At 34.0% G+C, this 72,089-nt stretch overlaps 5 protein-coding genes and 1 pseudogene across 24 annotated transcripts in view; all 6 read right to left on the bottom strand.

Annotated features, from left to right (window-relative positions):
* LOC147407327 (coatomer subunit gamma-like) overlaps positions 1 to 1,788 on the bottom strand; it is a 5,306-nt gene extending 3,518 nt beyond the window's left edge. For 2 of the 5 annotated variants that reach the window (XR_015176750.1, XM_086435845.1), the window contains exons 1-5: positions 1,304 to 1,786; positions 758 to 846; positions 485 to 682; positions 280 to 411; positions 1 to 200 (exon numbers count right to left, since the gene is read on the bottom strand). The exon at positions 1 to 200 is cut by the window's left edge. Coding sequence is in view for 4 of the 5 variants with exons in the window: in XM_086435845.1 (XP_086291971.1) it covers positions 33 to 200; positions 280 to 411; positions 485 to 682; positions 758 to 846; positions 1,304 to 1,391 (675 nt within the window). In the remaining variant the exon portion in view is untranslated. Of the gene's footprint in view, positions 201 to 279; positions 412 to 484; positions 683 to 757; positions 847 to 1,303 lie in introns of all 5 variants that reach the window. The other 3 variants (XM_086435846.1, XM_086435848.1, XM_086435847.1) reach the window with 3 other exon arrangements.
* A 3,664-nt stretch (positions 1,789 to 5,452) lies between these two features.
* Positions 5,453 to 10,776, bottom strand: LOC147407326 (F-box protein At5g49610-like). Of its 3 annotated transcripts, XM_086435843.1 has the most exons (4): positions 10,621 to 10,769; positions 9,492 to 9,550; positions 9,049 to 9,119; positions 5,453 to 6,739 (listed from the first exon to the last, which is right to left on the bottom strand). In XM_086435843.1, the coding sequence occupies exon 4, from the start codon at positions 6,695 to 6,697 to the stop codon at positions 5,603 to 5,605; it is 1,095 nt and encodes a 364-aa protein (XP_086291969.1). In that variant the 5' UTR covers positions 6,698 to 6,739; positions 9,049 to 9,119; positions 9,492 to 9,550; positions 10,621 to 10,769; the 3' UTR covers positions 5,453 to 5,602. The 3 variants fall into 3 exon arrangements, with proteins under 3 accessions (XP_086291969.1, XP_086291968.1, XP_086291970.1); XM_086435842.1 differs by lacking the exon at positions 9,492 to 9,550 and having other exon boundaries at positions 10,621 to 10,776; XM_086435844.1 differs by lacking the exons at positions 9,049 to 9,119; positions 9,492 to 9,550 and having other exon boundaries at positions 10,621 to 10,773.
* An 8,469-nt stretch (positions 10,777 to 19,245) lies between these two features.
* Positions 19,246 to 35,803, bottom strand: LOC147407325 (uncharacterized). Of its 14 annotated transcripts, XM_086435833.1 has the most exons (9): positions 35,497 to 35,802; positions 34,082 to 34,152; positions 24,884 to 25,402; positions 22,868 to 23,156; positions 22,681 to 22,745; positions 21,891 to 22,089; positions 21,694 to 21,790; positions 19,821 to 19,903; positions 19,246 to 19,722 (listed from the first exon to the last, which is right to left on the bottom strand). In XM_086435833.1, the coding sequence occupies exons 4-9, from the start codon at positions 23,136 to 23,138 to the stop codon at positions 19,676 to 19,678; spliced, it is 762 nt and encodes a 253-aa protein (XP_086291959.1). In that variant the 5' UTR covers positions 23,139 to 23,156; positions 24,884 to 25,402; positions 34,082 to 34,152; positions 35,497 to 35,802; the 3' UTR covers positions 19,246 to 19,675. The 14 variants fall into 14 exon arrangements, 12 of the variants coding, with proteins under 12 accessions (XP_086291959.1, XP_086291960.1, XP_086291961.1 ...); XR_015176748.1 differs by lacking the exons at positions 24,884 to 25,402; positions 34,082 to 34,152 and having other exon boundaries at positions 19,246 to 19,594; positions 19,668 to 19,726; positions 35,497 to 35,796; XR_015176749.1 differs by lacking the exons at positions 24,884 to 25,402; positions 34,082 to 34,152 and having other exon boundaries at positions 19,246 to 19,583; positions 19,668 to 19,726; positions 35,497 to 35,796.
* Positions 35,804 to 40,015: 4,212 nt separating this feature from the next.
* Positions 40,016 to 43,582, bottom strand: LOC147407324 (Leucine-rich repeat (LRR) family protein). Its single transcript, XM_086435828.1, has 2 exons — positions 42,137 to 43,582; positions 40,016 to 40,645 (listed from the first exon to the last, which is right to left on the bottom strand). The coding sequence occupies exons 1-2, from the start codon at positions 43,214 to 43,216 to the stop codon at positions 40,400 to 40,402; spliced, it is 1,326 nt and encodes a 441-aa protein (XP_086291954.1). The 5' UTR covers positions 43,217 to 43,582; the 3' UTR covers positions 40,016 to 40,399.
* Positions 43,583 to 50,421: 6,839 nt separating this feature from the next.
* On the bottom strand, positions 50,422 to 54,332 carry LOC147407323 (uncharacterized; annotated as a pseudogene).
* A 9,000-nt stretch (positions 54,333 to 63,332) lies between these two features.
* LOC147407322 (polyol transporter 5-like) lies at positions 63,333 to 65,428 on the bottom strand. Its single transcript, XM_086435827.1, has 2 exons — positions 65,200 to 65,428; positions 63,333 to 65,005 (listed from the first exon to the last, which is right to left on the bottom strand). The coding sequence occupies exons 1-2, from the start codon at positions 65,330 to 65,332 to the stop codon at positions 63,570 to 63,572; spliced, it is 1,569 nt and encodes a 522-aa protein (XP_086291953.1). The 5' UTR covers positions 65,333 to 65,428; the 3' UTR covers positions 63,333 to 63,569.
* Between the last annotated feature and the right edge of the window lie 6,661 nt (positions 65,429 to 72,089).

Here is a 72,089-nt window from a genome sequence, read left to right as displayed (position 1 = left end):
ATGGATTTGGATCCGCACCACCCCTGCTCCAGCTATCCTTGCTTCAGCATCAACGACAACCTGCCGCAGACCAGTTGACCAGGCAGACCGATAGAGTTGAACAAAAGTCTGCCCCAGTGAACATAAGGTAGGGATATTAAAGGCTTGGATGCTACTTCAGAGAAATTCTCTGCTTCAGAAGCATCTACAATAACAGTGACCTGGTGGTGAGCAAAAGCAAGAAGTGAATCGTAAAGAAGCTCCTAATTGGAAATACTGCATTCCAAAGTGGAAATTTACATTTTCCAGTAGTTGTTCTGGAATAGTGTTTGTGCAGTTGTATTGGAACACAATATGCCCATCAAAAATGTGCTTAACAACATTAACCGCATACTCCATTTCAGTTTCCGTCAACTCTACAGATGCGGAGGACTGGAAAAAATAAATAAGCACAACATTATAAATGAATAATAACATCATATACTGGTAAGATCAGAAATAGAACCTTGAAAAGTTTCCCAAAGCCTGAAAACTTGGGGATGGAGAAAAGAATTTTCTCGTAAGCATCAAGAGTAGATGAATGAATACCAGGAGGAGCACATAAGCGAGTCAGCTTTTTACTGGGGACTTTCTTCTTGGCAAGTGGCAGAGACTTAACCTCCCTAGGTACAAAACTAAAATCAAAAGGTTCTTCTGAAGGTTCCTGTATTCATACTGTAAAGTTATGAGATGAGAAAGTCAACTAGAATAGCAAATATGAGGCTGGAAGGATGCTTACATAGGTCTTCAAACTTGACTCGAGATTGACCAGTGGGACATCCAGAGACCCAAAGAGGAAGTCTTTCAAATTTTTGTCAGTTTCACCTGCTGAACCATCACCTATTAGTGTATTAAGATAAGAGTGTCACCCTACCACGTATTGGCAGACAGACATACTTGGCAAGTAAAATAATAAAAGATTAATTCCAGTCCCACTACCATTGTAAAATAATCAAATGGAGGCCGACATTGGCATATTGGCCTAGGTAAATTCAATATGATTTAATGTTTATATAGTAGGAGCACATCCAATTAACATGCTTGGTCTTAGTTCTTATATGCAATTTTGCAAGATGGAAGTGTAATTAAATCATCCAGTGGTACCACTGAATTCCAAATCACAAGGAACTAGGCTAAACTTCACCCAGTACACTGGTCAAACAAAATAGAGATGTGTGCCAATTCCATAATAACCATGAAAATAAGTAAGAAAAGGAGAATATAAAATGCATAAAAATCCAGCACGCCTATAAAATCATGACAAGAGAAAGTCAGGGATAATCACCCTGAACTTGGGCAGGATTGCTGCTGGGATTTAGGGATTGGGATTGAAAATGTGAGCCCGACTTGAATTCGGGACAGGGACGAGCCATCAGGGTATCCAAGAAACTGAGCACAATACATGTACAAGGCTGTCCAAAAAAATTGAACAGCCAAATTGCCTTTCACTTGCCCCTTCGTTTTGAATAGGGGAACCAGCACAGCCCGTTGCCTGGTTCACCCCCTATTGGTACATGGTGTGATGCAGTTGGCTGTTCGATATTTTTCAGGACTGCTCTATCAGCCTATAAAAAAATTACAAAGAAACTCACCTCATCATCACTGTCACAGAGGTAGCTGATAAAACACAGAGTATTGTATAAAATCCTCTCTATGTTTTGAGGTTATTCTATATTAATTTATAGTACAGCAGTGGGAATGATTTGAGAGAGATTTTCTCTCAATTACAGAAGGATTTATTTTGGGAGAGATTTTCTCTCAATTACAGAATATATTTCTATTTAAAGGCTAACTATAGATGGTAATAATTTAACCATAGATGGTTGATATATTCTAAGGATATTCTGATACCAAGAGAATCAATCAACTGTCATCTTAACAGTAGCATTTCAACAAAACAGATATACAAGGGTGCAACAATTCAACCGTAGCACCAAATTTTGCAAGTGCACTTACAGCACTAGACCGAACAGTAGCATTCTCAAGAATTATGCAATTATAAATATACCACATGTACATTCTGGGATCTGACATTTGTGGCCCTTCATTTCCCAGAAAATGAAGTATCTAAACATGTCAAGGAAATAAAACAAAGTAATATGAAGACTCGAAAAGAAAATATGCAGTGAAATAAGTATAAAAACAAGAACATATGCAAGGAGTTCAATAAAAACAGTGGGAGACAACAGATGAAGAAATGCTCACTTGAGTTGAAAGATAAGTAAATTCACAATTCTGAATGAATTCACAAAGATGAAACAATCCACTTTCTTTGGCATTCTGAATGAATTCACAAAGATGAAACAATCCACTTTCTTTGGCATCCAGAATGTCTCTTATAAGAATGATGATTGAGTCAATAATTGCCTTTTTATATTCAAAACCCCCTTCTCTCAGAATGTTGCTTAAGACATTCATATTGGAGGTCAACTACCTAAAGCAAGAAGAACAATATGGACCCAAGAATTCAAAAAGTGAGGCAAAAATCTCAAACTTCTCGTGGTATGGGGAAGAAGTGAACTGTACCACTAATTTAATTCAATATAGTACCGAGTTGAGAAATCAAACTGTATCAATTATTTCATACATAGTTGTGCGAAGTGTTTTCAAATAAAAATATCTCCACTTCAAAAATTCTATTCAAATTGAGTAATGTAAACGTAATAAATGGAAACATCCCTCTAATGAATTTCTTGGGAACCTCTTTGGTAAATGAAATATACAGAATTGTGTTCAATCTAATATTGCAAAACCCTGATATTTATTATCATTCAGAATTGGACCATAACGGAATTTTGATATATACCTCTACCACAATAAGTTGGATCTACATTGGATCTCACCTTAATTGTCCTATCTTTCCTCTTGAGAAGTTTGGTTTCAAACTCTGGTTCGAATAAGAGGAGTACGCCATGCTAATGTGCCTTAGATGATCCAAATCTCCAGATTAGGCATTGATGAGCTCATTGAATTGTCCATGTGGCTGAGTGCCCTCACAGCCCAATTACAAATACAATGATGCAATTATCAGGGGTGGTGCGCTTTGCCACTGGGCTAATAGCCATAGTGCAGGCCTCCCATTGGGGGGCGAAAACGAGAAAAACCCATCCCCCTGAAAATGACTTATCTTACTCCACAAAAATGTATCATAGAAAATCCTTGATTATTCTACATAAAAATCCATGCTTCTCCTCCAAAAACCTCATCCGGTTCTTGATATTTGAATGTTGAAGGAGATAGAATCTTAACATTGAAGATGAGGGTAAATATAAATCTTTCATCTCGAAGCTATTAAGAAAAACCTTTCTAACTGATTCAATTTCAATTCACCATCTTTAATGTCAAATTTTTCTCAAGGTTGAAGATGGGAGAAAATTTGTGTCAGAGATTAAAGATGAGGGCATTTAGATCATTTATTATAATCTCTCAAGGAATCCTTAGATCAAGAGGGGCATGTCATCAACTTAAAACACAAAGGTGTATCTATATGATATTTAACAAAAAATAGGGAGAATGGGAAGGTTGTTACGTTGGGAGAGTGGGTCGAAACTATTACCCGGTTGTAACAGACGTAAATCCCTGTGTTCCTAAGAAGACGAAGTCATAATGTGATATTGTGATTTTTGGGAATTCTCTCTCTAGTATTGTTCTACAGCGTTTCAGCTTGATAGTGAAGAAATAAATCCCTTTTTTTTTTTTTTTTTTTTTAATATCTTAACAGTCTGATTTGTTAAACAGAAAATTCGTACTATTTTTTAATCATTCTTAGTGGATCTCATAATCATCCTTTACATTTTACCCCGATTTCAAACCCTTTGGATTTGAGAACTTTTCATGGTCGACCAAAAGACTGAAAAAATAAAAAAGTGCTCAAATCCAACGGATGGAATCTATCAATTAATGTGTAGGGCACTCTCCTCCTTGATTCTTATTGGGAAATTATAATGAGCAATGAACGGGTGAGATGGGAAGATATTCCTTGGAATTTAAACCAGACTGAGAGTTAGGAAAGAAGCCCGTATAAAAATCACCTGTGGTTCTACCTCTTTTCTCTAATTAGGAAGATTGTTAATGTACCTAACTTACATATTCTTTTTTTCTTAACTTGATCAGTCACTCCTAGGTCACCTGTAAACTGCCTCTTTACACTACATTCCATTCTGATGGCGATAAAGTGGGGTTTCGTTAAGTTAGTGTAAAAAATAAAATCCCCCACCCTCTAAATACAAAGAGTCGCGATAAACTGACATGGCAGTGGACAGAACCATAGATATTTTTCTTCGGGATAGACAAGGAAAAGAAAAAAAGATCTGCAATTCTGTTCACATACCACAGTCAGTTTTTCATTAGTCAAAAATCAATATTGTGATATTGAAGTATAATGTCTTGGTGATCATTAAGGATTAAAAGCCAGATTTTGTACAAACAAATTCCTAAATTCAACCTCTGAAAAAAAAAAAATGCTAAACCAAACACTAACCAAATCAAAGAATCCCACTTAAAACAAAATCCTCCAAGAACCCCATCTCTTTCTTTTTTTCTTTTTTTTTTTTTTGAGTCTTGGACAGGGAAAAGATTTCACTTTAAATTCCATTATTGTATGGTTCATCTCTCCCAAGCCCTAAACATAAGCCCAATGAAATCCAAACGCTGAAATTTTCGCATTTGTGTGATTCCAAGAAAGTGCCCTCTCAAAAATTCCACTTTCCAATTCCATGAATTTCTTGGAAAACAGAAAATCGGTTATTAATTGCATGTCCAACCAAATGAACTCTGAAGAGTTCAGACATTGCTGGTTAACAGTACAGAAGTATAGTTTGACAACTTTCCCGAGAAATTTTAAAAAACGAACACCCATTACAGGGGATCAATTTTTTCCAATTAATTTCTGCACAAAAAGATCATTAAACGAGGACCACATCAAAAGAAAAGAAATAAAATTTGAACACATGCCCTATATAACAAAAAAAAAAAAAAAAGTGAATTTTAACTTGCTTTCTTTACCAAGAGTATTCATAAACTCTTGGTAACAAGTAAATATAACCGAGGATTGCATACCATGTAGTTCAATCCTACATTTAACTTGAGGGTTTGATCTGAATATGCAGGTATGCGAACTGCATCATACAAACTTGGTGGATGCCACAAAAGAAATATCAGCATCTCAGTCACCATCTCTATCATCCAATTGACAAAAAAAATTGATGGGTAACAACAGCCTTCATAACAAACTGATCAAATGACCCTAATAGGCCAGTTACAAATTTCAAGCAACCAATATGCGCGGTCATGGGTCCACCACAAGTTCAATCCTATGATTAAGATCATATGATTTAAAATATTTGCAGAACATGATGCAGTCATGCAGATGAATGGTAATTTAGATGTTAATGGAAAGTGTCCACAGCAATAATGAGCAATCAAAAATACAGAATTAACAGAAAAATGTAATAAGTTTCTGGCATAGAATTCATCCATTAAAAGTATCACAATGTCCAAACAGTTGTAAAACTGTCCAGTTATAATAGTTTTAACTATGCTAATAAGCAAATAATGGAAACCATAACTAGAAAATAGCACAAAACTACAACAAAGAGACAAGGCTGTTCACATATGGAAAGCACCTCAGTTTTCCATCGCTCACTGTCCTGGACAAAACCGTTATCTCGCTAGTTTTTACGTCACAAGCGGCAATCTTATCCTCCCCAACCTGGGCAACCACAAGACCATCACCAACAAAAAGCAATGCCCATGTCTTGATGTCCGTCTCCTTCTCTGAGGCGTTTTCAAAGGTAAAACGATGTTTCTTGGACCATGTCCTATTACCACTACCCATCTCCATGGTGTTTGAGTAGAAATTCGACATCTTTTTCACCCATACAGTCAATTTGTTCATATTCGCATAACAGAGCTCTCCATGCATCACACCCAGGCACCCGTTCTCCAAACCAAATGAGTCAATGAGACGTGATCGATCCTTGGTCAGATCATAAGCAACAATGTAGTTATTGGACATCCAGTAAACAATGCCCTTCACATGGACCCCCGAATCCGGATCCAGTTTCCTATTGCCAAAGCAGATCTCCCCAGAGAGCTTCCACATCCCTGTTTCTGACGAATAGATCTCAAATTCATGTCCGTCGTCAAAGTCACTTGAGGGAAAAGCACATACAAGCTTGTAATCAACAGCAAAGTTTTGTAGAGGTTGGTCAAATATGAGCACGAGGGCAGGATTAGGCCCATGATCACAAGTCGGCTTTGGAAGCACTTTCCACTGCTTATTAACGGGATTGCAAATATAATAAGACCTCTCATCAGTGCGCGCCTGGCAGCAGAGGAGGCCATTGGAGGAGGCTTTGATGTCAACCGGTACCTGCAAGAACTCAAGGGATGCTTCTGGGATACCATAGGAGTTTGGATCAAGGGAGATGAACGATGGTAAACCTTCACGGGGCTGGCAAAGGAAGCCCGACAGAGTGCGGAAAAAATGAGATTGGTTGTGAGCAAAGAAAGGACTTGAGATCCGTCGGTTCCAATCCCAACAAACAGCTCTGAACCTAAGGAGGGACTTCGCAGGAAGGAAAGGAAGAGTGTGCTCCTTTATAATATCTTTGAGATCCATGTTCAAACTCTTGTTCATGGCTCCAATGGATCTACTTATTCTCTTTTCCGGATCCATTTTCTCTCACACTTCTTTTCTACCAGTTGGACTGCAGAGTTTCTGCGATTAAGAAAGAAAAGATTCACCAGATAGAAGACCATAATTACCTAATTCATTGGGAGGACTGTCAATAAATTGGGTCCAGATCCTTCTCATATCAGGTTTTATGAGATCTCAATATTAGGATCCAATATGAGTGGATTGGGTTTGAATTGGTTAAAATCCAATTTGATATACAAATCTAATTAAAAAAATATATGTTTAAGCCCGACACTTAACATCCCCCTGCCCCTTTAAATATTAACTAAGTATATTCCATAGCAAATCTGTGAATGGTTCAAGTAAGACGAATAAATGAGAAAGTTTAATTCGGCCATTTAATTCAAAAAATCACAAAAAACTAATGAAATTAAATACATATCAAATCATTCACAAATCACTCAATAACTCGGAATAAATCATTAAAAAAAATTGTTGCATGTAAACAAAAAAAAAAGGATGGAAAGCCAGCACCTTATTTTTAAATATTGAGTGGTTGTAAAAGTTAATGCTATTTATATTTTGAACAGCCGTTTTTTTCCTAATCACAACTGTATTTGAATTATACTCATTGATGTTTTCAAACTCTGAGGTGTGAAACAAAGAACTGATTGATCAGTGTCTCCAACGATAAGTCTTTGGGGGCATAAGCCTCACATGTATGAAATTTTTTAATAAACAATATAACATAGTATATATATAATCCCACCTCATCAAAAAGTCTTCAAAGAAGAACCCCCTAAACTCTTTAAACACCTTACACCAAAAAAATAATAAACCCAAAACCAACACTACTAGATTCTCAATCGGCTCACTCCTTCCTTCAAAAACTTGGCTGTTAGGCTCCTTCCAAATCCCCCACCTACTTGTTAAAGGGGTAACACTCAAAAGGAGTCCCTTGGAATCTCCAAATGAGTTGGCCCACGCCATCCAAGCATCTAAGACACTTTGAACAGACCATGACAAACAACCCTCCACACCAAATAAACCAATAAAATGCTGCCAAATCCGACTCACTATAAGACAATGAATCAAAACATGCTTGGTCGACTCCTCATTCCGCGAGCACATAGGGTAAACATTAGACCCCACCACTCCCCGTCTCATGCATTGGTCTATCATCAAGATTCTTTCCAAAGAAGCACACCAAATGAAGAAAGCAACCCTTGACAGAACTCTTGGGACCCAAACTGAAGGTGTTGGGAAACTAGGATAGTTTTGATACACCAACGAACAGTAAAAGGACTTTAATGAGAAGACCCCATCTTTTCCGCCTAATGTTTCCAGACACTAAGGCATGAGGCGAGACATTGGGATCTCTAGTGCCTCAAGGTGTAAGCCTTAACGCGTAAGAAGTAAGCATGTGCGTTATTTAAAAAAAAAAAAAATAGTACCAAATATATAAATAATTTAAATTAAAAATTAAAAATAAGATAACCATCACATATTTGTAATTTTAAAATTCCAAGTTTCAATCTTCATATCCAAAATCAAGTTTTAATCCCCTATAATTAAGAGCTGATAACCAATACTCAATACTAAGAATGTCCACGATCCACCATTATAATAAACAAATATAAAAAGTTCACGTCCACCACTAAAATATTTGAAGACCCAATCATTTTCAATCTTCCACTATATAAAATGCTTCTACAACATCCATAGCAACCTGTTTGGTAGTATTGCAAGTATAAGTGTATAAAAATACTTAAATGAAATAAAAGAAATTTTCAAAAAGAAATTTTGATTTAGAACTAAGGCATATGGCTCAACAAAAACACGTGTCTCAGTCAAGCCTCGGTCGAGGCGTACACCCTTTATACACTTCGACCACACCTCAACGTTTGGTCGCCTCAACACCCTTTTAGTGCGCCTCGGCTCGAGGCGCGCCTTTGAAAATACTGTGACCTGCCTACCAAAAATGTCCCATACTCCACCCCACTCTTCAAAACCACCCCCCTCCATCGTATCAAGAAAGGAGGCCACGGAGCGCTTTGCCTCATGCCTCAGCATTTGAAGGTATTGCTAAATACTATAAGAGTTTACTTATAAATAAAATCAATCAAAAATCTCTCTTGCATGCACTTCTATTTAATATTGAAATTTATTTTTAAATGTTCCAACTATGTTGCATGTTAGTGACAAAAAAGAAATACAAAGATAAAAGAGAGGAAGAAAATGAAAAACATGACTAATATATAACTTTTAGAATATAGAAAAAAAGATAACATGTAAGGTGCACACCCCAGTCAAACAAGCATACGTCTTTATTTCTATCCAAGTTGATCCTAATTCGACATTAGAAGTGTAGAAGCAAATTTGGGTCTTACCTCAATTTACTCTAAATCAGTTGTTCCAAGAAGACGCTCCTTGCTCCTCCTTTATAGCACCAATGTGGTACCTGCCATAATTCTCCGACAATCAAGTTAGAGTTGCAGAAAAGATGTCACCAGTATTAGTTCCAATCTCCAGGGGACCGAAAAGAAGGACCCGCCTTGGATCCGTCCTCTATTATATAAGATGTCCCTAAGATCAGGGTTTCCCTTTTATTCGGGATTTAATCATGTTGATCTCACAATCACAGGGATCCTAAACCTAAAATGGAACCCTCCTTATCGTGCTATCCTAGAGTCTCGAAGCTTGATAAGCGAGGTAAAGGATCGTGCGAATGTTCTGACTTGGTCTACCCTGTCAATGAGGGCAAATTTTGATCTATGCCCTACCCTCCTATTGGGCAGGGCTGAATTATTGACCTATCCTGAATACCACTTACCTTTCGCAATTGCTTTTCTACCCTTCAATTCTTGTCCTCATCAGAGCACGTGCAGGATCCTGATGAAACACCGATTTTATCCTCTACAAGAAGTATATTGATTGTTCTCCAAGAACCAAATACTTTTGTCTATAAATACTGCATATTTAATTCCATTGTTAAATCTCTTTTTTTCCCTATGACTTCTAGTGTCGATAAAAATTTCAGTTTTAAGCACAACCCACATCAAGGCGTATGCCTTCTAGACTTCTCTTGGTATGAGGCATATGCCTCAACTATTTTTATGTTTCTTTTGGACTCCTCTTGGTATGAGGCATATGCCTCAAATATTTTTATGTTTCTTCCTCGCACCTCAAGATGTTTTAAGTGATCCTTGTAAAACACCTTGAGATGTAAGCCCCATACACTTTAAAAGCACTGATTCTCGTATCACATTTTTAACACTATCCAATTTTTACCAGAAAAAATCAATTTCGAATCCAAACTATAAGCACGATGTTCGCTTGCCAAATTTAACTGTGGTTTAGTCTCTTTGGTTTGTTAATTCGGCGTGTTCTGGTTCACTAATGACCTAATGTGAACATCAACTTCCAAACTAACAGCTTTTGAACTATTGTGAACATCATGGCAGTCGATCCACAAAAAAAAAAAATTATGAATCCAATGGTATCAAACATAAAGAGCTTTCAAAGAACTTGCTAAGCATGATCGAGTATAATATTTACGCTTAAACAATATTTTTACTCATTTTCTTGGCTTCATTCACTCCCAAAATAAAGTTGGGGAATTTTATTTTTTTCTCTCTCCAATAATTTCCACTGATTTCTATTGTACACCATTTCGATCTTGCATCCGTCTAAACAGACTCATTTTACGATCCGATTGCCTGGCAATCGAAAACTCAGATAGATAACCAATGCATCGAGAATTTCGATGAGTCGCTTACAAATTTATAATCGATCACAAGAAAATAAAGGAAAAACAAACTAACAAAAAAAAAAAAAAAACAAAGAAGATTCAAGTGATTTAGTCCAAATTAGGGCATCAGCAAAATGGATGAAATGAAAGAGAAGGAGAAATTATTAAAAAGAGATTGCAGAAAAGAACTAAAAAGATATGAGAAGTTTACCTGCTCGAAAATTTGCATAAACGGAGTGAAGGATGCAAAGAGAGAAGAAAAACAAATGATAAAAACCCTACTCACTCAGTATTCACTATTCAGTCCCTCTCCCACAAAATACGTCCAAATCCTATTGGTTCATTTTCTCTCGCCAAGAAGCCACTCGAGTCTCGAGTGTCAACGTGTCATCTGTTGGCCATCTTTTTCTAATACCTGAATCACCCCTCTGTGGTAACAATCCTGTACTTCCTGAAGTTGGCTCCAATCCAACTCCTTACTCGCCAATTAGCTGTCTCAAACGATTAACTTGAAGGCAAGAGATCAATGGATTGATGAAGTTTAGTCTTATTATCTTAGATCATTTTGATAGTTGGATTTATGGAAAAAAACAAAAAATGAAAATAATAAAAGAAAATGAAAAACTCTAATCCGATCCATAGTCAACACTGAGGAATTTTACTTTTTCTCGAGGAAACGTGTGTTTTTCCTCCCATTCAAATGAGAGATTTTTTCTCATAGAAAATTTGGTTTCATGCGATTAGTCATATGAAATTTTGTGAAATCCCAAATTGATTTTTCTATAAGCAAAATATATTTTTTTCATGTGAATAATATATGCATCAAATCTTGTTTAAGGTTAGAAAAATGCTTTTAATAATTAAAATGAGTAACCTCGACATTTTAGGTACTTAATAATGAATTAGAATGAAGTAAAGGGCATAAAGCGGTTTGGATTTTACCCAAAATCCAAGTGATTCGAAAATCAAATGTACTTGGTTTTGATCTTTTGAGTATATCCAAATTTATAAATAAATAAAATAAAATAAAAAGGAAGAAGTTGCAAAATGCTTTAAATATTTAAAACTAGTAACCTCAATATTTTAGGTACTTAATAATGAATTAAAATAAAGAAAAAGGCATAATTGGGTTGAACTTGACCTGAAATCCAAGTGATCCAAAAATTGAATTTAGTTGGTTTGGATCTTTGGAATATATCTGATTGAAAAAATGGTTGAATATGATTTAATATCTCTTAACTCGACATTATCTAATCTAAACCTGACCGATCGCCCTAATGTGTTCATATATGATCTTAATTAGTATGATACAAGACGAATCTAAGTCTAACTCCGTATTTTTTTTGTTTTTTTTTTTACTTAAATCTGAATCGTGTTCAAACCATTTTATTCCTTAATTGAAATACTCTTTAATATAAATCAAAGTTTACTCGTGCAAGAAAGACAACAAAATTGAAGAGGTGTTATTGGAAAAGGAAGCAAAGAGAAAGGACAATATAAAAAGTTGAAGGGTATTCCTGAAAAGAAAGGAATAAAATTAAAAGTTGTCTTCAAGTTCATTGGGAGACTAAATCTCAACCCCTCTTTATAGGGAGATTAATATTGGGAAGACAATCGTTGTATTTTATTATATAGTTTAGAATTTGCCCACATCCTTTTTTAGGGTCTTGGGGATGAAAGAGGAAAAATAATATAGAAATTTGTAAGAGTATTTTTGGAATAAGTATAAGAGAAAAAATAATAAAGTTCTTGGTATTTTTGAAAAGGAGAAGAAGACAAAGGAGGAAAGGCAATATCATCAAGATTCATATTTATATGGTATAAATGTTAAGACAAACGAGTAGGCCTATCGTTGAGTCTTATAATATAGACTAGAGTTTTCCTATGCTTACGACACGAGCATCTTTTTGGGAGTTTAGGGGTGAAAGAGGAAAAATAATAAATTTGAAAGAGTATTGTTAGAAAAGGAGAAAGGAGAAAAAATGATTTAGACGATTGTACGGGTAATTTTGAAAATAGGTAAAAGAGAAAAAACAATGAATGACGTATTCTTGAGAAGAGAAAGAAGAGAAAAGACAAAAGAGAAAGGACAACCCTCATCGAGATATATTGTTTATGAGTATATACCTTGAGACAAATGAGTGGAGTTCACCATTGTGTTTTATTAAGAAATGAGGTAGAAAATGAAAGGTCGAAAGACAATAAAGTTGGTGGGGTAATCTATCTATATAATAAAACACAACTGAATTAATATAGTTGTGAGACACAAAACTCTGTGTGGGACTAACTTGAACCACTTTTGCTATTTTTTCTCTTTATTCCTCAATTTTATTTTCACTCGTTTAATTTTATTATATTTTATATTTTACCCATTTTTAAACATATTTTATTATTTAACCTCAAAATTTTTTAATAATATTATTCCAACTTTTTTTTTCACTTTTATGCATTTAACCTTCTCATCACGTTATAATTTTGTAAGATCAATTTTATTTTTTTTACACTTCACCCCCTATAATTTTATTATATTTTTTCTTTTACCCTTTTTAACTCATTATATGATTTTTTTCATCTTTTACCTCTTTAATCTCAAAAAATTTCAATAAGACCCCAAACTCAATTAGGCTTGACCCCAACCTACTAATTTCATATTGATTTTTAATAAGTGTTTGAAAGTTATGTTAAAATTACCACCATCTACTACAACTTTATTTTTACACTTTTACCCCTTAACTCAAGAGATGATACCCATGTCATAGACACGTGTGAACTCTAATCTATTTATATCATAAAATATAATTGTGGATCCTTCTCTCTTTATCCCCTTATAAAGATAGGTTAGAATTTAATTCCTTTATAAATCTCGATGATACTTTTAATTTTATTCTCTTTTTTCTTCCAATATAATAGAACACAACAATGGACTCTACTCTTTTTAACCCCCTTATAGAGAGAGATTGAAATTTAATCTCTATATGAATCTCAATGATACTTTTAACTTTATTGCTATTCATTTTCCTTCAATATATTTCCAACTTTATTGTCTTTCTTTTTTTCACCCATTTTCCAAAAATATCATCTAACTTTATTGTCTTTCCTTTAGGACCCATTTTTCAATAATACCCCTCTAAACGTATTGTGGATCCGTGATGTGAAGAGAATGGTCGTCTAGATTTGAGTTAGACGCGTTTGTTTTTTAGAAGGAAACGAAGAGTAACTCCTCCTAGTCATGTCCACTATGACAACAATATCAGTCTTGTTGGACAAATGCCCCTATATATTTTAAAAATAACAAATATGCCCTCAGCTTCCAAAAGGATCAATACGTTCCCTCAAGAAGCAAATTTCCTTGCTTGATAAATCTGTAGATGGGAATGAAAGAAATCCAAAGATCATCAGCTACTAGTAATAAAATTTTCAAACTTTTGTAAATTTCTCCTTATGATATAATAACATTTGAGAGATGCTATTGGCATTCCAAATTTTATTTATTATACCCCATAAATATTATACCCTGAATTTCTCCATACGATATAATAAGATTGAGTGAATCTCCATTTTCGCACTGAATATGACAAAATTTCAAGTTTCGTATACTATTTATTTTAATTCAGGAGACCTTTACAAATTTTATAAATAAAAAAAATGAAGTCTTAGAAGCCATAGGTGGGTCCACACATCCAAATGGGCCCATTAAATGGGATCGGGTCTTCTAACGTCTGGGTTTGAATTTTCACAAATAAAACCCACGATCTAATCAAATTCAAGTGATCCACATTAAGTATTTGGCCCCCCAACAAACATGTTAGCTCATGGTTAAGCCCAAAATTCACTAAAATGGATTAGACCAATAACTAAATAATATTTAAACCAATTGTGTAAAATCCATTTAAAAATGGGGGTATAATTGAAAATACTCTCCTACACTAAGTTCATAAATACCAAAGCCTCCATCATTTAGAAGGGATTAGGATCACTTTATTTCAGAAGATAGAAACTCTTCCTCTAGAGAAAAGTTTTTATCCCTCCTCTAGAGACGAAACAAGGTTCTTCAAGAGAGACCTGGACTATGATTAAAGAGAATATCAAACCTAAGCCCTTTTTCGAAAGCCAATAAATCATTTTTAATTGATAAAGCTTGAAACCTAAAGAGAATAAAATCTACAACAAACTTCCAAAGAAGATCAAGCTTAAAAGCCCTTATCTGAAAGCTAATAAATTATTCTCAACTGATAAAACGTGAAGCGTGAAGAGAATAAAATCTACAAAAAATCTTTACAGAAGATCAAACACCCATACAACATCTACAAAGTAAAAAAATCACATTTTCAATCAATAAAGTGCGACACTCAGAGAGAAGAAATTCACACAAAGACTCTAGGAAAGATCAAGCACAACAAAACCACCATCATAACAACCTTTTTAGTCGATTACACGCGAAGCCTGAAAAGAAGAAAACTACACACACATCATAACTATTTTTGCACTTGATTATTAAGAGGATGGTAATGAGATCTGTATCTCTTAATTTTATCAAATCAATAAAATCATTTGTGATCTTGTTTCACACATCTGGAGGTAGATTTGAGAATTATGTTGTCGGCACATGTATTCGTCATATTTATAACCTATAAACTTCACTTTTAATATCTACGAAGTTGTATATATACCAACGAATTCATTGATTATAAAAGTGACAAATTCGTTTGAAATGCATGTTTTGGGAATTGAAATGAAGAGTGTACCATAACTGGAATTTGGACATAAGTTGTGCACATTTAAGGAAAAATCCCAATAACATTTGAGAGTTGTTATTGGCACCCCCAATTTTACTTAATATACTCCAATTAGAAAAGGGGTGAATCTTCATTTCTTGCGTTGAATATGACAAAATTTTGAGTCTACCACATTGTTCCTTTTAATTTTCAAAACATGTTTTTTCAATGAATTCGTCACGAGATTTTGTGAACTCATCACTTTTATAATCAACGAATTCGCTGATAAGATACCATTGATTTTTTTCATACCAATGATTTCACCAGTAATTTATCAACAAATTCATTGATTATAAAAGTGATGGGTTCACCCAAAAAACATGTTTTTAGGAATTAAAATGAATAGTCTCTCTCTCTCTCTCTTAGAGAGAGAGAGAGAAAGAGATGAGCAAGAGCATTCAAGGGACATATGTAAAAAAATAAACATTTTTCAAAATTTAAGCTAGAAGTTTCGGATTGAGCTGATTTTTAGTAAGGATGATCTCTGATGAGAAGATCATCCTCACAAAAAATCAGCCCAATCTGAACCTTCTAACCCCATCAAAAGGGATTTAGAGTGTGAACCATCTATTTTTTACCAATAATTTGTAAATCACTTTTATTTTTGAAAATTTCATGAAAATTTCATTTTTTTTTTCAATAAAAGTATTATTATATGAATTATTGTACCATTGTGAATAATTCGTGCATTTTAAGTTAAAAAAGAATAAAACATATTTTTTTTTATACAAATTTTTACGACTTTTATGAATTTTTATAAAACTTGGTGGAAAAAAAATGCTATTGTAACTTGTTGTATGTTGCAAAGTGTAAAGTTGTAAGGTGTGACGTGTAACACAAATTGACTTTGAAGCGGCCATGCTTCAAAATTTGGGACAAATCCACCTTTTTACGTGATAAATGTCCATTTTATCTTTTAAAAAATAATGACATGGCCCTCTACATTTATTTGAAATTATACTTTAATTTTTCAAACTGATGATTAGACCTTGACTTTGATCCTCTTTCATATACCAATGGAAAAATAACGTCAATACCCTCATTATCACCACTATTACTATCACCTTCACCGTCACTAATTTCATCAACATCATTACCATCTCTATTATATTATCAAATTTTTGGTTTTCGAATTTTTGAAATGAGATGGATAATACACGTACAAAATATATGCCGCATATTTTCCATTCATCGAATTTTTGACAAGATTTCTGTAATTCAAAATCAAATAGAACTTGAATTTCCCATGAATCAAATTTTTATCTTATTCTGAATTGCTAACAAGGGGTAGGACTTTGCAAAATTCTAACTTGGTCCTAAAGAGGTGGAATGTACCTTAGAGTCTTCAATCAACCACTAAACTCCCATCGGATCTAAGTAAATTATCGAGTGGTGATTGTCTGACTCAAAAAATTTCGCTCAGTCTGTACGTGACTAACGTGGAAAGGGCACAAAACCACAAATCTTTTTCTTCATGATACACAAGGAAAAGATCAAATGTTATGTGCCCTTGTCACGTCAGTCAAATATAGACTGAATGAAAATTTCCGAGTCCAAAAACCATTAGTGTAAATTAACAGAACTCAAACTTAATTGGATGTGGATGATTTTCAGGTTCTATTATAAAAAAATAATAATTAAATTCATGTCTTTTATTTAATAGAGCTTCTGCTGCCACACCATTTTTTACTAAGAACACCCCGATTCATATGAATGCCAAGAATTAGCACACATCTAGCGGTACTCTTAGTAAAAGTTGAAGTGGCAATAGAATTTCTTTATTTAATTAATTTGAAGTCATTTGATTATATATAGTTTATCAAAAATAGATGTTCAATATTTATTGTAATTGAAAAATGGTTAGATATATTTGTATATATTTTAGTTTTTTATTTATTTATTTTTTTTAAGCGGGTATACCTGTAGACATCGGATTGGGCTCGTATATGGGCTTTGCCCAATCCATAGACCATAATCTTGTCCAAGGACCAATCCCGGGGCATGTGCAATACCCTCATGTCACACGCACCAGGTAAGTGAGGGTGACCCCTAGCAGGTGGCCCCTGAGAAATTAATAAATCATATAATATGGTAGAAATTTTGAACTTACCAAGTAAAACTATCTCATCTAAGATTAAGTGGATAATCAAGCCATAAAGTAAAAGTTGGCAGCGTACGTTGATTGGAAGATATGCCACACAGGATTTTGACATTGGGACATGTATTTTTCGCTTACATCTTAGATTTTCTCAAAATTAGTAATCACAGACTTGTAATTGAAAATAAAAATAAATCCAAACTCATGCTCTCACAAGTTCTCAAAATGCAGTCCACTTAAAAAAATAACACTAATGTTTGATTTGTTTTTTGTGTGTAAATGTCTTATATTCGATTAGTTGTACATAGAGTTTCAGAAGTGCAGGGACAACGCCCTCTCCTAAGAGCTCGGGGGTGGAGCCTCAGGTTCAAATATTTTAGGGTTACAAAAAGGGCGGTCATGAAATATTTTATTAAGGATTTCCTATTTTTGGGAGATAAATTTGTTTATAGAGATATCTAAGACTGTAAACTTTAAGAGAAAATAGTAATTATTCTTGATCTGATCCAGAGAAAATAGAGATTAGAGATATATGCTATAAATAGCTAGTAATGGTGTCAACTTGTTGGTTTGATCCAATATCCAAGCTACATAGAATTGGAAACATTGTGCATTTTGATTTTGGTTCTTGTTGATAATGTTTCTAAATTTTTAAGAATCAAAATAAGATTTAAACAAAACAAAAAAAACCTTGAGTCGATAGTAGAATCTCATCTTCTTTATATGTTTCTGTTTTCCGTAATCAAATATGATAAATATAAGCAAATTCCCCAAGTCATTGTAAAGCTTTTCCCTTTAAGCACACAACACATTATGTACAGAAGTATCAACAAAATAATTATTGTTTGTTTTACTAAAAGTAGAACTCAATAATTTAAAAAATAATAATAATAATTAATATTCATATTCAGTACAAGTAATTACTTTAGAACCAAAGATCTAAATAATTACTTGAGGACTGAATAGGTGCTGAATCCTATCAGTTCGAATCCTTTTTTGGTACGTTTTTGGGTGATTCCAATTAAATGAGTACCCATTGACAGTCTTAAGTAAAGACTAATGATAAAACGAGTTACATAGTACACAGCTAACATGGTAAGTGCTCGCACAGAAACGTAGATCTTTTCCTTGTATATCCTGAAGAAAAAGATATATGGTTCTGTGCATTTGCCATGTTAGTTGCGTACAGACCACCTAAGTTTTAGCGCATCATTTTATCATGACTTTTAAATAAAACTTGACGGAGCTAGTGCACGGAGTAAATTTTGGAATTAGGCCACTTTGACTAGGAAATTTGCTGAGGACTAGAAATTTGGCCAAATTATTTATTATATCTAGTATCTTTTTCAGAAATTTAAAATTTTAATATTCATTTGTTTGACTTATAAACTTATGAGTTGATGAGGATTGGTCGGGTTGGGGTAGTTGAATAACTTAATTTCATTTTGATTAGCAAATAATTTCATATTTTACATTTAAAAAAAAAAAAAAAACATACAACATCAAAAGCAAAACTACTAGTAAATAAATTCACATCCTTCAAATACATCATTGAGATAATATTTACACAAACCATACCAAACCAAAGTACACATTAATATTAACTAAATAAAAGTCATAATAATGTAGAATAAAAACAATCTCTAATTAATATATAAATATTAGTATATAGCATCGAGTTCGGGATGAGTCGGGTTGCTCATATATTCAACCTGAATTGAAATCGGGTTGAAATATTCCAACCATGGCTCAACTCATCTTCAACATAACTCGACCCAGATTCACCCATCAATTGGGTTGAGTTCGGGCCCTATCTAGGACACCATTTATCATTCTGCATTAAATTTCATGGATAAGCAAAGCTTGGGTTGAAAAGCAGAGTCCTGAATCAGCTTTATCGATTATCACACCTTAATCAGTCTCTAAACTTCAAAAAGAATTCAGTAAACTAAACAGTTAAAAGTGATTTTCTAACTGGCTTATACATCTTCAACTAAGGTGAAGCATTTAATTTGTTTTTTCACAACTGTACTTACTCTATTTTTTATTCTTCCTCGAACTTTTAAGATGATCCAACCATAATGAATTATTCATAACTTAAAAAGACCAACACAAAATTTAAAAGTTGACTTACATATTTGAGAAATCTTTTTTTTGTTTTTTTAACCGGGTATCTCTGTAGACAGCAGACCGGGCTTGATCATTCAAACAGTTACTTTAAAAAAAAATTCGAAGTGTTCCATGTCATGAAAGCCAGGAGATATTTGTAATTTTCCAGAAACAATTATTCAGTCTTCAAATCTGAACCAAAACTGCGAGATAAACAAGTCAAAAACTGTCCAACTGATAGGGTAGATTAACAGGATACTTTGGTGTTTTCTGTACCTTTTGATTCATTGTTGCAGTTGTAATTGAAGGCCTTCATGAGCAAACATGTTAACTACCTAATGGCACAGTGAAAACAATCAAAAAGGAATTATATTTCTTCAAGATAAGTCATCATATGTTGAGGGAGATTTGTTCTTGTGAACCACTTACCATGGTTTTGGTGCACCTTTGTGAACTTGAAAATAGCTTTCACCATTGCACCATGTTTCATGGATTTCAATGGTCCCATATGTCTGTAACACCAAACACAGTCATAGGAGAACAAATAGGTGCAACAGAATCGAAATGAAGTAATCAGTACACCCGCTTCATGAAAGTAAGGAATTGAAATATCTACAACCACCACCTCATAAACATATAAGAGGAATCGAGATAACAAATGTTACAGATGCAACGTTATGATAATTAGAAAAAAAAATGATAGGTGGACTGATGTATTATCCTGTCTTAGTAAAGGAATTGTAACCCGCGGACACGTGTCAGTTTTATTCAAGCAGAATAGTAAAGTTGCCAAAAGGGTTCAATCGGGTCTTTATCAGTATCTGGACATTAGGGGTTAACAACATTAACCTATGCTGCTCTGCAACTTCATCCCAAACTAGAAATTTTATGAGGCATGTCTCTTCAGATCTGTTTTTTACCACATCAGTCCATATAATTTGGTCATCCTCCCGCCCTTTTAGAGCTTCGATCTTTATCTAAGTATTCCACAATGATCCCATGCCCAAACTATGTCGATAAATCTTGTTTCTTTGGGAAAACTACTGAAAGATTGTTACATATTTTAATATTTATAAAAAAGAATATATTTTTTTCAAAAATTACAAAAAACAATTTAAGTCACTGGACAGTCCGGCGTTTTAGTAACTCGCTGGACTGTCTAGTGTTTTATTACTCCCATGGACAAAAATGCCCAATAGGTACACATTAAAATGCTGGACAGTCCAATGTTTTTATCCTTTCGAGGGGATTTTTGGTAAAGTAATGTGTAGAACACATTAAAAGCTGGACTCCTTGTAACCATAATTTTAGAAGTCGAAAACTCCTCTCAACTCAAATATACATCAAGTCAAACAAACAACTCACGGATCAAAAAGGACAAGTCAAATAAATATATTTTATTAACTATTATTAGTACTTCAAAATTAAGAATTATATTTATCTTTTTTGTTTTCTGAAAAAAAAAAAGCACTAAATACAATCTTAAAACAGAGCTGAGTTTATACTTCAATCAACTCTTCTTCAAATGTTCTCCTCTTGTACCTTTTCTTCTCGACTTGAACAAGCTCTTGCATTTCTGTCATAACAGAACCATAGTAACCAAGCTTGTATTCGGCAAGAGGTTAGTCCAGAAAAGTTTCGAAAAAAATTCAGAATTCTTTTTTTGGGGATCATACAAATGAAACTTTTTTGGTTTTCTTCCCCAAAACCCATCAACATCTTCATAAAAACCACATCTTATTCTTGGGATTTGAAGGTTGAAGAAGATAGAATTTGGAGAGGAAGGGGGATTAATTGGAAAATCATTGATTCACTAATTTAAACAGCTGATCCTTATTCGGATTAGTTTTCCAAATTTGGGAAAAAATAAAAAATTATGTGAGTGGTCAGAACCACCGAATCCTAAGTGCTCCTAGTCATGACCGTGGACCTAGAATTAAGTCTAAACTGCCACTAAGATTAATTGTTAACAAATTACGAAAAAAATTAATTTTGAAGAATCGAAAAGACCTCTTATGGTCAAGTCTAGTTTCTAAATTGACTTGACCACATAATCATGTGCTGGCATGTATTTTTTTTTTTTTTTTTTGATAACGAAATGTTGGTCTGCAAATTGTGTGAGGTATTTTTGGGTAATGAGTCTCACCAAAATTTTCCCTATAAGATATGTTCCAGTGGGTAAAGAGCATTTACGATTTTCCCAAACAACAAAGAATAAATAAACAAATCTATTAGGTTGACAAAGTTTTAAGAAAACTGAAAAAAAAAATATCGAGCAAAGCAATTGAGGAAGAACACTCACACGATCTCTGTGTATCGTATTCTCCATGCAGGAAATCCTAGGTGGCACCTTGCAGGTCCATAAATTAGAAGCAAATTTGGTTCTGGCCCTCCACAACCTAACATCACAAACATCTTCAGTGTGAAAAGTTCCATATAAAAAAAAAATGAAATAAAGAAGTTGCATAGTCATGAACAGATAGGAATTAGAAAACAGACCAACGGCTCTCAGCGACTCGGTCATTTTAGGTTCTGTAAAGATTGGGTTATCCTGATCTCCACCTGAACTAGCACCATTCAAATAATTTGAACAGAGAAAGTTAGCTGCTTTAGCTACAGCTTCTTTTCCATTAGAGAATGAAGCGAATTCTAGAGTAATAGGCTTTTGATCAAGAAATGAATACACTTCATCAGTGTCCTGCATGAAAACGGATAAAAATTCTGTCACGGGTAACAACCTCACAGTTAAAGAGTTGATACAAACTAAAATTTTCTATTCTAATAACTAGTAACTAGAAAAACGAAGTTCAAGACTTTGACCGTCTAACATAACTGAGAGACTTTGATATGAAGGTTTGACTCATAATTCTAACAATGCGAATCATCGGCTGGACCATGATATGTGTTTAAAATAGAGAAAACAACAATATAAATATTACTTCTTAAACGCAACAAAAAATGTTGATTAATATATCTTCTTTTATTAAAACGACATGATTTGGGAAAGTTGTGGAACAATGTAAGAGGATGCATGAAGAAAAGGGTTGAGCAGTACTTGGGGCATCTTTCAAGCTTAGCCAACTCATTAGACCAATTATATCAGTATTGCCTAAAAGACAGCTTTGAAGTACCCAACACAAGTAGACTTGCTGTGCTTTCCAATCATCATTGAGGAGAATGGATTATGGGAAGGGATCCCCCAAATGAATAAAAACAACTATATAAGTATAGAGGATGTTTATGGAACTAAAAGTAAAATTTTACAGTCATAGATAGAACTAGAAAGTACCACCTCCCATGATCTTGCATCATCTAGTTCCTCCAAAATGATTTCCTTGGATTCCTTCAGCACTCCTAACACAATTGAAAATAACATAAGCTAGAGAGATTGAGCATGAGATATAAATAATTTTTATGTAGAAAAATCAGAAGTACAACACTCGTTACCCATTTAGGATTGGCTCTTGCATCCTTACCATCCGTATCATAAAGACAGATATGCTTCACACCAATTATTGACAACCAACACAAAAGCTTAACAATTTTTGAAGTATTGTGAGCTTCATCACTGTCTACCACAATGGCTAGGTATCGGAGTTTAGTTAAATCAAGATTTTTGTAATTCCTTAATAACCCGCTTGAGATAATATAGCTTTGAAAAGTATTAGTTGCACCCAATACAAAATGTGATATGCTGACAGCAAGATGGAGTAAATTCCAGAGCAGTAGAAGCACAAGCTCACGCATCTCTCGCACATAATAAACCTGGACAGGCCACAAAAGTCACAATGAGCATCTATGGAAGTTCTGCTGATTTGTCTTCATATTTGACACCTCATCTGGTTTAGCCAAACTGTAATATATAGTTTTATTTATCAAAATTTACACCTCATATGTCTCAACAAAAGGTGGAAGGTTGGAGTTTAAAAAGTGGCATCTTAGATGTGCTATCAAATTTTAAACTAACTAAATGGGAAAATTGCATCACCAATCCTCCTAAAGACTTTAATCCTTAAAGAGAAATCGGTTAAGATGCAAAGAAAGATCTAATACCAACAGGGCTTAACATGGTTTATACATGTCAACACATAAACACCTGACAGGGAGCAAGAACACCATTTAAAAGTCAAACAGACCCAATCATAAACATCTACATCATGAGGTCGTCGAGAATGTCAATTGAAAATATGAGCTCCAACGAACATCCATATATGCTTTAGTAAATCTACAAGTCTGCTGAGTCGCCATTTCTACCAAAATGAACCATTCAATGAATTTGACTATGTGAGGTATTCCTTCCATGACACAGTGACTTCTTCATTCAAGCTTGCAATATTAGGTATGTACCTTTTTCTTCCATTTAAATAAATTCAAACAAAGAGGAAACTAAAGTTGTTCATTCTATTATCATTGGATATAGGTTTAACAAGTTCTTGTGGAACTTCCAAGCACACAAAATTAGAAAAATGATTACTAATACTAAATAAAATAACATGGTTTAAGTTGCAAAGAAAGATCTAATACCGGTTTCCTTGTTAGTTGGATATATATTGTCAAATTTTATATTACAAATTAGTTGTCAAATTTTTATTGGCCAATTGAATTATGCAGAAAAAGTATAGTCTAATAAACAAATAGCATAGTGAAACCATGTGTCGATCTTGATGCAAGATAACTTCGACAATGTAGATTCAAATTGAATGAGCCTCACTATCTATCAAACTCGAAAACCTTAGTATTTGCATAGTGAGCTTTTATTTTATCTTCCGCTTCTAAGTTGCTGTGATTCTCAAGGTACACTTCGTATCAGTCCAAGCCTCAACTTATGACATATATAATACAATGGAATTGGACATTTCTCTTCAATGATCATGTACTAATTGTATATGATACTGATGTTGTTTTATACTTATGACATAAAACTAGGGCAATGTAATACACTTTCAGGGATCATAATCTTCGTCTCTATTTATTTGGTTAACCAACCAACTACTCCAAAAGACTAATATGTAGGAGAAGGGGAGAACTATGAATATAAGAGAGTCACGAGGCTTAATTGGGGTATGACTCACCCGAGAGTGGAGAAAAATATACACTCAACACTCCCCTCACCCATAAGGGTGGAAAAATTAGAACCCTGACCTATAGAACCTAATACTCTGATACTATGTTAACCAACCAACTACTCCAAAAGACTGATCTGTTGGAGAAGGGGAGAACTATGAATATAAGAGAGTCACGAGGTTTAATTGGAGTATGACTAACTCAAGAGTGGAGAAAAATATACATTCAACATATTCAATGTTTCTTTCTTGAGGATCTCCACCAATTGGACATGTGACTTCAAACAAAGGGTAACTTCCTAACCCGAGAAGATTACCCAAAAAAGAAGACCATCAACAGTCACAAAAGATGGATAGCAGTATAATCATAGACACAAACAGAAGACAATATAGAAACAAGATAAAGAGAATATAAGATGAAGCACTTACTGCTAACCATTCATCAAATTGGTTCACAGATTCACCACTTCTACTTCTTTGATAATCATGGCTGCATCATTTACCATTCCCAACATCTCTCATCTTGTTTCTGTGAAACTTGATCGATCCAATTAGATCCTCTGGATATCTTAGTTTTTACCTGTACTTCGAAGCCACAATCTTATTGGAATTGTTGATGGATCTGAACCTTGCCCTCCTAAACATCTCATTGCCTCCAATGATAAGGAAAATGGCAATATTAATCCGGCTTACCAAATTTGGAACAGCAAAGATCAATATCTCCTTAGTTGGATCAATGCAACACTATCTGAAAATGTTCTTTCCACAATATATGGTATGAGCACTTGTCGTCAGGTATGGACCTCTCTGGCAAATCGATTTGCTTCTCAATCTCACTCTCGAATCAATTAGTTGAAACGTCAATTGCAGAACCTTAAACAAGGCAATCACACTTGCTCTTGCAATACCTTCACCAGGCCAAATTATTGGCTGATAATCTTGCAGCAGCTGGCAAGACAGTCAATGATCTGATTTCTTATATCATGAGTGGTTTGAATCCAGAGTTTAATCCATTCAATACTTCGAGTTCACTGGCATCTCATTTGATGACTTTCAAGCAGAACTATTTGGTTATGAATTACTACTCGAAAATCAGAATCTTGCCATTGATTCTACAGTAGGAAGTATTGCTCTATATACTTCCAAATCTCGCCCCAACAAAAGCAGTCACAAGACTTCCTCACCTTATCATACTAAACCCAAGTCAGGTTTAGGATTTTCTCAACAGAAGCAATCTACGGTTCATTTCATTGGAAACTCTTCACAATATACAAAGGGCCGACCCACATGCCAGATATGTGGAAATCAGGCCACAATGCACTTTATTGTTATCATAGGATGGGTTATGCTTATCAGGGACGTTACTCACCTCAGCAGCTTGCAGTCATGGTTGCCTAAAACAATGTGACTCCCTATACTCAATCGTGGTACATTGATAGTGGAGTTGCAATCAAGGGGAGTTTGTTATGTACATGTACAACAAATAGACTAGATACACAGCTAGAGAATAAAAATGTTAAAACCTAATCTAGACTTCTTATGTTGATCTGTAAAAGATACTGGCAAATTCTGAGATTTAGTCAAATCTCTAGATTGTTGTACTGCTGATCTAAAAAAGATATGTACATATTCTGATTTGATTTATGGTTAACACTTATATGAGTAGCTGAAACAAATATTCTTTCAATTTCACTTATTAAATCCATAGGTCTACAAAACAGTAAAAAGTAAATAAACCCTTTAAATCAATTAGTAGAATCTGTTTAATAAAAAAAGAACAAGAACCAAACATGTTTGGTTCTTATCTCAATAAGGTGAAAGTAAAAGATAGTGTAGGGAGTGGGGGTATTCAATCTCAAAACCTTGATTTTTAGTAATTATGTCTCAATGTGAGACATCCTAGGTTTTGTTTTAATTGCAAATTGATTTTAAGCATAGATATATCTATCAATAATGTCAAATCTAATAAATTTAAAAAATAAAAATTACAACTATTAATGAAAACCCATGAGAAAAAAATTTGACAAACTTTAAAATAAGAAAATAAATCAGAGTTGATTGGAAGGAACAGAGAAGAAGAAATACTAATAGTTGTTTGCTTTAGTGGTGTAATGTCTTTCTTTAATCATCTTTCATTTTATTTATTATTCTTCGATTGATAGAAAGGGAACATTGTGTTGCTTTGCATGAACTGAAAAAGACCAACTCGACACTTTAGAATTTTTAGGATATCTATTAAATATTTCAATGTAACTCTCTCACACGCACACACGTTGCAATGCGCTGAACCCGATCGATCCAAAGTGGTCCAACCAATGGGTAAAATTGACGGACCCAAAAATATATTTGCAAGTAATTTTAGGGTGTGTTTGGTGGCGGTAGCTAGTTGGATTTGGTGTTGGGGTTATTGGAGTTCATTCGAACTCCTTAAATGAACTCCGATGTTTGGTTTCATGCAGGAATTCAGTCGATGAATTATTCACATTTGACTGAGATCTGATATGACTTCTTTATTACTTGCAAAATATTGTCATAGTCAATAAAATTCAACCAGGCCAGCTGAATTTCATATATATTTTGATAAAATAATTAATTTTTAGTAATTTAAATATTTATTATCTTAAATTAATATTAGTTTGTGAGAAACAAATTTTTATCTAGGGGTTAAAATGGGTCGGTTAGGGCCGAATCTAAGTATATCCATAATCAGATCCAAATTTTTTATTTGGAACTGTATCCGAATCCGACTCAAATCTTATCAGCTAAAACCATATCCGAATCATATTTATTACACTAAATTCATATTCAAATCTGACCCGACCGAATTACTTGATTCGAGTCGGATAATTTTAGATTCCTCAACATTTTTTTTGTTATATATATTTTTTTCTTCTATTTTCTATATTATTCTATCTTGCTATTATAATTTATTTATTTTCTAAGAATGCATGTTATTTTAAAGTAGTAGATAAAAAGATATTTTGAAAAGTAAAAAAAAAAAAAAAAAATTTCAAAGCAATATATCATTCGGATATAGGCAAATACAAGGATGGATCCGTATCTGACTCGAATCCTACTCAGGGTAAGGAGGGTAAGGGACATCAACCCATATCCGACCCACCCATATTATTATTCAATCAACTCCAAAGGTCCAAGCCCATTAAATTCGGATCACTCGGATTTCGAATAAAATCCAACCCATTTAAGCCCTTCTAATCACCTTATTAAAAAATTATAATTATTTCAATATGAATCTACATTATAAATAACGTAAAGTGAATTGAATGATTTATATACTAGATGACTCAGTTGAGTCAACTCAATTTTTGGGATTAAAGATTTGTGCATGGAGTTGTAAATCCCATCCACATTGGTGGGAGTTGTAACTCCTTTAAAAATGAGAGTTGAGGACCTTTTTGACGGTGCAGCTCCATGGCATTGGTGAACTACACAGCCAACTAGAATTTTAAGGTGCGAGTTGTAACTCCAACTCCTACCAACTACCATTTCCGAACATGCCCTTAGTTTCTTCCCAAAATCAAGGAACTTCAATTTCAAAAACATGATTTAATACTAGAGGATGTAGATTACAAGATTTTAAGAACTTCTACAAAACAAAAAAAATTACCGTTAAATTTGAATTTAAAATTTTTGAGTTAAGTAATCGATAATTTCAAAAAAGCATAGATCAAGCCGAAAAAATTATATATTTATTTTAAATTTGGTCAAAGAATGAATTTTAAAGGGTTAGTGTTAATTTTTTTCAACCTAACAATCTATTTGGGCCCATCAACTAAAATCTTACTAAGTTCGATATTTTTCACTTATAAAGGAAGAGCTTAAGTAAAATTGGGCATATAATCAAATTTCAAAACACAAAGGACATCTCAAATATTCACCAAATTGAAAAGGGGTATATTAAAAATCACCGCAAAATTGGACTGATCATTTCATAAACCCAATTGGGTCACTGATTAAACTGGTTGAACCAGGCCAATTGATTTTTTTTTTAATTGGGTTTTTTCATTTCACCCTAGCAGTAAAAGCTATCATGTCTAGTCCAATCTAGGGGTGCAACTTGGTTCGGTTTGAGGCAAAATCAGAACCGAACCATCCTAGGTCGGTTCCATTAAATGAGAACCGGAACCGAACCAAATTGCCATAGAACCAAAGCAACCTGAACCGAGCTAAGGTCGGTTTGGTTCGCTTCTATGGGTTGCCAATATGTTAAAACACCTAATTGAATCAACATATTTTTAATGAAAATAAATAAATATGAATATTAAATTTCATATAATGAGGCCTTAATCTATCCATCAATAAAATAAAATCATTAATGTATCCATTAAAAAAAAATTCAATAATTTTTCCATCAATTAAAGAAAGTCATTAATCCATCCATCCAAAAATTGCTATTAATCTATCCATAAAAAAATAATCAATTTATCCATAAAAATGTGTATAGTTTATTAAATAGATTAATAATATTTATATATAATTTTATTGTTATAAGGATTCGATTCTCGGTTTGGTTTGGTTCTATAGTATATAAGGCATGAACCAAGAACCAAACCAATCCAAAGCTCTCGGTTTGGTTCAATTCTCGGTTTGAACCGGACCAAGTTGCACCCCTAGTCCAATCGGCCGATCCAGTTTAATTTTTTTTAAAACTACTATCAAGTATGAATTAGTGCTCAATTTTTTTATATACTCCTCAACATTTTGATGATATATGAGATTTCAACTAAGTTTACAAACTGATGACATACCCATTTGACCTTGCTCTTTTTTAATACAAAAATAGAAAATGACCAAATGTCCTCATCTTCAACTTTAACTATAAAATCTTTTATTTTTTCTACCCAAAACCAATTATCTTGACTTCAACCTCGTTTTTAGTCTACTCTTCTATTCAACCTTAAAATGCCCTCATTATTGTTTCTCGAGTTTATTCTAAATTGGTAAACCACAAACCACAAACTCGAATTCAAACTAAACAAACTACAAACCCATGAACCAAGTAACATGGATTTGGTCTAAGAGCAACTCCAATGCAATCAGGCTCGGGTTAGGCATTCCCTCCCAACCGTTGTTTTGTAGAGCAAGAGCGTAGAGATGTACCTCCAACACTCTATTACAGAAGAGGCATTTTGAAATTATTTGAAGAGAGAAAATGAGGAAGAGGCAAAAGAAGAGAGTAAGATTTTCTCTTTTTATTGGCAGTGAAAAAGACGACAGTTGAGAGCCGTTTTGGAGAGTACGGTTGGAGCTCTCCATAATAAAATGCTTACCAGTTATGCCTAGCTAGTATGGCTCTTTGCGTTGGAGTTGCTCTAATTCTATATTGACTAAAGTTTTGACAATTGTACTTACCTCTCTTGTAAGATTATATATATAAGGGGAGTTCAAGTGACAGACTCAAAAACAGAGATTGTGACAAAGAAATCTAGCTGTCAAATATCTAGTTACCGCTTCCAAACACACCCTAAAATTACTTACAAAATATATTTTAAGGTTCGTCGGTTTGACCCATTGGTTAGAACACTTTGGACCGACCGGGTTCGGCGCATTGCAACGTGTGTGCATGTGAGAGAGTTGCATTGAAATATTTAATAGATATCCTAAAAATTTTAAAGCGTTGAGTTGGTATTTCTCTATTCAGGCAGAGCAAAACAACGTTCCCTTTCTATCAATCGAAGAAAAACAAACAAACGAAAAGACGATTAAAGAAAGGCACAACACCACCAAAACAAATAACTATTGGTATTTCTTCTCTGTTCCTTCCAATCAACTTTGATTTTATTTTCTCCTTTTAAAGTTCATCAAATTTTTTTCTTATGGATTTTCTTTAATGGTTGTAATTCTTATTTTTTAAATTCATTAGATTTGACATTATTGATAGATATATATGGGCTTAAAATCAATTTACAATTAAAACAAAATCTAGGATCTTTCACATTGAGACATAATTACTAAAAATCAAAGTTTGGAGATTGTACACCCCCACTCCCTACACTATCTTTTACTTTCACCTTATTGAGATAAGAACCAAATATGTTTGGTTCTTGTTCTTTCTTTATTTAACAGATTCTGCTAATTGATGTAAAAGGTTTATTTACTTTTTACTGTTTTGTAGACCTATGGATCTAATAAGTGAAATTGAGAAGATATTTGTTTCAGCTACTCATGTAAGTGTTAAACATAAATCAAATCAGAATATACACATATCTTCTCTAGATCAGCAGCAGTTACAACAATCTAGAGATTTGACTAAATCTCAGAATTTGCCCATATCTTCTATAGATCAACATAAGAAGTCTAGATTATGTTTTAGCATTCTTATTCTCTATCTATGTATCTAGTCTATGTGTTGTACATGTACATAACAAACTCTCCTTAATTGTAGCTCCACTATCAATGTACCACGATTGAGCAAAGAGAGTGACATTGTTTTAAGCAACCATGACTACAAACTACTAAGGTGAGTAACGTCCCTGATAAGCATAATCCATCCTATGATAACAATAAAGTGCATTGTGGCCTGATTTTCCACATATCTGACATGTGGGTCAGTCCTTTGAAAATTGTGGAGATTTTCCTATGGAATGAACCGTTGATTGCTTCTGTTAAGAAAATGTTTGATAAGAAAACCATAAACCTGACTTGGGTTTAGTATGATAAGGTGAGGAAGTCTTGTGACTACTTTTGTTGGGGCGAGATTTAGAAGTATATAGAGCAGTACTTCCTACTGTAGAATCAATGGCAAGATTTTGATTTTTAAGTAGGATGGAAAGCCAACAACTTATTTTTAAATATTGAGTGGTTGTAAAAGTTAATGTTATTTATATTTTTTAACAGCTGTTTTTTTCTTGAATCACAACTGTATTTGAATTATACTAATCAATGTTTTCAAACTCTGAGGTGTGAAACAAAGAACTAATTGATCAACGTCTCAAACAGTAAGCCTTTGGGGTATATGCATATAAGTAAAGAAAAATTAACCTAACACACATATTTCCGCATCTCAAATATTAAGTCTACATAAAAAAAATTCCACGTTTTAATCCTTCGCATAAATTAAAATATAAAATATTATTATTTTACATTTTAGTAAGAAAATAACATTTTATATTTGAAAGTTTTCTCAAGCAAATAATTAGTTTATATATATATTGTAAAAGTATAAATAAAATTTTTCCTATAATAATGAACACCATTGTTTCTAAGGCATGTGAGGCTTACATCTCAAGTTGAGACTCATTAAAAATGCCCTAAAGCTCAAGGAAGAAACATAAAAACAGTTGAGGCATGCGCCTCAAACCAAGAGACGCCCAAAAGGCGTACACCTCAAAGTAAAGCATGGCTAAGGAGTAAAACTTTTGGCTAAGGCATACGCCTTGCGTTAATTTTTCTACATTTTTTAAAACTATATATTAAGCGTACTTTTGTTTCGTCTTCTCTCTTTTTTTTATTTTGTATTGTTGTTGGCAAGCAACATAATTGGAGCATTTTTAGAATTAAAGTCATGCATAACATAGTAATATTAGCAACCTAAAAAAAAAAAAAAAAATAATAATTTGATTAATAAATAATTTTTGTACTATTTAGAATTACATAGAGAAATTTATTGGAAAATAGTATTAGTTATATTTTTTGTTATAATACATTATTGCTATTTACTATAGAAACTTGCAATTATTGAAATAGTAAATATTTCTTTCTTACTAAAATAGTAATATAGGGAATAAAACTTGGAACAAAATTACGTGAATTTGAAATTTGGAAATATGTGGCAGTTACCCTAATTTTACTTTTTAGTATTAATAATTTACATATGTTATATTATTTTTTAGAATCTAAAACATGTGAGGCTTATGAATCGAGGCACTTTTTATTTGATAGACAAAATATCATTTCATTAAAGCAGTTGAGCTGACCACTAAATGAGATAATACGAACAAAAGACCAACTCAAGAGGACACAATAAAACAAATCTAATACCTCACCGAAAAGTCTTCAAAGAAGAACCCCCAAACCTCTTTAAACACCTTGCACCCAAAAAATAAAAAAACCCAAAACCGACACTGCTAGATTCTCAATCGGCTCACGCATTCCTTCAAAAACTTGGTTGTTAGGCTCCTTCCAAATCCCCCAACTAGTTGTAAAAGGGGTAATGCTCAAAACGAGTCCCTTGGAATCTACAAATGAGTTGGCCCACACCATCCAAGCATCTAAGACACTTTGAACAAACCATGACAAACAACCCTCCACACCAAATAAACCAATAAAATGCTACCAAATCCAACTCACTACAGGACAATGAATCAAAACATGATTAGTCTAACTCCACACTCCGCAAGAACATAGGGCAAACATTAGACCCCACCACTCCCCGTCTCATGCATTGGTCATTCATCAAGATTCTTTCCAAAGAAGCACACCAAATGAAGAAAGCAACCCTTGACGGAACTCTTGGGACCCAAACTGAAGGTGTTGGGAAACTAGGATAGTTTTGATCCACAAACGAGTAGAAAAGGACTTTAACGAGAAGACCTCATCTTTTCCGCCTAATGATTCTAGGCACTAAGGCGTGAGGCGAGACATTGGGATCTCCAATGCCTCGGGAGTAAGCCTTGACACGTAAGCCTTGTGTGCATGATTTTTTTAAAATAAATAGTACGAAATATATAAATAATTTAAATTAAAAATTAAAAATAAGATAACCAACACATTGTAATTTTAAAATTCCAAGTTTCAATCTTCATATCCAGATTCAAGTTTTAATCCCCTATAATTAAGAGTCGATAACCAATACTCAATACTAAGAATGTCCACTATCCACCATCCACTATCCACCATTATAATAAACAAATATAAAAAGTTCACATCCACCACTAAAATATAATTTGAAGACCCAATCATTTTCAATCTTCCACTATATAAAATGCTTCTACAACATCCATAGCAACCTGTTTGATAATATTGACAGTATAGGTGTATAAAAATACTTCAATGAAAATAAAAGTAAATTTAAAACAGAAAAATTGATTTAGAACTGAGTGCCTCAACAAAAACATTGTGTCTCAGTCAAGCCTAAGTCGAGGCGTACACCCTTTATACGCCTCAACCACACCTAAAATGTTTGGTCGCCTCAACACCCTTTTAGTGCGCCTCGGCTCGAGGCGCGCCTTTGAAAATACTGTGACCCGCCTACCAAAAATGTCCCATACCCCACCCCACTCTTCAAAATTACCCCCTCCATCGTATCAAGAAAGGAGGCCACCGAGCGCTTTGCCTCATGCCTCAGCATTTGAAGGTATTGCTAAATACTATAAGAGTTTATTTATAAATAAAATCAATCAAAAATCTCTCTTGCATGCATTACTATTTAATATTAAAATTTATTTTTAAATGTTCCAATTATGTTGCATGTTAGTGACAAAAAAGAAATACAAAGATAAAAGAGAGGAAGAAAATGAAAAACATGACTAATATATAACTTTTAGATTATAGAAAAAAAGATAACATGTAAGGTGCACACCCCAGTCAAAGAGGCATACATCTTTATTTCCATCCAAATTGATCCTGATTCGACATTAGAAGTGTAGAAGCAAATTTGGGTTTTACCTCAATTTACTTCGAATCAGTTGTTCCAAGAAGACGCTCCTTGCTCCTCCCTGATAGCACCGGTGTGGTACCTGCCATAACTCTCCGACGATCAAGTTAGAGTTGCAGAAAAGATGTCACCAGTATTAGTTCCAATCTCCAGGGGACCGAAAAGAAGGACCCCCTTCACTTTGGATCCTTCCTCCATTACATAGGATGTCCCTAAGATCAAGGTTTCCCCTTTATTCAGGATTTGATCATGGTGGATCTCACAATCACAGGGATCCTAAATCTAAAATGGAACTCTCCTTACCGTGCTCTGAAAATCTTGGGATTTTTCCGAGAGTCTTGGAACTTGATAAGTGAGATAAAGGATCGCACAAATGTTCTGACTTGATCATTTTGATTTATGCCCTACCCACTCGTTGGGCAGGGCTGAATTATTGACGTGTCCTGAATGCCACTTACTTTTCGCAATTGCTTTTCCAACCTTCAATTCTTGTCCTCAATAGGGCACGTGCAGGATCCTGATGAAACACCGATTTTATCCTCTACAAGAAGTATATTGATTGTTCTCCGAGAAACAATACTTTTGTCTATAAATACTGCATATTTAATTCCATCCTTAAATCCATTTTCTTCCCTATGACTTCCAATATAGATAAGAATTTCAGTCTTAGGCACAACCCACATTGAGGCGTATGCCTTTTGGACTCCTCTTGGTACGAGGCATATGCCTCAACTATTTTTATGTTTCTTCCTCGCACTCAAGATGTTTTAAGTGATCCTTGTATCTTGAGATGTAAGCCTCATACGCTTTAAAAACCCTGATTCTTGTATCACATTTTTAATGCTATCCAATTTTTACCAAAAAAAATCAATTTCGAATCTGAACTATAAGCACGATGTTCGCTTGCCAAATTTAACTGAGGTTTAGACTCTTTGGTTTGTTAATTCGGCATGTTCTGGTTCACTAATGATCTAATGTGAACATCAACTTCCAAACTAAATAGCCTTCAAAGAACTTGCTAAGCATGATCGAGTATAATATTTAAAGCTTAAACAATATTTTTACTCATTTTCTTTGCTTCATTCACTCCCAAAATAAAGTTGGGTAAATTTTTGTCTCTCTCTCGACTAATTTCCACTGATTTCTACACTAATTCGATCTTGCATCCGTCTAAACAGATTGATTTTACGATCCGATTGCCTGGCAATCGAAAACTCGGATAGATAACCAATGCATCGGGAATTTCGATGAGTCGCTTACAAATTTATAATCGATCACAATAAAATAACAAGAAAAAAAGGGAATAACAAACTAACCAAAGAAGATTCAAGTGATTTAGTCCAAATTAGGGCAACAGCACACAACATCAAAATGGATGAAATGAAAGAGATTGCAGAAAAGAACTAGAAAGATATGAGAAATTTACCTGGTCGAACATTTGCATAAACGGAGCGAAGGATGCAAAGAGAGAAGAAATACAAATGATAAAAACCCTACTCACTCAGTATTCAGTCCCTCTCCCACAAAATACGTCCAAAGCCTATTGGTTCGTTTTCTTTCACCAAGATGTCCCTCGAGTTTCGAGTGTCAATCTGTCATCTCTTGGCCATCTTTTTCTAATAGCTGAATCACCCCTCTCGGTAACAATCCTGTACATACTGAAGTTGGCTCCAATACAACTACTTATTCCCATTTAGCACTCTCAAACGATTAACTTGCAGACATGAGATCGATGGATTGATGAAGTTGGCTAGTAGTTTTTAATATTTAAAACTACTAACCTCGACATTTTAGGTACTTAATAATGAATTAGAATAAAGTAAAGGGGGTCAAAATTTACCCAAAATCCAAGTGATTCGAAAATCAAATTTACTTGGTTTGGTTCTTTTGAATGTATCCGAATTAAAAAAATAAAAATAAAGACTAGGCACAAGCATCTTTTTCAAGATTTAGATAGTGAAAGAGGAAAAACAATAAATTTGAAAATGTATTGTTAGAAAAGGATAAAAAGAGAAAAAATAATATAGATGATTGGACAGGTAATCTTGAAGATAGGTAATGGGGTATTAAGATATATTATTTATGAGTATATATCTTGAAACAAAGGAGTGAGGTTCACCATTGTGTTTTATTAAGAAATGAGATAGAAAATAAAAAATCGAAATACAATAAAGTTAGTGGGGTAATCTATCTATATGATAAAACATAACTGAATTAGTATAGTTGTGAAACACAAACCTCTGTGTGGGATCTACTTTAACTATTTTTATTGTTTTTTCTCTCTACCCCTCGATTTTATTTTCACTCTTTTAACTTTATTATATTTTGTACTTTACCCCTTTTAACATATTTTATTATTTAACCTCAAAATTCTTTAATAATATCATTCTAATTTTATTTTTATTTTTCACTTTTATACTCTTAACCATCCAATTAAATTATAGTTTTATAAGATCCATTTTATTTCTTTTACACTTCACCTTATATAATTTTATATATTTTATTCTTTTACTCTTTTTAATCTATTTTATGATTTTTCATCTTTTACCTCTTTAACCTCAAAAAATTTCAATAATATCCAAACCCATTAATTTCATGTCGATTTTGAGAAGTGTTTGTAGGTCATGTTAAATTACCACCACGTATTGCAACTTTATTTTTACACTTTTACCCTCTTAACCTGAGAAAGGATGCCCATGTCATAGGCATGGGTGAACTCTAATCTATCTATATCATAAAACATAATTTTGAACGCCCACTCTCTTTACCCCTTTATAAAGATATGTTAAAATTTAATTCCTCTACGAATCTCGATGATACTTTTAATTTTATTGTCTTTCTTTTTCCAATATAATAAAACACAACAATGGACTCTACTCTTTTAAACCCCCTTATGAAGAGAGATTGGAATTTAATCTCTATACGAATCTCAATGATACTTTTAACTTAATTGTTTTTCCTCTTCCTTGAATATCTTTCCAACTTTATTGTCTTTTCTCTTTTAAACCCCTTTTCAAAAATATCATCCACTTTATTATTTTTCCTTTACTACCTATTCTTCAATAATACCCTTATTAATTTATTGTCTTTTCTTTCTTATCTCCTAACCTAAAAAGGATGTTGTGTATGTTGTGTCGTAGAAATATGCAAACTCTAGTATTGAAAAGAAAATAAAAAGAATAAAGTTAGGGGCATATTTGAAAAGAAGAACGGAAAAAAAGAAGGTAAAACTTGTACTCGAGTACACCTTATTTATAGGTATTAATGTTGAGACAAATGAGTGGAATCCACTTTTATATTTTATCACTTAGATTATGCATATCTTAAAAATCATGATCATAAATTTCAGGTTATTTTGGTATGCTATAATTTGCTAGATCTTATCTTAAATTTGAAAAATATAATTTATTCAAGTAAACGGGTTATGTAGGACATCAATTTAATATAATTTTTAAATTTACAATGTAATGAAGTTTTATAACACTAATCTTCATGTTTAGAATGACTTCATGTGTGGTTGGCCAATCTAAAATGTTACCAATAATATAGTAACCAAACTCGGATTCGTTAATTATTCGGTCGGATTCAATTCAAAAAAGTTTTGATAAAAAAATATGGTAAATGTTAGAAAATATTCAAAGGGTTTTTTTGAGAGCTGTTACCAAGTTCCATTATCTTCAACCTCCCAAAAATTTCTATCTTATTTTTTATATTTGAATGTTGGCGAGAATAATATTTGGAGGCGAAGGCTAAAAAAGTTATATATTTTGTGAATAATCTATAAAAAATCCACTAATTTTGTGGATTCGTGGATTTAACTAGTTAGTCCCTTATTCAATTTTTTTCTTACAATTTTTTGAAAAGATTTAGGATATGTTTGATTACATGGAATGTGACTTTCCAAAGAATTTGAAATCCATGAAAAAATAATTATGAAAAATAGGTAAGATTGGAAAATTAAATTTTATTGTTTGATTTTACTTTAATAAAATCATGAAAAAATTATATGAGAAAAAAAACAAGAAAGAGAAGAGGTGAAGGAGAAAAAATATGAGAGGAGGGGGAGAGGAATAAGAAAAGTAAGAAGAGGGAGGGGGGAGGATGTGGTGGTGGAGGTAATGACAGTGGTGGCGATAACGACAGAGGTAAGTGAAAAACATGATGTGAAAGATGGGAGGAGAATGTGATTGTGGTGGTGGTGGTAGTGGTAGCGTAAATGAAGGATAGAGAAAGAGAAGAAGAAGAGAGAGAGAAAGATGGTTGAAAATGGTGATGACGATGACGATGGTGACGACGAAAAGATTAGTGTGATAATGACAATTATGGTGGTAGTGGCAGTGGTAGAAAAGAAGAAGATATGAGTGAAGAATTGGAGATTGAAAATTTGAGTAGATTTCACTTTCCTTAGAAATGCTCGATATCCGTGGGAACTTGCTAATTAAACTCAAATCCCTAAAGTAACAATGAAAAGTAAAAGGACAATAGTCCAAACTCTATATAGTTGATCCTTTGTATCCGCTTCAAATTATGATGATTAATCAACCAATCTTGGGGTAAATAATTTCTATTGATGTTTATGTTTCCTTTTACTTCTATTTAACTCTTGTTCATGGGGAATGATTGATCATTATCCCATTAAATTAAAAAATATAGAAAAGTTGCTAAAATGTTTTAAATAGAAAGAGATTGATAAAAGAAAATTCTTCAAACACAAATATATGATAATGTTATTTGTTCATAACTAATTAATTTGAGTTGTGTTGGAGTAACATTGAAATGCACATCGATTCTAACATTTTTATGTGTTGGTGCACACATAACCACAGATACTCTTCACTTGTATCTCAATGAAAAGCATCTATGATTATGTGTGTAGAATCACATCAGAATATACAATTGATGCACATTTTAATGTTACTTCAACATTATCCAATTAATTTCTATTGAATTTGGTTTTAATATCAAAATTTCTTTGACAGGTACGTCCATGGGTGCTCAGCCGAGTTCATGCATGTTTGATCTACTAAAGTTTACTGTGGACTATGCATAAACATTAGACTTGATTGGTGACGTAACTATTACATATGATAATCTCTCATGGTTGGTTCTAATAATTGAATCAATTATTTGTTATTCAAATATATTTTTTATTTACGCGGCGCAGGGGTGGGGTGGGGTGGGGCGGGGGTTGGTTTCTTCTTTATAGATATAGCAAGAGATGGTGTCTTATAACTGGGCAAGCTAAGCACCCAAATTTTTAGATGCATTCTGCTGTCAAAACTCAGATCGGGGTAACACAGCTGGCAGTGGAACAATACAAAGATCTTGAACCTATCTTGACCAACCCCGCACAGGCACAGCATATCTCTGTCAAGAGTCAAGATGTACGGTATGGAAAGACGTAATGTTCTACGTGGAATCCCAGTGTGAGGATTGGAAAATAAATACGCCGTTAAAAAATCATTTCTTTCTTTCATGCCTAAGCCGCCTTAACTATAAATTAATAACATGATTCACAAAAAAAACAAACATTACTTAACTGACGTGTCAGGTATGCAAAACCATATATTTTTCCTCGAGATACACGCAGAAAATATATGGTTCTGACGTTAGCTGAGTATATATATGAGCATCTTTTTTTTAGTCATGTCTATCATTAATAAATTAAATAATAAAAAAGAGGCTACGTCACATCTGGATGATATAATAGATGGGCCCATCGTATAAAATGCACACTAGTAAACTGCACCTGCAAATGAACTTAAATTACTATCAAGAGCCATTATTGCTTTTCTCGAAATTATGAGACTACCAGTAGTAAATTGTACCTGATTCTTCGCAGTCCAATCAGGAGCCAACTAGATGGGATCTCTTTCTCATCAGCGAACACCTGCAAGTCTCCAACTGACAAAGCCAAGCAAATGGATCTCTCCAGCAAGTACAAATTACAAGCTCCAAATGCTTTTTATACTACATTTAAATTTGGTTCGAAAGCAGGGATAGAAAAACAAAGGTAAAAAGTTCCATTCCTCTTTTTCTGTCTTTTTTTTTTTTTTCGCTGAACTCTACATGGGGGGTGGGGCACAAAACCGCTCCTAACTGAATTTTGAAAAAACAACGGCTATGTAGAGAGAAGCATATGGAACAAGACACTTAACGACTTTTTGAACAAGCAGCCAAACCCACACACAACTCCCGCCCCCCCCATTGTCTAAAAAGTAACCAAAATCACTTTCACAATCTCAACCACCTCTTCCCCCTTCCCCTTCCCCCTCCCCCTCCCCTAGTAGTGATAAGAAGCATACCCACATATACAAAGACAGACTGTATCAATGGTGCTTGGATGACTTGGCGTCCACAATGCTAACATCATCATCATCTTCATCATCATCTCTTTTTCTCTTGGGATGAGAAGAAGTAGTTGGTGGACCTGGTTGGATGTCCTCGTCATCTTCAACCTCCTCTTCCTCTACATCTTCAGCTTCGTCACCAGGGTCAAAATCACTGCCATCAGCATCTTCTTCTTCAGCCAGACCAATAGGCTGAACCAGGTACTCAGTCCCACCGTCCTCATCCTGAAATTAAATGTGATAGTCACTTGAGATAAATGAACTACTCCATAATTTTTGTATGGAAAAATATTTATAAAAAAATAATTAAAACAACAATCTTCATTTTTAAGATGCAACTCAATTTAGATGGGGTTAAATCATCCAAATCCTCACTTTTACTAAAGAATAATAAAACACTTTTCGAACCCATTTCTGGGCTTCAAGCCACCAAAGAAGGCAAAGGCATATAATAACAACAAACAGCAGGTAGAACTCCTCCTCCCCCCCTATTTGTCCAATTTAAAGAAGATAGTATTATCTCTAAGCATGTAATAATTACTCCTAAATGTTAAAGGATAACTATAAGATCCTCACGAAATGAAGATCTCTATTCCTGGATGGATGAGAAAAACAGATGGCATTTAACACAAACTCATGTAAAGGTGAGAAAAGAGAGATAACAAATTGAAAACAAGTGCTCATTTTTTAACTTATGTTTGGAGGGCCAGTAAATATTTGAATCAATTAACACTGCCAGGTTTAGATATTCCTATTCATCATTGGCCCAATGTTTGTATAATTGTCCACAGAAACAAAATCAAATACATTTTTTTCCCATTTTGTCCATGTTTTTGGGTCTCTTTTGTTGATAGGCAAGCAGTCAAAATATAGCTTTTAAAGAAATATAGGACAACATGTTTTTCATGAGATTACCATTCAGTTTTTACCACCTTAACAAACTTGCACCTTCAAAATATAGCTTTTAAATAAATTGCATGAAGACACTTTTTGCAAAATTCAGAGATCTACTTCCCTATTTCTTATGCTTGTCCTTGAAAATCAGAATCTTGCCATAACAATACAGGACAACATGAGAGATCAGGAAACAAATAAGAATTGGACAGCCTAACTCCAAATTTAGTAAGATTTAGCTTCCTTTAACTGAACCTTGCAGCCTCAGCAGATAGATGACTAACTTCCAAGAAGATGTATCTATCCACCCATCAGATATGCACTAAACAAAAGAGGGCGTAGCTCTCAAATCATAAGAGACTCTAGTTCCACAGGCCCATAGTATCATGACGAACCAAGATACCAAAGAAAGTTGTAATCCAATATTTGATCCTACTAGATCAAGGGCACTCTTTATATATATATATATATATATATATATATATATATATATATATCTTGCTATAGCTATGAAAATTTCTCTATCATAGAATTTTCAGAGAGAGATGTTGACACATATTTGCATGAACAACAATCTTCACTAACTACATAAATGAAATAAGGTGAAAATGGGATGCAAAATAATTATAAAGTACTCGGTAAAACTAATAAACTAAAATGTCCCTTAATTAAGCCCAGCAACAATATTATTTTTTTGCGAATTTAAAATGTAAACCTTGCCATCAAATCCAATTAAGTGAAAGTTACTAACAAACTACAACAATGAAACAATAGTAACACATGGGTAGAAATTAGTATTCTTGCAGAAGAAATGATTCTCACCTCATCCTCACCATCATTTTCTTCATATGGTTCATCTTCTTCCATGTCCAGCTCTTCCTCTTCCCCAATCTCCCCATTCTCGTCTTCCTCTCCATGATCATGCCCATCAATTTCCCCCTCAGTGCTCGCCAACCGTCCCGTGCTCCCTGGCTCTGGATCTTCCTCTTCATCCTCCACCTCCTCATTGTCTTCATCATCGTCATCATCATCCTCCTCTTCAACCCCATCTTCTTCATCATCGCTATCTTCGATCTCATGAACCTCAACAACATCCTCATCTTCACCCTCCTCTTCATCAATCTCTTCCCCTAAGTCATCATCAACATCATCCTCATCTTCCACATCCGTATCTCCATCCCTCGATGCTGCCACATGGAACCCATTTGATTGATGTGAAGATGACCCAACTCTTGCAATCTCTGTCTCCTCCTCATCTGCATCACTCTCTTCGTCCTCATCAACATCAAGCACACCTTCATTCGCAACACTTCCACCATTACTAATCTTCCCCAATAGATATTCACCATCAATCTCTCCACTCCCAGGATCATCCTCCTCCTCATCTTCTTCATCTTCATCCTCCTCATCCGATTCGGGACGCTCGTTCTCATCAGCATCCATCTTGTCCAAGTACTTTAGAGATCTAATTAAACCAAAAACCCTAGATCGATAATCTTTACTCCTCGTGACCGGACATTCATAGAGATCAAGCGATACAAGCCTGAGCTGCGCTAGTGGGGCAAGGTCTTCGATAAATTGGATTCGATTGTTCGACAAATCAAGGTCTCGCAATGAATCTAGCCCTGCTTCAACAAGGAATTCAAGACCCCCAGCGATCCGATTATCAGAAAGGATAAGTCTTTGGAGTTTTGGAAGACGAGGGAACTTTTCAAGAGATGAGACACCAACGTTTGCGATTGAGAGGTGTTCGAGGCTCTGAAACTTCTCTAGAATGCTTGGAGGAGGGAGACGACCTTGAAAGCACTTTACAGCTCCGTCTAGGGTTAGGGTTCTTACAGAAGCGCAATCAGTTTGTCCATCGAGAGCCGTTTCCACGGCTCTCTCCCAAACTTCGTCCATCAATAACAAAACCCTAGATCTCAGAAACAATAATAAGAAACACAAATATACGAAACAATAATATTGGAAACACTTCTTAAGCTCTAATTAAAGAAACAATCAGAGCTATGCGTTTATGAAACTTTGTAATCGGTTTCTATCCATGGCGGAAACAAAGGAAATATGAGTCAGACATCTATAGGGACCTCAACGAATAAACCCCAGAAACTCACTTAAACCCTAATTTTCAGATGAAGAATGTTTATTTCTTCGTTCTTTCTCCTCTGCAAGTCTGTACTGCGTGAAGAGGCCAAAGCCAAACTACTCTCTTTCTCTCTCTCACTCGCGGACTCTATTGGATCGTGCTTAACCAATACCACTGAGTTTAGTCTCGAGGTTAGGGTTCAAGGACTTGGCCCCATCCACACGTTTGAGAGAGCAAGAATTCCATGTTTTTCTCTGGCACACGAGCGGAATCTTCTAACCGTTGGATGGTAAAGACGCGGATCCGTGACGTGGACAGAAGGGTGGTCTAGATTTGAGTTAGATGTGTTTGTTTCTGAGAAGGAAACGAAGAGTTACTTCTCCTAGTCATGTCCGATGCGGCAACAATATTGGTCTTGTTGGACAAATGCCTTATATATTTCAAAAATAACAAATATGCCCTCGCGTTCCAGATGGATCAATGCGTTCCCTCGAGAAGAACGTTTCCTTACTTGATAAGTCAGCCGATGAGAATGAAAGGAATCTAAAGATCGTAGGATTCTACAGAAATAATTTTTCAAAATTTTGTATATTTCTCCGTATGATATAGAGCTGCTATTGACATCCCAAAATTTATTTATTATACCCCATAAATATTAAACCCCAAATTTCTCTGTATGATATAATAAGATTGAGTGAATCTTCATTTCATTTCCTACTTGAGTATGACAAAATTTTAAGTTTGGTACAATGTTCAGTTTAATTCCCAAAACATTTTGTAGGCACAATAAATTTGAGGAGACCTTTATAAATTTTATAAATACAAAAATGAAGTTATTAAAAGCTATAAGTGAGTCCACACATCCAAATGGGCCCATTAAATGGGATCGGGTCTTCTAACGTCTGGGTTTTGATTTTCACAAATAAAACCCATGATCTAATCAAATTCAAGTGACTCACACAAAGTATTGGGCTCGTACACCCAACAAACAGGTTAAATCATGGTTACACCCAAAATCCATTAAAATGGATCAGACCAATAACCGAACAATATTAAAACCAATTATGTAAAACGCATTTAAAAATGGGGGCATAATTGAAAATACTCTCGAACACTAAGTTCATAAATACCAAAGCCTCCATCTTTTGGAGGGGACTAGGATCACTTTCTTTCATAAGATAGAAACTCTTCCTCTAAAAAGAAGAAGCTTTTAGCTCTTTTCTAGAGATGAAACAAGGTTCTCTAAGAGAGACTTGGACTATGATTAAAGAGGATATCAAACTTAAGCCCTTTTTCGTAAGTCAAAAAATCATTTTTAGTCGATAAAGCATGAAGCCTGAAGAGAATAAAATCTACAACAAACTTTCAAAGAAGATCAAACTTAAAAACTTTTATTTGAAAGTTAAGAAATCGTTATCAATTAATGAAATGCGAAGTAATGAGAAAATAAAATCTACAAAAAGCCTCTATAAAAGATCAAACACTCATTCAACATCTACAAAGCAAAAATCACATTCTTAGTCAATAAAATACGAAGCCTGGAGATAAGAAATTCACACAAAGACTCTAGAAAAGATCAAACACAACAAAGTCACCATCGTAGCAATCTTCTTAGTTGATCACATGCAAAGTCCAGAGAGAAGAAAACTACACCACATTATAACTATTTTTGCACTTGATTATTAATAAAAGGATAATACTAAGATCTGTATTTCCTATTTTTATCAAATCAATAAAATCATTTGTGATGTTGTTTCACACATATAGAGTAGATTTGAGAAATTTGTCGTCGGCGCATGCATTCGTCATTTTTATAACCTATAAACTTCACTTTTAATATCTACGAATTTATATATAAACCAACAAATTCATTGATTATAAAAGTGACGAATTCACTTGAAATGCATGTTTTGGGAATAAAAATGAACAGTGTACCAAAACTGGAATTTGGACATAAGTTGTGCACATTTAGGGAAAAATCCCAATAACATTTGAGAGCTGCTACTGGCACCCCCAAGTTTACTTATTATACCCCAATTAGAAAAAAGAGTGAATCTCCATTTTTTGTGTTAAATATGACGAAATTTTAAGACCAACACATTGTTCATTTTAAATTTCAAAATATGTTTTTTTAATGAATTTGTCACGTTTATAATCAACGAATTCGCTGATAAAATACCATTGATTTTTTCCATACCAATGATTTCTCTAGTAACTTATCGACGAATTCATTGATTATAAAAGTGATGGGTTCACCGAAAAAACATGTTTTTGGGAATTAAAATGAATACTCTCTCTCTCTCTATAGAGAGAGAGAGAGAGAGAGAGAGAGAGAGAGAGAGATGAACAGTAACGTTCAAGGGACATAAGTAAAAACATATGCAAAGACAAAATATAGATTAGAAGTTTTGGATTGAGCTGATTTTTGTAAGGATGATCTCTACGATGAGAAGACAATCCTCACAAAAAATCGGCCCAATCTGAACCTTCTAACCCTATCAAAAGTAATTTAGCATGTGAACCATCTTTTTTTAACTAATAATTTGTAAATCAATGTTGATGGATTTAGAAGTTTCAGATTAGGCTGATTTTTTGCAAGGATGATTTTCTCATCATAGAGACCATCCTCACAAAAAATCAATTTAATCCAAAACTTTTGACCCATATTTTGAAAAATGCTTGTGTGTTTACTTATGTTCCATGAATCGCACGCATATAAATAAAAATCAACGATTGAGAATAAGTAAAAGTTGGGGTGCCAATTGAAACTCTCTCTCTCTCTTGTTTAGATTTTTATTTGTTAGTTGGAGTTGTTTGAATGTTTTATAAGGCTTTGAAATCTGAAGTAATTGTAGAAACCCCTGGGCCTTACTCATCATCACAAAACCAGCTTGTAAGGTGAGGATTGCCTAAGGTTTATATATAACCCAAGGTCTTGATACCTAGGCGATGTGGGACTATTGCTCACACTCCCCTTCACGTGTAATGTGTCTCCTACATCGCTGTGGTTACCCGCTCTGATGCCATGTAGAAGCCCATGGGCCTTACTCATACTCCAAAAATCGGCTTGTAAGATAAGGATTGACCCAAGTTTATATATAACTAAAGGTCTTGATACCTAGGCAATGTGGGACTATTGCTCACAGTAATAACTTAAACCATAGTTTAGTGATGTTTGAATAGTGTGTTTTAATCTATAATTAGTGTGAAAGTGTGATAAATAATTTACGACATTGGGGTGTAATAAATAAAAGTTTTGGTGCGAGCTATTTACATTTTTACCTTTCACCTTTAACATTTTATTTTTTGGACATTAAATAGGAGTTTTAGGGAAGTTGTAGAATTTAAGACTGTCTGATGGGGAGTTTGGGCAGGACCCTTGTTAGCAATCTCTTGTTTAATTCTTGAAAATTTCATGAATTTTTCATTTTTTTTCAATGAAGTATTATTCTATGAATTATTGAACTACTTTGAATAATTTATGCATTTTAAGTTAAAAAAGAATAAAACATGTTTTTTTTTTTATAACGATTTTTATGAATTTTTATAAAACTCGGTGGAAAAAAAAATATTATTGTAACTTGTTATATGTTGCAAAGTGTAAACTTGTAAGGTGTGATGTGTAACACAAATTGACTTTGAAGCGGCCATGCTCAAAATTTTGGAGGAATCTACTTTTTTACATGACAGATGTCCATTTTATCTTTAAAAAAATAATGACATGGCCCTCTACATTTATTTGAGATTACACTTTAATTTATCAAATTGAGGATTTGACCTTTGACTTTAGTCTTCTTTCATAAACTAATGGAACAATAACCTCAATGCCCTCGTTATCACCACCAATTACCATCACCAATGTATCATCACCTTCACCATCACCAACATTACCATCACTATTATATTACCGAATTTTTAGTTTTCGAATTTTTGAAATGAGACGGATAATACACGTATGAAACATATGCCACATATTTTCCATTCATCGAATTTTAGATAGGATTTTTGCAATCCAAAATCAAATAGAACTTGAATTTTTCATGAATCAAAATTTTATCTTATTTCAAATTGTTAATAAGGGGCAGGGTTTCGTGGAATCCTAACTTAGTCCTAAAGAGGTGGAATATACCTTAGAGTCTTAGACCAACCACTAAACTCCCATCGGATCTAAGTAAATTATAGAGTTGTGATTGTTTGACTCGAAAATTTTCACTCGGTTTGTACACAACTGACGTGGAAAGGGCACAAAACCACAAATCTTTTTCTTCAGGATTCACAAGGAAAAGATCAATTGTTTTATGCCCTTGCCACGTCAGTCAAGTACAAACTGAATTAAAATTTTCGAGTAAAAAAGCCATTAGCGTAAATAATAGCAGAACTTAGACTTAATTGGATGTGGATGATTTTCAGGTTCTATTAAAAAAAATAATAATTAAATTCATGTCTTTTATTTAAGAGAGCTTCTGCTGCCACACCATCTTTTACTAAGAACACCCTAATTCATATGATGCCAAGAATTAGCACACATCTGAGGGTACTCTTAGTAAAAGTTGAAGTGGCAATAGAATCTCTTTATTCAATTAATTCAAAGTCATTTGATTATATATATTTTAGTTTTTTTATTTTTTATTTTTTATAACCAGGTATGCCTGTAGACAGAGGATTAGGCTTGTATCTGGGCTTTGCCCAATCCATAGACAATGATCTTGTCCAAGGACCAGTCCCGGGGGACATGCAATACCCACAAATCACATGCACCAAGTACATGAGGATGGGCCGTCGCGGGTGGCCCCTAAGAAATTTAGCAGGGTAAGTGGATTGGAAGATATGCCTTACAGGATTTTGACATCGGGAACATGTGTTTTTCGCTAACATCTTAGATTTTCTCAAAATTAGCAAAACACGGACTTGTAATTGAAAATAAAAATAAATCCAAACTTGTTGCCCTCACAAGTACTCAAAACGGACCCACTTAAAAAATAACACTAATGTTTGATTTTGTGTCGTGTAAATGTCTTATATTCAGTTGGTTGTACATAGAGTTTCGGGAGTGGAGGGCCAACACCCTCTCCTAAGAGCTCCGGGGTGGAGCCTCTGGTCCAAATTTTTTAGAGTTACAAAAAGGCGGTCATTTTATTAAGGATTTTCTATTTTGGAGAGATAATTGTGTTTTTTATAACAAATTTGTTTATAGAGTTATCTAAGATGGTACAATTTAAGAGAAAATAGTAATTAATCTTGATCTGATTGATAGAAAGTAGAGATTAGAGATATATGCTATAAATAGCAAGTAATGGTGTCAACTTGTTGGTTCGATCCAATATCTAAACTACATAGAATTGGAAACATTATGCATTTTGATTTTGGTTCTTGTTGATTATGTTTCTAGATTTCTAATAAGAATCAAAATAAGATTAAGAAAAAAAAACACCTTGAGTCGATAGTAGAATTTCATCTTCTTTATATGGATCTGTTTTCCATAATCAAATATGACAAATATAAGAAAATTCCCCCAAGTCATTGTAAAGCTTTTCCCTTTCATGCACACAACACATTATGATTTAAAAGGTATCAACAAAATAATTATTGTTTGTTTTACCATAAGTAGGACTCAATAATTTAAAAACTAAATAAATAATTAATATTCATATTCAGTACAAGTAATTACTTTAGACTCAAATATCAAAATAATTACTTGAGGATCGAATAGGTGCTGATTCCTTTTAAATCTGATCATAATCACTTACAAAAAACAAGGATCCCAAACAGAAGTTTTTTGGTACGTTTTTGGTTGATTCCAATTAAATGAGTAACCATTGACAATCTTAAATAAAGACTAATGATAAAAGATTGAGCTAACCATTGACCTATTCCTTGTATATTCTGAAGAAAAAGATCTATGATTCTGTGCATTTGCCATGTTAGTCACGTACAGACAGCATTAGTTTTAATGCATCATTTTATCATGACTTTTAAATAAAACTTGACCCGGGTTTACCCATCAATCGGGTTGTGTTCGGGCCCTATGCAGGACATCATTTATCATTCTACATTAAATTTCATGGATAAGTAGAACTTGGGTTGAAAAGCAGAGTCCTGATTCAGCTTTATCGATTGTCACCCCTTAATTAGTCTCTAAACTTCAAAAAAATTCAGTAAACTAAACAGTTAAAAAGTGATTTTCGAACTGGCCTATATATCTTCAACTGAGGTGAAGCATTTTATTTGTTTTTTCACAACTGAACTTACTTTATTTTTTATTCTTCCTCTTACTTTTAAGATAATCCAACCATAAGGAATTATTCATACCTTCAAAAGACCAACACAAAATTTAAAAGTTGACTTACATATTTGGGAAGTCTTTTTTTTTTTTTTTAACCGGGTTGGTGGGTTTTGTGGAGCTTAGTTATGTTTGATTCGGTTGACGACCCGACCTGACCCAAATAATGTTGCGTGATTTTTTGATGGAAGATTTTTTGAGGTTTAGTCCATGGAGCGGAGGTTTAGGCCGATAGAAACCGTTTAGGTGATTAGGATTTTTTTTTAGTCTTGATTGTCGTTTTTGAGACTGTAGTTGTACTTTGTATTTTCTTCTTAATAATAGTAAAATCTTTGCAACTTCGTGGACGTAGGCAAATTGCCGAACCACGTAAATACTGTCTTGTGCGTGTGATTGTTTTCTTTTTCTACGTGTGTTTTTTCTCTATTTTTGTTTCTCACAGGTTGGGAATTTCGGGTTGAATTCCCTACACGGCTATCTCTGTAGACAGCGGAGCAGGCTTGATCATTCAAACAGTTACTTTAAAAAAAATTCAAAGTGTTCCATTTCATGAAAGCCAGGAGATATTTGTAATTTTCCGGAAACAATTATTCAGTCTTCAAATCTGAACCAAAACTTCGAGATAAACAAGTCAAAAGTGTCCAACTGATAGGACAGATAACAGGATACTTTGGTGTTTTCTGTACCTTTTGATTCATTGTTGCAGTTGTAATTGAAGGCCTTTATGAGCAAACATATTTACTACCTGATGGCACATTGAAAACGATCAGAAAGGAATTATATTTCTTCAAAGATAAGTCATCATATGTTGAGGGGGATTTGTTTTTGTGAACCACTTACCATAGTTTTGGTGCACCTTTGTGAATAGCTTTCACCAGTGTACCATGTTTCATGGATTTCAATGGTCCCATATGTCTGTAACACAAAAAACAGTCATAGGAGAACAAATAGATGCAACAGAATCAAAATGAAGTAATCAGTACACCTGCTTCATGAAAGGAAGGAATTTAAAACATAGCTGAGTTTATACTTCAATCAACTCTTCTTCAAATGTTCTCCTCTAGTACCTTTTCTTCTCAACTTGAACAAGCTCTTGCGTTTCTGTCATAACTGAACCATAGTAACCAAGCTTGTATTAAGGGGTTAGTCCAGAAAAGTTTCAGAATTCTTTTTTTGGGGATCATACAAATGATACTTTTTTGGTTTTCTTCCCAAAACCCATCAACATCTTCATAAAAACCACATCTTATTCTTGGGATTTGAATGTTGAAGAAGATAGAATCTGGAGGGGAAGGGGGATTAATTGGAAAATCATTGATTCACCAATTTTAACAGCTGATCCCTTATTTGGATTAGTTTTCCAAATTTTGGAAAAAATCGAAAATTATGTGAGTGGTCAGAGCCACCGAGTCCTAAGCGCTCCTAGTCATGACCGTGGACCTAGAATTAAGTCTAAACTGCCACTAAGTTAATTGCCCCGTCTTCTCCAAATAACTGAAAAATGTTAACGAATTAGGAAAAAAATGAATTTTAGTCATAAAATTAATTTTGCAGAATCGAAAACACCTCTTATGGTCAAGTCAAGTTTCTAAATTGACTTGACCACATAACCATGTGCTGGCTTGCATTTTTTTCTTTTTTTTTGATAATGAAATGTTGGTTTGCAATGTTGTGAGAGGTATTTTTGGGTAATGAGTCTCACCAAAATTTTCCCTATAAGCTAGTGGGTAAAGAACATTTACGATTTTCCCAAAGAACAAAGAATAAATAAACAAATCTATTTGGTTGGCCAAGTATTTTGGAAACTGAAAAAAAAAAAAAAATATATATATATATATATATATATATAGGGAAATGTTCAGCACCCTAAGTTTTACCACACACTTTAACAAACGTTTTTTGTCCTACATGGGTTAGAAGTTTTGGAATGAGCTGATTTTTGGTGAGGATGATCTCTATGATTAGAAGATCATCCTCCCCAAAAATCAGCCCATTCCGAAATGTTTAGCCCCATGTTTACACGTTGAAAAATCGTGGACCGTCCATTTTTTGTAAATCAATTTTGATGGGGTTAGAAGTTTTGGAATGAGCTGATTTTTGGTGAGGATGATCTCCTCACCATAGAGATCATCCTCACCAAAAATCAGCTCATTCCGAAACTTCTAACCCATGTAAGACAAAACGCGTTTGTTAAAGTGTGTGGTAAAACTAAGGGTGGCGAACGGGACCCATATATATATATATATATATATATATATATAATATATATATATATATATATATATATAGGGAAATGTTCAGCACCCTAAGTTTTACCACACACTTTAACAAATGTTTTTTGTCCTACATGGGTTAGAAGTTTTGGAATGAGCTGATTTTTGGTGAGGATGATCTCTATGATTAGAAGATCATCCTCCCCAAAAATCAGCCCATTCCGAAATGTTTAGCCCCATGTTTACACGTTGAAAAATCGTGGACCGTCCATTTTTTGTAAATCAATTTTAATGGGGTTAGAAGTTTTGGAATGAGCTGATTTTTGGTGAGGATGATCTCCTCACCATAGAGATCATCCTCACCAAAAATCAGCTCATTCCGAAACTTCTAACCCATGTAAGACAAAACGCGTTTGTTAAAGTGTGTGGTAAAACTTAGGGTGCCGAACGGGACCCATATATATATATATATATCAAGCAAAGCAATTGAGGAAGAACACTCACATGATCTCTGTGTATCGTATTCTCCATGCGGGAAATCCTAGGTGGTACCTTGCAGGTCCATAAATTAGAAGCAAATTTGGTTCTGGTCCTCCACAACCTAACATCACAAACATCTTCAATGTGAAAAATTTCCATATAAAAAACATGAAATAAAGAAGTTACATAGTCATGGACAGATAGGAATTAGAAAACAAACCAACAGCTCTCAGCGACTCAGTCATTTTAGGTTCTGTAAAGATTGGGTTATCCTGATCTCCACCTGAACTAGCACCGTTCAAATAATTTGAACAGAGAAAGTTAGCTGCTTTAGCTACAGCTTCTTTTCCATTAGAGAATGAAGCGAATTCTAGAATCATAGGCTTTTGATCAATAAATGAAAACACTTCATCAGCGTCCTGCAAGAAAACGGAAAAAAAATTCTGTCATGGGTAACAACCTTACAGTTAAAGAGTTGATACAAACTAAAATTTTCTATTCTAATAACTAGTAACTAGAAAAACGAAGTTCAAGACTTTGTCCTTTCATGTCTAACATCAAACTGAGAGACTTTGATATGAAGGTTTGACTCATCATTCTAACAATGCGAATCATCGGCTGAACCATGATATGTGTTTAAAATAGAGAAAACAACAATATAAATATTACTTCTTAAACGCGACAAAAAATGTTGATGAATATATCTTCTTTTATTAAAACGACATGATTTGGGAAAGTTGTGGAACAATGTAAGAGGATGCATGAAGAAAAGGGTTGAGCAGTACTTGGGGCATCTTTCAAGCTTAGCCAACTCATTAGACCAATTATATCAGTATTGCCTAAAAGACAGCTTTGAAGTACCCAACACAAGTAAACTTGCTGCGTTTTCCAATCATTATTGAGGAGAATGGATTATGGGAAGAGATCCCCCAAATGAATAAAGACACCTATATTAGTATAGGGGCTGCTTATGGAACTAAAAGTAAAATTTTACAGTGAAAGATAGAACTAGAAAGTACCACCTCCCATGATCTTGCATCATCTAGTTCCTCCAAAATGATTTCCTTGGATACCTTCAGCACTCCTAACACAATTGAAAATAACATAAGCTAGAGAGATTGAGCATGAGATATAATAATTTTTAGGTAGAAAAATCAGAAGTACAACACTCGTTACCCATTTAGGATTGGCTCTTGCATCCTTACCATCCGTATCATAAAGACAGATATGCTTCAATCCAATTATTGACAACCAACGCAAAAGCTTAACAATTTTTGAAGTATTGTGAGCTTCTTCACTGTCTACCACAATGGCTAGGTATCAGAGTTTAGTTAAATCAAGATTTTTATAATCCCGTAATAACCTGCTTGAGATAAGATAGCTTTGAAAAGTATTAGTTACACCCAATACAAAATGTGATATACTGACAGCAAGATAGAGTAAATTCCAGAGCAGTAGAAGGACAGGCTCACGCATCTCTCGCACATAATAAACCTGGACAGGCCACAAAAGTCACAATGAGCATCTATGGAAGTTCTGCTGATTTGTCTTCATATTTGACACCTCATCTGGTTTAGCCAAACTGTAATATATAGTTTTATTTATCAAAATTTACACCTCATAAGTCTCAACAAAAGGTGGTAGGTTGGAGTTTAAAAAGTGGTATCTTAGATGTGCTATCAAATTTTAAACTAACTAATTGGGAAAATTGCATCACCAATCCTCCTAAAGACTTCAATCCTTAAACAGAAATTGGTTAAGATGCAAAGAAAGATCTAATACCAACAGGGCTTAACATGGTTTATATATGTTGACGTGGACGCATAAACACCTGAAAGGGAGCAGACCCAATCATAAACATCTACATTGTGAGGTTGTCGGGAATGTCTATAAAAAATATGAGCTCCTACCAACATTCATACATGCTTTAGTAAATCTACAAGTCTGCTGTGTCGCCATTTCTACCAAAATGAACCACTCAATGACTTTGACTATCCGAGACATTCCTTCCATGACACAGTGACTTCTTCATTCAAGATTGCAATATAAGGTATCTACCTTTTTCTTCCATTTAAATCCAATTCAAATAAAGAGGAAACTAAAGTTGTTCATTCTATTATCATTGGATATGGGTTTAACAAGTTCTTGTGAAACTTCCAAGCACACAAAATTAGAAAAATGATTACTAATACTAAATAAAATAACATGGTTTAAGATGCAAAGAAAGATTTAATACCGGTTTCCTTGTTAGTTGGATATATATTGTCAAATTTTATATTACAAATTAGTTGTCAAATTTTTATTGGCCAATTGAATTATGTAGAAAAAGTATAGTCTAATAAACAAATAGCATAGTGAAACCATGTGTTGATCTTGATGCAAGATAACTTCGACAATCTAGATTCAAATTGAATGAGCCTCACTATCTGTCAAACTCGAAAATCTTAGTAGTTGCATGGTGAGCTGTAATTTTATCTTCCGCTTCTAAGTTGCTGTGATTCTCAAGGTACACTTCATATCAGTCCAAGCCTCAACTTATGACATATATAATGCAATGGAATAGGACATTTCTCTTCAATGATCATGTACTAATTGTATATGATACTGATTTTGTTTTATACTTATGATAATAAGCTAGGGCAATGTAATACACTTTCAAGGATCATAATCTTCGGCTTTATTTATTTGGTTAACTAACCAACTACTCCAGAAGACCAATATGTAAAAGGGGAGAACAATGAAGATAAGAGTCTCAAGGCTCAATTGGGGTATGACTCACCTAAGAGTGGAAACAAAGATACATTAAACACTCTCCTCACCCATACGGGTGAAAAAAATTCGAACCACCTATATGACCTAACGCTCTGATACCATGTTAACCAACCAACTACTCAAAAAGACCAATCTGTGAGAGAAGGGGAGAACTATGAATATGAGAGAGTCATGAGGTTTAATTGAAGTATGACTCACCCAAGAGTGAAGGAAAATATACACTCAACATATTCAATGTTTCTTTCTTGAGGATCTCCACCAATTGGACATGTGACCTCAAACAAAGGGTAACTTCCTAACCCGAGAAGATTACCCAAAAAAGAAGACCATCAGCAGTCACAAAAGTTGGATAGCAGTATAATCATAGATACAAATGGAAGTCAATATAGAAACAAGATAGAGAGAAGAGAAGATAAAGCACTTACTGTTAACCATTCATCAAATTGGTTCGCAGATTCACCATTTCTACTTCTTTGATAATCTTGACTTCATCATTTACCATTCCCAATATCTTTCATCTTGTTTCTGTGAAACTTGATAGATCCAATTATCTCCTCTAAATATCTCAATTTTTACCCATATACTTCGAAGCCTTGATCTTATTGGAATTGTTGATGGAACTGAACCTTGCCCTCCTAAACATCTCATTGCTTCAAATGATGAGGAAAATGGTGATATTAATCCGACTTACCAAATTTGGAATAAGAGGGATCAATATCTCCTTAGTTGGATCAATGTAACACTATCTGAAAGTGTTCTTTCCACAATATATGATATGAACACTTGTCGTCAGATATGGACCTCTCTGGCAAATCGATTTGTTCCTCAATCTCGCTCTCGAATCAATCAATTGAAATGTCAGTTGTAGAACCGTAAACAAGGAAGTCTCACTTGCTCTCGAAATACCTTCACCAGGCCAAATTATTAGCTGATAATCTTGCGGCTATTGATAATATAGTCGATGATGATGATTTGGTTTCTTATATCATGAGTGGTTTGAATCTAGTGTTTAACCCATTCAACGGTGAAAAATAAGTATTTTTTTAATTTTTCATAATTTTGTCCTCTACAATTCCATTGCATTGGATCATGTTTTTGAATGTCACAAGCCGATCAACTTAGAAGATTTCCTTTTTTTCACTATGGGATGGAGAGAGAAAGTGGCATGCATAAGAAAGGCATCGCATTATCAAAATTCTTAGAAGTTTGTTCATTGCACCGAACACAGATACGATCAGGTTAATATCCAGAAAATCAAATTCTTCTACTGTCTTGTAAGAATACAGTCCTTTCAAAGAGACAATAACTATTAACTCCCTTTCCATTTTTAACTCCCATTCACCAATAAAATTTATATTTATCAATTTTTATTTTATTTTATTCCATTTGATTCAGTTTCATCGATACATATAATCCCATCCACCAATTCACCTTCAAAACTAAAATAATTGCAACCAAAGAAGATATAAACTACCAATCCCAAGCCAAGATCAACTAATTGGAAGAAAACCCATATCAAATATACGAGAATCAGTAGAAAATTTCACTATCCATTATTGAAATAATATAATCAATGAAAATTTAATTAGAATCAGTAGAAAATTTGGTGCTTTGGTTTCTTTCGACAACAATAATTTTGAGTGTGATTGTGAGACAATATGGTTTCTTTGATTTGGTCGCCCATCTCAAATCAAATTGGTTAAGTCTAATTCTCAGAGACTTCTCTAAATTCTCGTTCAATAAAAATTTGTGTTGTTCTTGTTCGATGTTAGATATGTTGGTAGTCTGGCATGGTCTAACTCAAGAGGTTTCCTCTTTAGATAATGCGTTAATTATTGGTGATTCAACACAACTCTCCATCATGGAAAAAAGAGGTGGGTTTAATCTAAATCAATGTTCCATCAATGAATTCCTTGACTTCATCAGAGCTCTTAGGCTTGTTGATCAAAATTTCAATTAAAACCCAAGATTTCACATCACCTAGACTACTAGAAAACATATTATTATAAGTAACTAGTTGCAGATCAAATTCTCGAGGGTTTTTTCGATTTGCAGATCAAATGAGATAAATTCAAAGAGGGAGGTGGGTTAGAGATTGTTGCGTCCTTTTCGTCTTAAATGGAGGGTAGGGTTGTTGGTTCAGTGGTGAAGGAAGATGAAGTTAAAAGTTCAGATAAATGGGAAGGAGGTGGCTGTAAATAATAAGGTTTTCGTTGTAAATAATCTGAAATTTCTGATGCAGAAAGTTATGTGTCTTAGCTTTGTGGTTTACAACTGTGAAAGCCGAGATGGACCGTCCGATCTGTTACCATCCGATAGTTGGAAACCTCTGTCACGATTTTTGTTTTAGCTTCTGTCCCACGAAAGGCCCCTATATAAATAAATAAATATATATTATGTTGTTTTACGATTTTACCACCACGAAAGGGTATGTTTGATTGCACATGGAAAATAGGGTGGAAAATCAATTTCCATGGAAAATGACATTTTTCAAGTGTTTGATTGCACATGGAAATGGAAATTCATTTTCCATCCCATTCAAAAAGTCCACTAAATCATGGATTTCACTTTCCCACCCATATGGGTGGGAAAATGAAATCCACCCATATTTTCCATTCTCAATTCTTCCCTACCACCACCACTACCACCACCACCACCATTACACTAACATCGCCGTCGCCATCGGCTCCGTCTCTGACCACCTTCTCCCTCTCTCTTCTTCTTTTTCTTCTTCTCATTCTTCTTCATCCCTCACCTCTTCCGTCGCCACCATCGTCGTCGTCATCGCCACCGTCGCTGTTGTCGCCACCGTCACCAAATCCTCCCCTCTTCCTTTTCCTCGTCATCTTCTTCTTCCTCTCCCCCTCCTCTCATCTTCTTCCTCCTTCTCTTCTTCTTCTTTTTTCTCATAATTTTCTATGATTTTATCCAAGTGAAATCAAACAATGGAATTTGATTTTCCAACCCTACCTATTTTCCACAACTAATTTTCCATGGATTTCAAATTCCATGGAAAGTGACTTTCCATGCAATCAAACATACCCTTATGACACATTTTTTCTGTTGTAGAAAAATTAAATTTTAAAAATAAATAAATTACGCATTCAATTAAAAGATATGACATTTTATAGAGGATAAGATGATCTTAATAATAGGTTTAAAAAAAACTATTTGATTGATGGCAAATAGAGGAAAGGGGTTTAAGTGAACCCATTAGACTACTGTAAGAGAAGTAATAATAGCAATTATGCCAAACTAGAGCGGATAAAAGTGTCATCGACACTTTTAATTTAAAAAATGATAAATTACACTTTGACTCTCTGTAATTTGATATGATTTCATTTTGAACCTTGATGTTTTGATAATTGCACTTACCTCTCTTATAGTTATCTAAGGGTTTCTCTCCGCACTTCCACCCTCCTTTTCGGAAAATTGCCATAAATTTAACAGTTAATTACTTTTAAAAAGATTATTATACCCTTTGTAAATGTTAATTTTTTTATAAATAAAAATATGACTTAAAAAAAAAAAAATGAGTTCAATGAATGCCTAGGCGGGGGCATTTTAATTATTGTTTTAAAATTTATTTTTTCCAATAAAAAATAATAAAAAATAAGAAGGTAAAATGGTAAAATAACATTTAAATTTTAAACCCATTAAGGAGAGGTAAGTGCAATTATCAAAATATTAGGGGTTAAAATGGAATTATGCCAAATTATAGGGATCAACATGTAATTTACCCTTAAGAAAATAAGTTTATTGTAGAGGAAAATTATTTAATAGATCCAAAAATAAGGTCTTCTTTCTAATTACCCCAACCTTTTGGAAGGTAATTTAATAAATCACTTAGTAAAAAAAATTAAAAAAAATTTCCCAAATAATTACATGCATTTTTATAGTAAGGGTGATATCCTTACAAACTTAGGAAGGCTGGTCCAACTCTTCATCTTTTATCTTACTTGAATTTTCCAAAGGTGCAACAATCCATTCAAACAATTTGGTATGACAAATAACGAAAGCAGAATGATATACTTATAATGTTGAAGATTTAATAAAAGTAATTTTTTATCTGAGTATCAATTTCTTTATTGTTATTTGTGGAGGTCGATTTTGGGATAAATCAACCTCCATAATGATTTTCACATTTTATTCGCAAAATGGTAATAAAAACATAAAAAGAAAATAGAAAATAGATTTTTTACGTGGTTCAACAAACGTGCCTACGTCCATGGGTTCGAGGAGCTGTTCCACTATCAAACTCACGGTTACATGGCCTATTTCCATCCTTTTTGTCTCTACTTTCTTTCTTCCTTTTCAATGGCCTCAAGGCCTATTTATAGAAAAGCCTTAAAAGAGTTCTAACCCTTACTAGGATACAATTGACCAGATTACCCTTACCTAAATTAGTTATTACATTAAAAAGGAAAAGAACCCTCTTCAAATGATACCACGTGTTTACCTCGGAATATGTGTTGATATTGCAAATGGATGATCCAAATAAGGGACAATTTAATTCATTTTGATCTATTCCCCACTTTTCTCCAATCAAGACCCAAATCTATGGTTGGTTTGTAACCGAGTCACCGAACTTACCCTTGTATCTCTGTACTTGACTCGAATCCCTAGGGGTCACGTGTCCTCCTTTGGTACCTAGCAAGAAATATCCTCCACATTATTTATGCATTTCAAACTTTTTTTTGAAGATCTATCAAGTAACAAGACCAATGTTCGAAAAATCAAGCCAATCGTTGATTTAAAGTGATGAGCTCATCCTTAAATAGATATTCACCTGAAATGCATGTATAATAATAGCAAGGTAGACAGTGCATATACATAGTTCGTAATGTCCAATATTAATAAGAATGTAACTATTGATTGGAGTGTCCGTTTGACTATTATTTCTATGTGGATTTTAGGTATTTTCGCAAAGATACATCCAGAAGCGAGATTGATACTTGAAAAATGTAAAAAGTTTTGGACTCGAGGCTTGAAAATTCCTCAAGCATCAAGCTTAATGCTTGAAGATTTAGTAACCAGCCGTCAAGTTCAACACCTTAAAGAAACGAGTTTGTCACTTGTTGAAGCATCTAGGGTGGCTTTTCATCAAAATAGTGACAATGAAGAAAGAAAGCCCTCATGGGGATTTACTTTGGCCAACGATGCCCCGACAACTTTCGAGAATCTGCCTTCTTTGAGATTGCTAATTTTACATTGTCATCAAAATGCCTCCCGACGTCCAATCCATTTAAGATGGATTGAATACTACAAATAACATGGATTGATGGTTTAAAATTTTGATCATCAAGAATATTTTTTTGCATTTAAGTTGAATACGCTCAAAAGCCCTGTTTATTTACCTTATTAAATGTTATTCTAAGGTAAATCTAGATTAGCATAAACATATTTGTTCTCTATTAATTTAATGAATATTCAATGGGTTAAGGCGAAACGGAAGTACCAATTTGATGATGTTAAGTTGATTTTAAAAAGGTCAATAATTTGCTCTTAATTTCTAAAAGTTGGCTCACAAACTTAGGTGAAGTTTGAAAAGCCAAAGGTTTTGACTTTAGGGCAAGTTATCAAATCATGCCTTGAATTATATTATTTACCAGTACTTTTAATAGATTTATTTACCTGTATAAAACAAATTCCAAATTATTTATAAAGTCTATAAAAAGTGATTTTGGTAAATAAGTTTTTTTTTTTTACACTTTCCCTGCAATTTCTGTAGTGAAGTTTAAATTGTAGAGAGAGACATATTTAAAAGAAAAATCAATACATCAGCAATGTACCGAACATAGCGTAGATAACATTGAAAAAAAAAAAAAAAAAAACTAATATTTTAAGACTGATCAAAAGCTTTGTAAATGGTTGGTCCTGAATTATAACTTTTTAACAGATGGATTTTTGTGATTTAGTGACGTGGCAATACCTCAACCGTTGAACTCCACCGCAGAGAACTGCATGGATAAACTACTATTGAGGATCCGCTCCCTCAATTTTGGCTCTATGATAAGTATACGAGGGTAGGATTTAGGAGTACGTATATACGGTAATCTAGTTTGAAAGCAAAGATGATTTACATATGGGTCCCCATATCTCGGTGAATATTTGATATGCATCCTTGTATATATTCAAACTGATATCATGCATCCCTTGACCTCAGTCCTGTCTTATTGACTAATGGAAAATGTTATAAATACCCCCATTTTCAACTTTTGGCCAAAATCCCTTAATTTTTATTGTCAAAACCAATTATCTTCAACTGCAATTGGGTAGATTTTACTCACATCTTCAAGCTTAAGAAGTAATTTACTTAAACCTCTAAGTTTCAAGAATAGAAACATTGGGTAAAATTGAGGTTGGAAACGATAGATAGGATATGACGTTGAGCTTGAAAATGACTAGTTTGGATGGTACAATCAAGGGTTTTCTTTGATGTGAGATTGAAAAGGATGGAGATGAGTGGTCTGCGAAGAAAAACAAGTCTGTCTTTTATTAAATGTTAAAGATGAGGCATTTAGGTAATAATAAAATTTTGGGTAGAAAACATAAGAAAATACCTCAAATATTTATTATAAAGGGTAAAAATGATATTTAATCGGGACCCTACATGTTCCCTGATCTAGACAACGATCACGAGGGATGAGAAGAGTCGCTGGCAAAGGCAAGTAGCACCCAAATCAGATCAATAATTCATACCTGCTTGGTAAGAGGTTAGGACAAAGATAGATGTTTGTCTTGGTAGTAGGACAAAACAAAATCAGTAGGAATGTGTGGATCTCAGTCTACGCTCCAACCTTTGAAGCATGAGGAGAAATCCCAATAATCTAGAAGCATATGAGGAATAATTCTAATTCGATTGAGACTCCTTTGATCAAGGGATTCTCTATGATCATATCCCAGATTGACAAGAATTGAAGAGGAATCCCTATTCTATAAAAAGGGGAAAGATCGAGAGCTAAATGATCTTTTTTGGCTCTCCCCTTGAACTAGTTAAGAGACTTATTAATCTTTTCTTTTGCAACACTAACATGAACGTTGAAGGAATCTTGGCAGATACAACATCAGTGCCACAAAACAAAGGGAGGTGTATGTTGCACTTCAATGGAGCTAAAAAACATAGTTGATGAAGGAAAATGCAAAATCACCTACACACAATATAAGAAGTCAATCATTCTTCACAAAAGACCTTTTATTGTATGATATCCTTCTTCTTATCAGTAAAGTTTCTCTTTCAATTCAAATTAGTATTTAAGAAGTGGCACAATTTTGACACAAAAGAACCCATCTTCCTCATGTACCAATCCCATAGATGATTATAAGCTTCTTCTAGTTTTATATATATAGGGTAAATTACCATTTGTGCATTGAATATGATGTAATTCCGATTCTAACTCCCTAGTTATTTTAATTCCTAAAATATGAAGAATGAAATTGCAAGTATCTCAAAGTGACGATCCGTTGATATAAGATAGCGAGATCATTGATATTTATCCAAAAAATGACAATCTTACTGATTATAAGAATAATGATCGCAAGTTCACTATTTTTTAGTGAAATTGTCATTTTATAAATCAACGAGATTGTCACTTTTTAGATAAATATTAGCAAATTTATCGGATAAGTATCAAATATTCATGGCCGAATTGACTCGCTGCTGGATTAGCTCACGAGTCTGGAACAAACTCTATTATATGCAATGAACCTCGTTATCAATATCCTATGCTTCTTTATGTTAGTGAAAAATTGTACTTGAATCTATCGGAACTGCCCAAAAGGCTTAGAGTCCAAGAATATATTTTTTTTTTCGGTTTTTTGTTTTTTGTTTTATAATATAGAATGCCATCTTTTATGGAATAAACAATACCATTATATTCGACGAAACTAAGCTAAGATTGTAGCTGGCAGATTTTTCATATCAACTAGTCAACTACCTAATTAAATTATGTATAGGCCATACCAACCAGACATATTTAATGTTTTGTTCAATAAACTTGTCACCTCCTCACCCTTAAATCTGAATATAATAATCAAAATACGACCAACCACCTCTAAATTTAACATACATCTTTGGTGATGATCAAATATTCATTAGTAGTGAAGTTGGTTCGAATAAATGAATTCCATTGCCACCCAATTCCCTTGGAGTCATGGACCACCAAGTTGCAAACAGAAGACAAAACAAAATCAATCAATCAACATTTGCATTCCCTCAATAATAATTTTGCAATCAAACGACTAGAATTTATTCATAATATTTCACTTTTCAAACTTATACAATTCTATTTTAGCTGTCGTATTCAGCCATATTCGGTTTCACCAAAGCAAGCACAATCATCCCTTGATGATACCTAGGCCGAATACTTGGATTACAAAACATAGAGAGGGACGTAGATGTCCAAAATTTTACATATATTAATCCTAACCTGGCCCCTTTGTCGCCAAATGAACTTGACTATTGCTGCTAGTCTCTTCTTTGTTCTCTTTGTTCATCAACGATGATCTCCAATGAAAATTACCAAACAAAGTACCCATGTCTTCAAGGGTTCTACCCTGTGTTTCCGGTAGAAACGTATAAAAGAACACCCACCCCACTAATGCAATTCCCGAGAACAGAAAAAAGGCCCCACCAATCGTGATTCCATTAGAGAGTGATATAAAAGTCATTGAGAGAACCCCACTTGTAATGCGATTCACCGCAACTCCCATGCTCACCCCTTGTGCACGTAGTCTTAATGGAAATATTTCCGAGCTATAAACCCACGTGATGGGCCCCATCCCTATTGAGAACAAAGCAACGTAAAATAATACCATAGTGATGCAAAGAGCTATGGCCCACATTAGCTTCTCATCAGGGTGATGATCAATTATTGTTAAACCAAACGCTAGTCCCGCGAGTGACAGAATCATTCCTCCAACACTAGTGAGAAGCAATGGTCTCCTCCCCAGTCTGTCTAATAGAAATGTTGCAACTAAGATGAAACAAGTCTTGACGAATCCAACGGCCACAGTTGCAGCTAATAGTCCTGATTTCTTCTTAATTCCAGCCTTTTTAAAAATACGTGGACTGTAAAGAACAACAGCATCGATACCAGTAGCTTGTTGGAAGAAATGTATTCCAATGGCTGCGATTAAAACACGTCGAACCGCCGGTGTTGGACGAAGTAGAAGCTCTTTCCATACACCTTCACCATGGCTTTGTTTCGGTACCGAAACTATATCATCATTGGAATCTTGTGGTATACCAGCAGCCTCTTTGATCTCGGCGAGTCGCAACTCGGCTTCCTCTTTACTTTCGGATACTTTAAGGAGTACCCGTTTGGCCTCACCGAGTTGACCTTGCATGATGAGCCAACGCGGTGATTCGGGCATGGCAAGAACACCAAAACCTAATAATACTGAAGGAATGGCTCCGACACCAAGCATGAGTCGCCAGCTGATGTGTTCTGGGAGTTTAGAAAAGGCGTAGTTCGAGACGTAGCCTAGTAAGATTCCTCCATTGATGAAAACTTCAGGTAGGGAGGTCAAGAAGCCTCGAGAGGCGGCGGGTGAGAGCTCGGCTGTGTAGACGGGAGCAATCATGAGAGCGTAGCCTACACCGATACCAGCTACGAATCGGCCTACCATAAGAAATGAGTAATTTGGGGAGAGACCCATCATTAAAGCACCTACAAAGAAGATCACAGCGGCTAACACGATTGTGAATCGACGTCCGATCCAATCAGATGTTCGTCCAGCCGCGGCTGATCCAATTAGAGAGTAAATGTTGAGAATTCCCATTAAGATTTCGACTTGAACGTCGCTTATCTTTAAGTCGTCTTGGATGAATATAGCTGCTCCACTCATCACTCCAATATCTGTGAAACATATATAAAAGAGGAAGAAAGCTTAATTATATTTGAAGAATAAGAGGAAAAAAAAACCCAAACTCCAAAAACACAAAGGAAAGGGGAAAAAAAGAAGACAGAGAATTGATATTTAAACAGAACTACAGTCGTATATAAAACCAAAGAACTATTTGATTTCTTTGAAGATCAGAAAGAAGACTCACCATAACCAAGTAAAATAGAAGTCATGGAAGCTAAAATTGTGCAAGCAAATGCGAACTTGTTTCTCCGGGGTTTCTCCGACGGAGCAATTTGAAATGTGCCGGAGACGGCATTGTTTTCGGTTTTAGGATTCATCTCCTTTTTCTTAATAAGATTTTAAAAGGCTGTATTTTATGAGAGATTGAAATGGGCATGAGTTGTGATCTGTGTGTGCTGAGCTCTCAGACAGCTTAGCCTTAAATAGACTGAAGCTTACATCATCGAAGACCATAGAGTTTTGTCGTTCTTGGCTTTGCCAATTGCCATAGATAGATGGTAAATCTTCTCTCACTTCCACAGTTCCACGTTTGTTTTGAGGGGTCCGCATAGAAAAATGCTGCACTGCTGCGACTACACAAGTCGCTGCGTTGACGTGGATGGGTGCAATGAACTTGGGTGCACATGGTTCGGATTTTGATAAAATTGGAATCGAACCAAATATAATCGATTTTACAATTTTGGAACCGAACCAATCCAATTACCTTATAGAATCGAACCAATCCAATCCAATCTTGGTTCGAATCGATTCTCGGTTCTCATACTTATTATTTTCGATAATAATATTGCAGAAATGGAGAAATGTAAGGATTTGTTGAGAAATGGATTTTTCTTTTTCTAATCTAAATCTGTTCACTTGTTCGTTTTGGTGGATAAATTCTCTGCTTCTAATGAAAGAGAAGACGAATCTAAGTGGAGAGGTGGGTTTTGTAGAAAGAGAAAGAGAGAGAGCGAATCTTGTTTTTAAAGAGATGAAATTGGAGACAACGTCAGATGGATTGGTTTAGAGGCTCTTCATCGAAAATATAAAATTAATAATTTCTATTCGAATAGAAAGGAACGTTAGAAATTTTCTGTATAAAATCTTTTGAGAGAGAGAGAGTTACCTCTGTTTTCTGACGAGGTGGCGAGGGAGACGAACGAGAACGAGAACGACGATGGCTAGGTTTCGATTTTCAGACCTTTTCTATATTCTACTTGAAGAAGAGAGAGAGAGAGAGAGAGTTACCTCTATTTTCCGACAAGGTGGCGAGGTGAGGTGAGCGAGGGAGACGAACGAGAACGGAACAACGCCGGCTAGGTTTCGATTTTCAGACTTCTTCTATGTTCTACTCGAAGAAGAAGAGAGAAATAAAAAAGATAAAATTTTATTTTTAAATATATTTATATATATATATATATATATATATATATATATATAATTGGTTCGGATTTCAGATTGGTTCGGTTATGTTATATCCTTAATCCAAAACCGAACCAAATTAATCGGATTTTTTTTTATCCATACCCGAACCGTGAGTGTGTTTAATCCGAATCAATCCAATCTAAAAGCTTCGGATTGGTTTGGTTCTTGGATTTACCCGATCCAATGTGCACCCCTACAATGAACCATGAATCGTGCTGGTGTGACATTGAAATTGACTTCATTTCACACATTGATGATGTGGAGGCGTGCACAAAACCATATATGCCTATCACTCGTCTTTCTATCTAAAAAACTCATGATAATATGACTTTCCCACCTGATATACTCAAAATACTCCCTTGACGTGGCAGCTGTAGAATCATATATTTTTGCTTCGTGATACAAATGCACATCCTCATAAATATGAACAGCTATGTATCCTAAGGAAAAAAATATCTATGATTCTAGCACATGCCACATCAAGAGAGTATTTTGTGTATGCCACATGAGGGAATCAGAAAAACATTACTCAATGTGTTAAACGATGTCAGTTCAACATTTTTCATGAATCATAGATGCTTTCATCAGATGCGTTAGGATTTAGAACGGTGTTACGTTACTATAATAAAGGTATGGTGTCTACATGACATGTTTTTTTGTTGGAGTTTAAACACCTAGGGCTCTTAACCAAGCGACAATCCTATATATTTGAACTCTAATAAAAATGTGCCACGTAGACACTTAATATTGCTACAGGAACGAGACACTATTCTGGATGGCGACTCTTTATCAAATACAAGTGAAAATCATTTATAGTTTTACATGAACCTCCGCATCAACAAAGTGTGAAATGCAGTTAACTTAACAGTCACTCTAGCATGACTTGTCGGCAAAATATGAAAGCATCCCTATGTTAAGGAGAATGCTGAATTGACTTTGTTCTACACTATATTAATGTGGTAGTGTATTGAGAATTATAGATTTCTTGTCTTGTATCTTTGGAAATTTTTTTTTTATGATTTTCTACCCAATTGATTTGGTCGATATTGCGTTGATGTAGTAGTATTACATAATCATATATTTTTTTCACTCTTATCTTAAGAAAAATCATTTATGATTCTGTACACATTGCCATGTTAGTATTGAATGCAAAATGTTGTATAAAGTCAATTTAACATTTTTCAAGCTGTAGTTCTAAATTGACTTTCTTAGTCACTTTGTTGACATGGCAGTGTTGAACATGATGTCTAGGAGACAGTTTAACATTTCCTTTTTCGAAAGTTATAATCGTAGTTTCAAAACTCATGAATCAAACAAGCTTGACAAACGTGTGTTAGTTTTATAAAGGAAAATGCTAAAGGGACTACTTAGGGCGCGACATTTCATATACTGTACTGACTAGGGTTGCAACTTGATTTGGTTTGGTTCGGGTTGATGTCAAATTGGAACTGAATCGACATAGGTCAGTCCACTAAATAAGAACCAGAACCAAACCAAATTCTATTGGAACCAAACCAAATTAAAATTGGTTTGATTCGGTTTGATTCCACGGATTGCAAATATTTTATAAATTATAAGTAATATTTTTTAATGAAAAAAAAAAACATAAAATTTTATATAATAAATCACAAATCTATCCATAAAAAGCCATTATTTTATCTATAAAAGATTACTAATCTATGTATTAACTCTTAAAATAATTTATAATAATTATTATATACATATATATTTATTTATTGCATAGGGATTGGATTCTATACAAGTTGATCCGAGAATCGAACCAAATTGATTGGTTCTCCATTTTTGTAATTCGGAATCGAATCGTAACCTGTTCCAAACCAAATCAAATCACCCCAAAATTATCGATTTTGTTCGATTCTCGGTTTGAACCGGACCAAGTTGCACCCCTAGTACTGACGTAGAAGTGCGCACCAAACCATGTATAAATATGTGTACAACTCCGCTTCAACATGATGTGAAATGCAGACAATTTAAATTGACTCTTTTATAAATATGGATCATTCTAAATTGACTTGCTTGAACACTACACTTAACACTATGCTGATGTAGCAGTGTGTAAAGAACCATTATTTTCTTCCTAAAATTCAAATTAAAAAATCTATGATTCTCTTCACACTACCACGTGAATGCACTGTTAAAAGAAGTTGAAGTAATTTTTTATATTTTCTTTTAAAAAATTTCACCTCAAAATGTATTATATATAACCAGCACAAAATCATTGAGTGCATTTCTGTCTTTTATTTGAGTTAGTTTAGCTTGCCACCAAAAGAAATGGAAATGCTGAAGTGACTGTGTAGAATACTATTTTGCACATTGTATCTCAAGAAAAAGCATCTATGGATTTGTAGGCACCTCACCTCCACCTAAGCATAGTTTTTCGTGCGTAGTCAATCCAGCATGACTCCATTTTCTTTTATTAATGCTGGAGTGACTTTAGTGGGAGACATATAGGGGATATCTTGATGTGGTGGCTCGTGCATGCCTGTAGATGCATTTTTTCAAGATAAGAGTAAAATGTAACTACAAACATGCACGTATCATCAATTCAAGGTGTCCTTCGCTGAGGTTATTCCAGCACGACTCTTTTTTATTTACTTATTTATAGTTTTATGCATACTACTAACTCAGTTGAGTGTCTTTTTGTGTGTCTTTTTTTGTTAAGTTTGAAACAACTCTTAACCAAATAACTCACACAAGTTTGTGAGACCACATACTTATACATTTATTGAGCTAATTTAGCCAAATTAGCGAGATGGCTGTATAATTTACAAAGTTAACTCTACTAGTTGGTTTAGAAGATTCCTAAAACCAAGTCACCTTAAAATTCAAGGGTGATTTATACATGTCCCCTATGTTTTGTCAAATGTTAGAGATACCCCTTATGTTTTGAAAATGATGACATGCATCCTTTAACCTCAGTCTTCTACATAAATTAAGGGGAAAAGACTTGAACACCTTTATCTCCAATCTCTAGTAAAAAATTCAGATTTTTCTTCTAAACACCATTCATCTTTAATCTCTATGGATAAATTTTTTAACCCTCATTAACTATGTTAAGATTTTATTTACTTCAAGTTTTTAACATTCAAATCTCAAGGTAAGATAAAAATTTTGAGAAAATATAAAATGATGAAATTTTGAGTTGAAAAATCTAAGATTTTCTAAAAAAATAATGCAAGGTAGAAAATGATGGACTAAAATAAAATCGAATAGATTAAAGTTACCTTCGAGGTTGAAGAGCTAGAAGATAACTTGTTTTGGGAAGAAAAACAAATTAGATTTTTGAAAAAATTGAAAACGATAGGGTTTTGAATAGAAAAATCTAAGGCTTTATGTAAAGGGTTAGTTCTAGGTGAAAAATAATGAATTGAAGATTAAGTTGAGTAGATATACCATGGAGGTTGAAGAACTTGAAAATGAATTATTATAAGAGAAAAATATAGATTTTTGACTCGATATTAAAAATGAGGGCATTTGAGTCTTTTTTCTGTAATCTATTTAGAAGAATAAGGTCAAGAATACATATCATCGATTTCAAAACATAGAGGATATCTCTAATATTGAGCAAAACGTAGGGGGGCAAGTCTAAATCACCTAAAATTCGATCGTGACAACTGGACACCTCAAGGTCATGCAAGACCATAGTGTGAACTTTGACTTGTATTAGTAGCTAGTGACTCACCGACTCCAAAGTATTTATCAAATCTCAATCCACTTTTTGGCATTTATTATTAGCTTTCTCCCATTATATGGTCCATCCAGCGAGCCGCCATCACCCTATGTCCCACCTAGCTTTATATTTTCTCTTCAGTCAAAATAATACGGTAAATCAGATAATAAAGATTATTCGATTGGTGGGTTTGACCTGATCCATACCTTATTTTGGGTTTTGAATCTGGAAAATGTCATATGGATCCGGATATGACTTTAGATTGAGATATTAAAGGCTTAATCATTGTTTAAAGTCCTAATATCAGTTTAGATATCCTAATGTATCTATACCCGATTACAACTAGATCCATAAGTTTTATTTATTTATTTTTCCATCAAGATTAAAAAAAAGGGGGGGGGGGAGGAAAGTAATCTTTAAGTCGAGCAAGTCAAAAAGAAAGAAAATAAAGAACTTTCTTGGTCTGCGACGAAAGGTGGACCATTTTTTTGCATCTTTCAACAAAGATGGGCTGACCATCAAACATTAGGTGGGCCCAGTCACATTTAATAGTCGATAGGAGACGAACTTCTCAATTATTGCGAACTAACATTTTAATTTGATTTATTTATTTCAAATTATTTCTTTTAGTGTAGTATAAATTTGGGTAGGTTTTTTCTATATTTGGTTTTTAATTTAATTTATCATCCTTCATTATTTTTTATTTCTGGATAAAATTATTCTGAACCCGTGTCGTAAGATTTCATTAAGATTTTATTTATTTATTATTATATAACTGAAAAATGATGGGAAGAGATACATTACTTGATCAATTTTGACTATTAGTAAGTTTAGAAAAGGATATCCACATTAAGATACAAATTTAAATCAAAACCAAACCTAAGCACCGATTCAACCATCCTGTTGAAGGAAGGGAGTATATACTTTGAATAAGAGGTGAGTCTTTGGTCAACCCTCTTATTCCTTGAAATCAGGATGACAGTTGTCTATGTCCCAAGCAAAGGGGATCCCTAGCATGGAAAAAAGTTTTTCTCAATCAAGAATTGGTATTTAGGTAATATCGATGTAAAATTAAGGATATGGATTTTGCAATCCTACTTCCTACCTCGTAGGAAAATAACTATATTCTTAGGATGAGCAAAACATGATGATTATGATTACAAATGATTTTATTAATTTTATAAAAAAATGATGAAAAATAACAAATCTCAATATACTCACTCACAAAGTAATATCTGATGATTGATAATCAAATATAGAAAAACAAAGACATGTAACTTTCTTTCCTCCAAACTTTTACTTTTAATCGGTTAAGAAGTATTTCTTAGCTTCTAGAAAATAATTCATGATACATCTATAAAGACTTTAAGTAGGTTCCCCCCCCCTCCCTTCTTTGGCTTTGTGCTTTATGAGATGAGAATCAGGGGGCGGAGCAAGGAGTTTTGTCCATGTAGAGGCAACTAAAACACTAAATTTTTTTTTGTGGGGGCAATATTGGTTGTTTTGGTTTTACATCGTTGTTATCAATCACAATAGCCTATAAATACTATGAGTTTTAAAAATCCTTGTGGGGGTAGGTGCCCCCATTGTAATTTTGTCTTTTTGAGAATGATATTTTATTTATGGTGAATTACTTTTAGACTTAGTCTTATCTAGAAGTGGTGTTTGTGCATTGTGTTGAAAATCTTTGCTTCTTATTTAAAGAAAGATTTGTGAGTTTTTCTTTTCCTCTGAAACGGAAGCTTAGGATTTCTGAAATAAAATAATTTAGAATCCTTTCAGATGGTTTAGATTAGGCATAAGGTTGATTGATTTTCTACTTATCCTTGTAATAGAACACAACGGTGAGCCTTATTCCCTTTATCCCCCACATAAAGAGGGTTGATATTTTATCTTTCCTACAGATATCAAGTATAATTTTTAATTTTATTATTGTAGAGGTTATTTCGGGTTATCTCTATCAATTCTACCTTACAACT

Source organism: Akebia trifoliata, chromosome 3 (genome assembly GCF_017979445.1).
Source record: "Akebia trifoliata isolate Shusen 1 chromosome 3, ASM1797944v1, whole genome shotgun sequence".
Lineage (NCBI taxonomy): Eukaryota > Viridiplantae > Streptophyta > Magnoliopsida > Ranunculales > Lardizabalaceae > Akebia > Akebia trifoliata.
Note: the sequence above shows the minus strand (reverse complement) of the source record. Positions and strands in the feature narration are given on the sequence as shown.

What these genes read in the sequence shown, in the direction of transcription:
- LOC147407326 (XM_086435842.1), bottom strand. Translation starts at nt 6,697, where the DNA reads ATGGATCCGGAAAAGAGAATAAGTAGATCCATTGGAGCCATGAACAAG.
- LOC147407325 (XM_086435829.1), bottom strand. An exon ending in CTGTCTTTATGATACGGATG is followed by an intron (nt 22,746 to 22,867) that starts GTAAGGATGCAA and finishes CAATTGTGTTAG; the next exon opens with GAGTGCTGAAGGAATCCAAG. An exon ending in CGAGTCGCTGAGAGCCGTTG is followed by an intron (nt 21,791 to 21,890) that starts GTCTGTTTTCTA and finishes TTGTGATGTTAG; the next exon opens with GTTGTGGAGGGCCAGAACCA.
- LOC147407324 (XM_086435828.1), bottom strand. Translation starts at nt 43,216, where the DNA reads ATGGACGAAGTTTGGGAGAGAGCCGTGGAAACGGCTCTCGATGGACAA. An exon ending in AAAATGATGGTGAGGATGAG is followed by an intron (nt 40,646 to 42,136) that starts GTGAGAATCATT and finishes ATTTAATTTCAG; the next exon opens with GATGAGGACGGTGGGACTGA.
- LOC147407322 (XM_086435827.1), bottom strand. Translation starts at nt 65,332, where the DNA reads ATGAATCCTAAAACCGAAAACAATGCCGTCTCCGGCACATTTCAAATT. An exon ending in TTCTATTTTACTTGGTTATG is followed by an intron (nt 65,006 to 65,199) that starts GTGAGTCTTCTT and finishes TATGTTTCACAG; the next exon opens with ATATTGGAGTGATGAGTGGA.